Here is a 72,089-nt window from a genome sequence, read left to right as displayed (position 1 = left end):
GCTGACTAACAAACCCGCTTACAGAAATAAGCAACACTGACACTAGAAAAAAATGGGTAGAATAACATAGCAAACGGCGTTCCCGCCACTTCTGGAAGCAAACCCATTATTTCTACAAGCAATTTGGTGGTTCTGATAAGCAAACCTATGATTTTTGGATGACTTGAACTTGATTTTTTGGCAAAATATTTGAGTGGCACAAAAATACATCAAGCATAAACACAAAGTGTCTGACTCAACCAAGATGATGAGGGCCTAAACTAGTTCAAATATTTATAATTACTGGTTAAAACGTGGAGACAAATCAGACAAAACAACCTGAGGCTTGGAATACATATATTACATGTTGAGTCCTCACTTGGAATTCTCCATATACTGAGATAAAGCGGACATAAAGAGATATTGGAGGCATTGAATCCCCCTTACATGACACACACTTCACCAAAATCTCATACCTCAAAGATTCAAAGATCTAATGAACTGAGGGACATTTGTCTCAACAATGAATAGTACAAATTAGGACGGCTTTAGAGGTTTGACCTCTTACACCCTTCAAGTATCAAAGGTTTTGGGTTACTAAAAACATCAGTTCATAGTGGGAAAACTTTCAGGGTAAATCTGGTGGCTATGCATGCAACAATTGACTCATTAAGAGATATCTCAATCTATCAAACACAGGTTTTTATGCATTTACCACATAAGCACTAGGAGATTTTGAATTTCGTCAAGACGATGAAGGTATTTGCATGTAGATATTAAGAGAAATTGTCAGTATAGCGCAACAACACTAGTTGATTATGGTTTTCGTCAAAACAAAAAATATTTATATAGCAGACCAAAAGAAAGTATCACTTGGTTCATTCCCTCTTACCGACATATAGCACTAAGAGGTAGACTATTTTCTAAAAACAAAAAGGCAAGTGTTGTTAATCACCTTTCTCTTACACCCAAGATCCTAAACGTAAGGGGAGAGGATAATCAATGTAATGATAGTCCACCCTACAATTTATGCAAGTGCATCAAACACAAAAAACATTGATTCTTTCCTGTAGTAAATTAAAGTGTGCAACTTGTGTGCGGGAAAAGTGGTGCAAAGAAACGGAAAATCCGGTTTCAAAAAGGTCCACACACAAATGGGACTCATGGTGCAAGTTATGAAGCTATATTGAATAGCTCAACTCCCCAAGGGACGTTCCATTGTTCTCTATCTCACAGGATCCCTCAAGTCAATGCCTTTGCTCTCAGATCACTGAGCAAAGTGACTTCAAGAATGAAAACTCCAAGAATGAGGAATGTTTGATCAACTTAATATGAATGCATTCCTAGTTATGCATGATGTTAAATCTAATATGATTTAAACTAGCATGGAATATGATGATAAAATAAAAGATTAGTAAAATCTATCCTAACATGATATACTAATCTAACATGAGAGTGCTCTGATAATGGAAATGCTTCTCAAAATGCTTATTGAGATGATTTCTATTCAAAGAGAGGCTAAATGCTTGATTTTAAAATGATTATAGATTAGATGCATGAAACTTGCATATACTTAGCAAAATGTCTATAAGTTTGATACTAAAGACTTGGATTATGAAATGAAGAATGGGAGCTCTATTTATAGGAAAAATAGGGCAATGGATGGAAAAGATTGGATAATCTTAACAAGGGCCAAGATTGAAAGTTATCAATCCATGTTTACAATTCTCACCAATGAAATGGTGACAATTGTCAATAAAAGATTGCTTGAGAGGAGATGTAAGAAGCATTAAATGCTTGAGAAGACATGAAGGTTACCTTAGGAGGTAAGGGTTAAGGTTAGGTTAGGGTTATCCATTGGATAAAGCTTTTACCCAAAGGATAAAGTCTTGTGCAAGGGTTAAAGGGATAACCATGGTCAAAGCAATGAATGCTTGATGAGACCCTTGGGTTAGATGAAGGTTGAGTTAGAGAGAAAGTCTCTAATCATGTAAGAAGGTTGAGTTAACCATTAATGGTTAGGAAGACTTTAAAGGTTAACTTGTTGAAGACATAAAGCCTTTAATGATTTTCAAAGACTTTGAGGGTTTGAGAAGTGACTTCCCTTTGCTTAGGGATGTGACAATATTTAGGAGATGGATTAGGATAATTTAGAAGTGATTAGAAGAATCTAGAAGGGGGTTTAGAGAGGCAAGTGGGAGATGTAGGAAAATGCAAGTGGGTGGAGGGGAATTTTAATTAAAATAAATTACTTTATTTCAACAAAAATAGACACAACTTGCATAAATACAAGTGGGGGATTTAAATAAATAAATTAGATTTATTTACTTGCAAGGGTCATTTTAATTAAATGTGAATTTATTTAAAGGGGGAGAAAAGCAAAATTAATTAAATAAAGTGATTTATTTAATTAAAGGTTATGAAAGGCTTAGGTGAACTCAATTAAACAAATTAAGAAATTCATTTAATTAAATAGATGAATGTGAAGAATTTAATTAAATAGAGGAATGAGGTTAAAATGAATATTAAATATTCATTTAGGAAAGTGGTCATTTTTATACGTCTACATTTTGCCCCTCTTTGAAGTGACGTGTGTGCACATGTTAATTCAAAGAAAATTTTGTTGGATATGATGTTTGTGTCGAAATGTCGATATGATGCCCCAGATTTGATGACCGATATTGATGATGCCCCCTCGGGAGATGAATCAAGGCTTTTTAAAATTTTGTTGATTTGATGAGCATTTTTGAATTAACTGCATTTTGAAATTTTGACTATGTTGAATGCAGTGTAATTGATTCATCTCCCGAATAATGATGTTTGATAAGGTTAAAAGTGAGAAAATAAGCAAAATACATGCCCCACCTACTAACCCTTTTTGACTTCTACCCTATAAAAAGGTAAAAAGTGATTCTATTCTTGTCATTTGCACATTTGTCTCTTTGCGATTGTGACACCTTAGCTTTGACGAAAATGTCGGTTCCTTATGCTTCTCACCAGTTGGAGTGCGTTCGTCGATACCAGAGGCCCGCTGTGTATGGTCCACCTGTAAGTCACCCAAATTTTGCAACATTTTTTATTAATTTTATCGATTTTGATCATGTTTTTCTTTTTTTGCTTTCAAATTCGTCATTTTAGCATGTAGGTAGTCTAGAATAGCACATACGATAAGAATCATAGCGCGTAGGGTAACCTAGTTAGGTTAGCGTCTGAGGTGCATTCTGCAACGCGTCGTAGGTTTAGGATAGCGTGTTTAGTCTTGTAGTGCATAGGGTTGACAGGTAAGCACACAGGGGGTGTAGGATAGTGCATAGGGTAACTGGGGTAGCGTGATGGCAACCCCAGTTAGTGCATAGGTTAGTTTAGTGCATAGGTGAGGAAAGATAGTGCATGGTTAGCAGCTTAGCGCATGGGAGGGATGTTGTGGCGCATGGGTAAGAGAAATGGGTAGAAAAGACTTGGAAGAATGTGTCGCAGGGGGAATAGATGAGGGAGATGGCTTAGCAGCGGATAGGTGCCTGCTAAGTGTTTTGGGATGGGTTTTGAGCTAATATTTTGCCTGTTGTGATGATGTCCGGGTCTTGATACGATGATTGAGAGTCTATTGAAATTGCTTTTGTTATGAAATGCCAAGCTGATTGATTGTTTGAATGAGGATCCTGATTTTCTGTTTGATGTGGATCTTTAATTTTTGCCTTGCAACATGAATTTGATGTTTGATATGAGTTCTGATTCTTGATTTCCGATATGATTCCTGATGTGATGCTTGCATTATGGATTTTGAATTGCTTGCGTTATGGGTCTATGATTTTTGATTTCTCGATATGATGCTTGCGTTATGGATTTTGAATTGCTTGCATTATGGGTCTTTGATATGATTTTGATATGGATGTTTGATTTGATTGATTTCGATATGGGACTTGATAGTGCTTTCGATATGGGTCTTTGATTTGATTGATTTCGATATGGGACTTGATATTGCTTTCGATATGGGTATTTAATTTTTTATATGGTGCTTTGATTTTTGATATGGGTCTTTGATTTTCGATATGGTGCTTTGATTTTCGATATGGTTCTTTGATTTTCGATATGGTGCTTTGATTTTTGATATTGTGCTTTGATTTTTGATATTGTGCTTTGATTTTCGATATGGTGCTTGTTTTGATGCTTTGTTGTTTCAAGTTGATTTTGTTTTGATTGGATATATTAGATAGATGTGGGAACTGATGATGGACATTTGTTGTTTTGCAGGCACAACTTGGTGTACTTCAATCACGAGAGCGATTTTTGTGACTGTGGTCATCGATTCCGCGATTGTCACAGGTTGATAGAGATGTGATTGAGAGATGCGGTTTGACTTCTTTATTAGACATGCCTCAGTATATCATTATCCGGGGTTTGTTGACAGTTTTGGCAGAGAGGTGGCATAGTGACATAAACACCTTCCATTTGGCTACAGGCGAGATAACGGTCACACCTGAGGACTGTTATCGCATTCTATGAATTCCAATTGTGGGGGCCTTGTTGCCATATGAGCAAACTGAGGGTGGGATAGAGGCTCTTTGTCGCATCTTCCAAGATGATCAGATTTGTGGATATGAGGTCCCATGGCAGGAGTTTGTGGATCTTGATTATGCTCTTTTACCCTCTGTTCTAGCAGGTTTCATTGGTGGATTTTTGTGTCCCGACCATAGGTCGAAGGGACTAGCTGTGGGATGGGGATTGGTTTTGGAGGACATGGTTACACAAGGACGTGGGTTTGCATGGGGGTCCTGCATGTTAGCGCACCTTTATAGGGAGCTGCACCAGGTAGTGTATCTGGGATACACCAGTTTGTTAGCGGGGTGACCTTATTATAGGTGTGGGCCTGGGAGCATATTCCTACAGCGAGGCCACTTGCAAATAGGGATAGGCCGGTTGGGTGAGCATATGCATATGGGTATACAAGTATAGTTGTCCAATGTAAGCTGGGCAAACTAGAGCACCAACGGAAAGTATTGGATGATATTGATATGGTCATTTGGAGACTGTATATGGATTGTGAGGTGTGGGATGAGGATGGGCTAGAGATTCCCTATGTGTATATGTCTATATATTTGATTGGGTGGACGCCCTTTATCATTGAGCGATTTTTGCATAACCGTGTGCAGCGACAGTATGGGAGACAATAGGGGATACCACAAGGAGCATGTTTATATGCTCATCAGAGACATGATGTGCCTGAGTGGGGGCCCACAGTGGATAGTGTAGCGGCAGTAGAGGAGTACATGACGTTGGTAGGCCAGATATGGGATTATGGAGCTGGGGTTGTTGATGTGGGGATGACAGAGGAGTTCTTGACCTACTTCGTGGCACATGCAGTGGCACGGATATCAGATCCAACAGAGATGCTACCTACTTTTGATGATGAGGAGGATGAGCAGCCAGACAGGCAAGGGGGACTTAGACAGAGAGATGAGGAGGGAGAGGAGGTCGAAGAGGGAGATGGGGATGATGGAGGAGGAGGAGGAGAATATGGAGGTGATAGAGGAGGTTTAGGGAGAGACAGAGGGCGAGGGGGTGATGGAGGGAGAGATAGAGGATGAGATAAAGGATGAGGAGGGGATGGAGGGAGAGGAGGAGGATTTGGTGGTGTGGCTAGGGTAGGTGCAGTGTTAGCGGCGGTGGGGGGCATAAAGGATGATAGGCGACCCGCCCAGAGGAGGAGATCAGATGTTCTACCTCCACTGGAACCTCAGACAGGGATGTGTATGGGTGGGGCCATGACACAAGTACCCATTCATATTAGAGTACCCACCCATTGGCATGACTCACAGATTAGATCCCTATAGGTCACAGTGCAGCAGCTATAGGTATAGGTGCTAGCACAGTAGTGCCAGATTACGATAGAGCGGGATACGAAGAGAGAGCGTCGAGGTCGGGCAGAGGAGCTTGCAGAGAGATTGCAGAGAGCGACAGGTGGTGCCTCGATGTGGGACACACTGAGAGATATGGTACACGACCATGGTGGCCGAGTACTACAGGCGGTTATATGAGGATCTAGTCCCTAGAGAGAAAAGAGCTCCTAACTATGTAGCCAGTTGATCTGCTCGGAGTCAGACATGGATAGAGAGAAGAGGTATTACAGGGCCTTCTCAACGTGATCCATGTGGGGGAGATCAAGGAGCTGGGCCATCTGCTACGAGACCGTCAGCCTCAGGAGATAGTCATATCTAAGAGACTTGTCTCTATTGTATTTTGATAGACATGATACCCCTTTGTACATTTCGACCATTTTGAGATATATATATATATATATATATATATATATATATATATATATATATATATATATATATATATATATATATATATATATATATATATATATATATATATATATATATATATATATATATATATATATATATATATATATATATATATATATATATATGACACTAATTTCTCTGATTCTCATGTGATGTGTTATGGATGATGATTTATGATATGCATTTATATGATGTCTCTATGATGATGATGTAATGCTTAGATAGTAATGTTTTTTATTTTGATTATGATGTATGAGTTATAATGATGAAATTATGATGATGCTTTGTTTATCTTGATCTTGTTGATGCATGATGTGAGATGTATCTTGAAAATGAGATGTATGATAATGATAATGATGTGAGATGTATCTTGAAAATGAGATTTATGATAATGATAATGATGTGAGATGTATGCAAGATGAGAATGTGATATGCAGCTAAATGCAAGTGTAAAATGATATGTAACTAAATGCAAGTTTAAAATGATATGCAACTAAATGAAAGTTTAAAATGATATGCAACTAAATGAAAGTTTTAAAATGATATGCAACTAAATGATCACCCTCATTTTCTCGTTGTCATTCTTGTGTAGTCACATGTTTTTGCTCTATTTTTGGTTGTCATCATTGAACTTTTGATATGTTTGAAGTTTATACAAGCATAATGGTATAATTGAATCATAATGACCTGAGTAAAACGTACATGGATTTTGATATTGCAAGATGACACAAGCATCGAGGTATAATTAAACCACAATGACCTGAGTGTTGCTTGCGTAAAATAGACAAGAATTAACCATTTGTATGTGCAAAGTGGAATAATGTCTTCAATGATATGTTTCCAATCATGTCTCAAGATAGATTTGTACTATACAAGTGATCGCCTCATAGACAGAAATCTAAAAAAATATATATCAGACTCTCCAGCTACTTTCTCTAGCTTGATGCATCATTGAGAAATTTAGGATATCCAATGATTCAAAAATTTGAATTGCAAAATAGTCAAAACTTCATGCGAGATGTAAACAAATTATAATTCAGGAAATCATCCATCATGTGTGTGTTGAAGTTGTTAATTGGATCAATGTCTTGTTTTCTCGGCTGATGAGTTGTTGTTTGACAGGGTTTCCTTAGCGTGTTGTGATTCTTGTTTACTTGTTGTTGGAATGCTTGAAGTCAAAGGACTGTTGCCCCTGGCTATAGATGCCTATTGATGTGGATATTCACAGTGATTACCAAGCCATGGTGGGAAATGATGAACTGATCTTCAAATAAGCAAGGACAATGACTACACTAAGTATGTCCGAGATAATTTTGTGGAAAAAGTATTGGGCGATGACCATTAGCTTTGACTTTGGATGGAAAATATATGAGTAATGATAGATAGAGGAGTTGTTCCCTCACAAATAGCACCTGTTGCCAGGTTTTCACCACCTGTTTTTATTGCACCTTTTTGTTGTTTTTCTAATTTTTTTGTATTTTTTCTGATTTTTTTTTTGTATGTTCCACTTTTTTCATGCATTAGACCACTCAAGTGTAGAATTTCTTCAGATGGATTTTGTTGGTTGGTTCATCGAGAACATCTCCTTTTGAAGTTGTTAGCTGATAGGCACCTGATCCATAGGTTGATATGATAACATAGGGATCTAACTAGTTAGGTTCTAACTTCCCCTTCTTTTCTCGACCTGTTGATTTCTAGGATTTTCTTTGAGTACAAGATCACCGACTTTAAAAATCCTAGGGATGACTCTGTGGTTGTAGCTTCTATGCACGCGTTGTTGGTATGCTTTGAGATGATTATAGGCATGTTGTCATTTTTCATCCATAAGCTCTAGTTCTTTCAATCTGTTTACCCGATACTCCTCATCTAGTATGAGGCCTTTTAAAGATACTCTGAGTGATGGAATTTCTACCTCAAGAGGTAAAATTGCTTCTGATCCATACACGAATGAATATAGCATAGCTCATGTGGGTGTCCTGATGCTAATCCTGTATGCTCAGAGTGTCGGATAGAGTTGTACATGCCAATCCTTACCTGCATCATTTACTGTTTTCTTTAGGATTTTCAAGATTGTTTTATTTGATGCCTTTGCTTGAACATTCCCCTATGGGTAGTAAGGTGTAGAGAAACGATGTTGGATTTTGAATCACTCACATAGTTCTCGCACATCCTAATTTTTGAAGGGACGTCCGTTGTCTATGATGATGGAACTAGGAATTTTGTATCTGCAAATTAGATAAGTAAGAGTAAAAGAGGCAATCTGCTTTCCAGTTACTGTGGTCATTGGGACTACTTCAATCCATTTTGTGAAATACTCTGTTGCAATGATAATGAACTTGTGTCCATTTGAAGAAGAAGGATGGATTTTCCCTACTAAATCAAGTCCTCACTGACATAAAGGCCAAGATGTTGAAAATGGCTGCAACTCCTGTGCTGGTGCATGGATAAGATTGACATGAATTTGGCACTTAGGATATTTCTTTGCAAATTGATAAGTCTTTTTCCATTGTCAACCAGTAATATCCCATTCTTAGAAGTTTTTTAGAAAGAGTAGGACCACTTGAATGCATGCCACATATACCCTCGTGAAGTTCGTGTAAAGAAGTGTCAGATTCATTACGATCAAGGCAATGAAGAAGAGTACCATCTAGACCTTGACTGTAAAGTGTGTCAGCGGTTAAGGTATAACGGGTGGCTTGCCGGATAAAGTTGTGTTTTTTATTATGAGATAGGTCAATGGGTAGGGTATTGGTTTTAAGATAGTCATAGATTGTCCCATATAGAGGAGAGTCTAAACCAGTTAAGGCATAGATGACATGGGAAGCAAAATTGTCATAGGCTAGGGAAAACAGTTGCTCTACCAGGAACTCATAACAACTCTATTGCTCTGGAATTTATAGTAGTGAAGTGATAGTGGCCATTGCATCGGTTGCTCTTTTTTCCAACCTTGGTATTTGCTCGAAGGTGATGTTTACAAAGTATTGTTTGAAGTCATCCACCATTCTTTTGTATGGCAACAGCTTGTCATCCTTTATCTGATATTCATTGTTGATTTGATTTATAACTAGTTGGGAATCTCCATAGACTTTCAATTTTGTGATTCTCCATTCCACGACCATTTTGATTCCTGTGACTAGGGCTTCATACTCAGTGATGTTATTGGTGCATGGAAACATGAGTCTATATGATCTTGGAATGGTGTGTCCTTTGGGGGTGACAAACAAGATGCCGACACCTAAGCCATGTTGGGTATAGGAACCATCAAAGTACAGGGTCCATTGCTTGAGTGTAATAGTAAGGACATCCATGTCTAGAAATTCCACCTTCACTGGTTTCTTATCTGGTAGTGGTGCTTTAGCTAATTGATCTGGAATTACTTGTCCCTTGATAGCCCGACGCTCTGTGTATTGGATATCAAACTCACTGAGAATCATGACCCATTTAGCCAGTAGACCTGTGAGAGTTGCTTTGCTGAGTAAATATTTGAGAGGATCAATTTTTGCTACTAGCTTGATTGTGTGAGCTAGCATGTAATGGTAAAATTTTTGAGAAGCGAATACCACAACTAAATAAGCCTTCTCAATGAATGTGTAATTTAACTCATATCTGTTTAATGTTCGACTAATGTAATATATAGCTCATTCCTTCATTCTTGATCTTCTTGTGCTAACAGTGCCCCCAATGATATTTCATTGTTGATATGTAGAGAATGAGAGGCTTCCCTGCTATTGGTGGCACCAGAACTGGTGGATTCATTAGATATTGCTTTATTTGAAAGAATGTTTCCACACACTTGGCTTCTCATCTGAATGGTATGTTCTTATGTAGCAGATGATTGAATGGTAGACTTTTATCTACTAGTTGGGCTATGAATCGTCTGATTGACTATAGTCATCCTTGTAGAGATTTGAGTTGACTAATTTTCCTGGGAGGTGGCATCTCCATGATGGCCTATACCTTTGTTGGATCTACTTCAATGCCTTTTTCAAACACAATGTAGTCTAATAATTTACTTGATGTCACCTTGAAGACACACTTCTTAGGGTTTAGCCTAACTTGGAATTGTTCCAATCTTTGAAAGGTTTTATCTAATATGTGCAAATGTTCTGCCCAGGTGAATGACTTAGCCAGCAAATCATCCACATAGTCCTCCATGAAGATATGCATCATATCATGAAATATTGTCGTCACTGCTCTTTGATAAGTTGCCCCAACATTCTTCAAGCCAAAAGGCATGACATTCCAACAATATGTTCCCCAAGGATAGGTGAACGCAGTTTTATCTTGATCCTCTGGGGCTATCTTGATTTGATTATAGCCAGAGAAATCATCCATTAATGATAGCATTGCATGGCCTGCTGTGAGGTCCACAATTATGTCAACGTTGGGCAAAGGAAAGTCATCCTTTGGACAGGCTTTGTTGACATTTCTAAAATTTGTGCATATTCTAATGCTTCCATTTGGTTTTGAAACTGGTACAATGTTTGAAATCCATTCAGCATAGTCTATAGGTCGAACGAATCGGACGTCTAATAACTTCTTTAGTTCAGCTTTGACCATTAATGCTACATGCAGATTATCTTTCTTAACTTCTATTTGACCATTTTAGCTCCTGGAGCAATAGATAAATGATGCATGATTAAGTTTGGATCGATTTCGGGCATATCAACATAGGACCAAGCAAAATTGATTTGCTTTTCTATGAAGAATCTCATAAACTCTGGTTTTTCCTCTTCTGTCAGTGATTTTGCTAGGTGTATATTTTTAGTTGTTGCTTCTGTACCGATGTTTATTGATTGAGTTGGCTCAATCAATATGGGTGATTGCTCCTAATAGTATTCAGGAAGAGTGTCAAGTCTCCCATCCTTAGGTTCCTTGAAAATGTTTTCACCCTCAGATAAGTCCTTTATTTTGACTATTTTGTGATCTAGTGATGCCATTGACTGGTTTTCAGCATTAGATCCTTTGTTTCTTTCATTTTTGTGACTGAGAGACTTGGCACCCTCCCGATTGTAGATATCATTATTTTGTTCATTGGTAGAGCCTGTTTCTGGGTTGACTGTACATAAGTAATGGACAATGGACTCATCATCTGGTAAAATATGTATATCATGGTGTTCAGGTTCATCCCAGTCTATCAAATTAGGAAATACGAGTGATAGAGAGTCATTTGGTGGGTCGAGGTCCGCTGTGGCAAGTGTCATGATAGAGGTATCATTAAGGTTGTCTGGGATGTTGGTTAGGTTAATGATATTGTCAAGGTCTTCGATGGTATCATCTTCCATGTAGACTTGTTCGTAGTGCTGCTGCTCATTTTCCTTAGCTTCGTAGATATGTTGTGGACTGAATTCAAGTAATCAAGACTGTGCCTTGTCCCTCTTGAGAATGTATAGCACCTTCATTGACATCCTCTTTAATATTTGAACAACTACCCTATTCATAGTCATTAGAATCAGTTTTAGAAGTACTGTCCCAGAGTCTTTCAATGTTGCTGACAGGTATGTTGTAGGGTGAGAAGAGATCTCTGATAATTGATACCAATCTTGTAGTTTTTTCTGATTCCAAATCAGAACCTACTTTTACCCTTTACAGTTGTTCATACACTGTTTCTCCTTGGGGGAGTAGTGATGTATTCAGGAGGTGACTCTGCCTTGTTTTGAATAGGTTCCTGTACATGATGCACTTTCTCATAAGATACTTCTTCCCTTTGAATGGTTAGTTCCTTTTGTCATTTCTCTTTTTCTTGGTGTTCTTGCTCTTTCCTTGTTGTTTCTGCTGCTTGGTGTAGTGCCTCTTGCCATGAGTCCTCATTGTATTTCTTCTTTGCTTTCCATTGAGGTTTTTGATACTTATTTTGTTTTTGCCTTGGGGGTATGCTGTGTCCATATCCCAGTCCTGTTTTATCTTGAGAAAATTATGAATGAGGGTCTAGTGGTTCTGTAATGCCTTCTTGACGCTTGACTATAGGTCCTTTGCGGTTGTATCCCATCTGTTGCATGATCAAGAATCCTTTTCCATATTGTTGTGTTGGTAAGGCTACCTCCGGAGTAGCAGCTCTGACTTCTCCTTCATCCTTGTATAGCCAACCAAGGATGTCTTTCTCTTCTTATTCATGTGCTAGTGTTCCCAATTGGATAAATTTTCCATCAAACTTGGTGATGGGTTGTGTTGCTTGACGTGTCGAGGCAGAAGGTTGCCCATGAGATTTTGGTGATGTTGGCAATTTGGATAGACACATGGGTTCGAAAGAGTATTCTCCCATGCCTTGCTCTTTGATTTTCATCTTTTGTTTGAAATCCATGGATAAAGATTTGAGCTTTTCTTGATGATGATCTAGTGTTGAGGAAGCTGGAGCTTCCCTGTTGTGTGGAACTAGGTTGTCTTGAGTTGCCCCCATAGAATTGCAATGTTGAAAAGGATTATTATCAACGGAGATGGAAATCTCATGTACATTATATGGGAGTTTGACACACTGGTGATAGGTTGAAGGCACTTCTTTCATTTCATATATCCAAGGATGACCCAATAAAATATTGTATGTTAAGTCTGTGTCTAAGACTTGGCACATAGTGTCTCTTTATATCGGTCCTACCTGAATAGGTAGTATTGTTGTTCCTTTGGATGATCTTTCTTCATCATCATATGCCTTGATGGTGATCTTTTTGTGTGGATCAATAGACTATTCAAAGAAGCTTAATGCATGGATAAGTTTTAAGGTACAGATATTGAGACCAGCTCCTCCATCTATTAATACTCTTTTAACTTGATGTTTGTAAACCAAGACTTCAATATGAAGGGGAGTATTATGTGGATGACTCAAAGAGATATTATTGTGTTTAGAAAAGGTGAGATTATGGGGCCCTGTCATATGAGCCACCATGGCTTGAAATTTATCAATGTCCAGATCTTGAGGCACATTGGTTTCAATGAGTGTGTGTTCTAAGATGTCCTTATGTTTAGGTGAGAGTTTGAGTAACTTGAGTATGGATATCTGAGCAGGAGTTCTTCGCAGTTGATTAACCAATTCATATTGAGTCTTGGGGATAGTGGTCAATGTTGATGTATGCCCTTTCAAGACGTATTTTTGAGCTCTGGCTGTCACATTGATTGATGTATGGTCTTGTTTGTCCTTGATTTTTATGACATTTATTTGGTTGTCATCTATTGATATGTGATTGATGGTGTTGTTGTACAGATGATTTATGCGAGCCCCCCATGTATCGTTTGATGATGAAGCTCCTTCTTTGTTGTAATTTGGAAGAGGATTTTTAAAGGCGTCATGATCACCATTTGTTTTGAGACCATCAACCGTTAAATCACCTCTATCAATCACATCTTGAACAATATTCTTAAGCCTCATGCAATCATTTGTGTGATGTCCTTTGTTTCGATGAAAATCACGGAAATGTGAATCATTCCACCAAGGTGGTTTGATCTGAGGTTCAAAGTTGTTTATGGTTGGCAATGTGATAATCTTGTTTGCCAGGAGTTCTCGAAATGCTGATTCCAAGGTCTGCCCCAATGGTGTGTAGATGCGTCTATTTGGGAAAGTGTTGGTGTTACCTCTTTGATTTGTATTATTCCCTCGGTTAGTGTTGTTTCCTTCGATATTGTTGTTGGTGTTTGAGATTGAAGGTCCCTGATTGGTATTTTGCGGATAAGTGTTAGCGCCTTGGTTAACACTTAGAATTTGGATTTGTCTAAAGTGTTGTTATTGTTTTGGTTGTTAAAGTGAGTGTTGGATGAATTAGTTCCTTCCTTAAAGAACTTCAATGTTCCTTTCTTGATGCATGCTTCCTCTACTTGGATTCTATTTTCGATCAACTTAGCAAAAGATGGTATGCATTGGAGCTTGAGTTGATAACTCATCTCACTATTTAGATTGTCTATAAAGATCTCTATCTTTTCCTTTTCAGGCGCATCTCGAGGATATCTTAAAACCATATGCCTCCAACACTGAAGAAACACCATGAATGTTTCATTGTTTTTCTGTTTGGTATTACATACATCCAACATGGTGATCACGTGTTGAATATTATAGGAGTATTGTTTGATAAATTTGTTTACCAACTCATCAAAGGATCTAATGGGAGGTGTAAGTTTAGACAAACACTCCATTATTTTCCCTCCCAAACTTCTTGGGAATAGCCTCATTAAGTAAGTGGCATCGTGAGAAAATTCTAGGCTTATGGTACAAAATTCCCAAACATGATCACATGGATCACTTTTACCATCGTATTTGTCGTATTTTGGTACATCTAAATTTGGGGGAAAAGGTATCATGTTTAATCTCCTGTCAAAAGGGTAAGGACAAATTTTGTCCAAGGAGTATCCCACTGTGGTCCAATATTGCATGCCCTGCATTTGTCTTTGGAGCATTTGAATTTGTTGTCTAAGAGCGATCATGGGTGCATTTATTTGTCGAGGGAAAGCTTCTTCCCTTTCATTATCCCTAGTTTGGGCATGGTTGTGTCTAGGTATGTTATGTTGTTTAGGTATGATTTTAGGATCATGTGTTTCTTCTTCTCTCTATTGTTCTTGATAGGTGTAATTTCGAGTCCTTGTCCTAAAAATTTGTTCATTGACCTTCCTTAAATTTTTAGTATCAAAATCTTCAGGAAGTCTAACTCCTTTGCTAGTTAGCATGAGCATATATTTTTCCTTGTCATCTTCAATGAGTCTTTTCATGAGCTTTTGGAATGAGGGGTTTTCTTTACATTCTTGGAGAAGTTCCTCAGTGATCTTTGTATCTCCCAGATCATTATAATCAAAAGGGTTGGATAATCTATGACCCATACTTGACTTTGGTTGTGGTTCACTTTGCTTGTTTCTTTAAGAGCGAGTGACAATGAGCATCTAGTAAAAAAATTCTATGAAAAAGGAGATACAATCTTCTTCTTCTCTCTCCAGGGTTGGTGGTTCGGGTCGAGCTATGTTATAAGTAATACAAAACTGTGGGAATAAAGCGGGGTTAATCCTTCCTCCATGATTTAAGCATTGGTTGAATGTTGCTTTCTAAATGTAAGTTTTGCTTCTTAAGGGTTCTTTGTCAAACTCGTTCGATTTGCCTTGAATATACAATTGCATATGACGCAAGAATGCACGATGTGATTTAAAAAGTTGGCGATTGATATAGAGAAACTTATTTTGTTTGGCAATTTTTTTAGAACTAGGTTGTCTCTTCTTCAACTTAGTTTTGTGATGAAGACTTGTTCTTCTCAAAATATGAGAAGTGGTTGTACACGAATGATCAATGGTTTCCTTCGATGTTTGGATTGGGATACTTCATTTGAAAAACTCAAGCTTACTTCATCAAGTAGAGGTTTAGATTCGCCCCCATGATAAAGTGTGTCAAATGATATGGATAAGAGTCTCTCGATATGGAAACTCGATTTGACAACTCAAGGATTAAACTCGGTATTTGTTTGTGATAAGATCCATTAGATGGTGAAATTTTCATCAATGTGATGATACTGCCTGATTTTGGTTGGATGAAGTCTTATCTCGAGCTGGTTTAAGATTTGACAAATTTGTTTTAAGGATGCTTGCTTGATTTTGGAATTGTTTTATCTGATGACTTGGTTTAGATTCTGACTGGTGAGTTTGACAAAGGGCCTAAAAGGGTGCTTAGGACTGATGATGAAATTTTCCCAAAATGCTTGGTTTACTCTTTGTTTTTCTGTGTTTTAACCATGCGCTAAAACAAAGACTAGATGCGCTATCTGATGATCTAGATGCGCTACAGGAAATTCCCTATGCGCTAAGCAGCCTCTGTTACACGCTAACTCAGAGTTTTGAAAACTATTTCTGTCTGGGAAGATTATGCGCTAATATGTCTCGATTAAGCGCTGTAGTTTAGACTGAAAGCGCTAAGTTAAGCCTTCGATGCGCTATGTTGATGCTCAAAAGCGCTAATATGGTTTCACAAAGCGCCACTAAAATGTTAACTAGTATGATAACTGTTTATGCACTATTTTGATTGATGAAAGCGCTGAGTTATGATTTGGATGCGCTATAAAATGGTCGAGACGTGCTAGGAGGTTGCTTCTAAGCGCTAAACTACCCTGATTGCTTTGTTGTTGGCTAGTTTTAGAAATCTTAACACTTGTTTGTTTTGATGGATGATTTTTTGAAAATAACTTGAAAACACGACATGAAAGAGATAACCAATTTTGCTTATGCTAAACAGATAGTGTATGTTCTGTGAGGATCTGTTCAAATCCCCAATGTTTTCACAGGTTTAGATACAAGTAAGACAAATCAGATAGACTCTTTATTCAAGGGTCATCAACAATACCATAGCCCACTAGTCTTGATACTCCGTCAACTCAAACAACCGTGTCACCCCCTAGGGGGCACCCATTTTTTTTGTCTTTTGCCAGAAATTAACTCAAAGTGAATTGCTTCTCAATTGAGTAGTTATCTTGGGAGATATATGGTGAGTAATCTTGGGGGAAGATTCTTCCCCACCCTTGCACTATGATATTGAAGATGTTTGGATACTGACTCAGCTTAACGTTTCTATTTCTAAAGTTTTTAATCAGGCTTTTGTTTGGTCTTCAGTGATAAACTCCCTTGGGAGGATTCCCAACATTTAGAACAAAGGCTTTATGTATCTTAAAAATACTGGGGGAAAGCTAATCGTTGAGAAAAACTATTGAAGGGACTTTCATCAACCTCTACTTTTAATTATAGTGGGTTGGAACACTTGGCAATAAAGTCGTTTCCCACTTAGGTCATTCCCCTCTCACCAACCATTTAAATGGCGCTCTAAGAGAAACTCGAGAGGGCATGCCTTCTAAAGGTTTTAAGTACTTGAAATGAAGAAAGCATAAAAGAGTGGTTTGGCTTTTTGGTCACCCAGTTAAGGGGAGAGCATATACCTTCCACCTTCGAGACAAGGCAAACAATCTTCTTTTTTGTTAATGCATTAGTAGCTTCTGCAAGATAAGACTTCTCTAACCCATTAATCTCCTTTATTCTGTTATGGTTTATTCATCTATGCTATTAGATTATCTGATTCATGCTTTCTGAACTGAATATGTTTATCAGATTGTAACATTGATCATGATTATGATATTGGCATTGGATAAAGATGGATTAGATCGATGGCTTGCTTAACATAGTTAAGCATCAATCTAAATGCTATCGAGCTAATAACTTGATAGCATATTAATGTCGATTCATTTATTAATCGACATTAATATGTTATCAGGGTATTAACCCAATAGCATATGTAATGCTATTTGTTATCAGGTTTAGTTCATACTGATAAATATTTATAATCGGGCCATTAACAAAGCATCATAACTAACATTGTTTCAACCGAGTGTTTAAGTATTAAATGTTAGTTACCAAAAATAACCGAAATCGGGATGTGCAATATGGAAAGACACCGATCAATAGGTGCCTTGATCGGTCATGTCTAAAAGACATGACTGGTCAAGACATCTATTGACCGGTCTTCTAAAACATATAAAGCCCAACATGAATCATTTGGAGAAGACATATAAAATATTAATGATCTCTCTCCTTCAGCCTGCAACAAAACAATCAGATTATTAGACAATATAATCATATAAAATTCTCACATATATAATTTGTTCTTTTATTGAAATTAAATAAAACTTTACATGGTATCAGAGCCAGGTTAATCGAATCTGAGGCTATTCAATTTCTGAATAATTCAAGAACAAAATTATATATTACATCACATTTCCAAAATGGCCAGCGCTATTAGATTCAAAGATAGACTCGGAGGTAGCGATGATTTCTTAGATTGGAAGTTTAGAATCAAAATGATTTTGAGAGAAAACAAAGTTGATTCATATGTTCAAACTAAAAGTGCATCACTCGAGAATGAACCCGACAAAACATCATGGATTGAGGGAAATAAAAAAGCTATTAAAATAATAGTTGATGGGGTAAGAAACAACATAATGCCCATCATAAAGAAACAAGAGATGACTTACAAAATGTTCAAAGCACTTGAAAGGACATTTGAGATATCAAATGCAAGTCGTACTCTGGCATTGAAACGAGAGATAAATCATATCACGATGAACAAAGGGGAGACAATCAACTCCTACTTCATGCGAATATCAACCCTAAGAGATGAACTTGCAACCCTTGATTATGAGATCCAGAGTAAAGAATTAACACTCATTGCTCTAGATGGGTTGCCTAGTGGATGGAATACATTTGTCCAAGGCATTAGTGCAAGGTCCAAATATCCTAAGTTTGAAAGGTTAAGAGATGATTGTCTCCAAGAAGAGTCGAGATTGAACAAAATTGGAATAAAACAAAAGAACATAGACGAAGACCTTCAAGTCCTAAATACTAACGCAAATAAGAAAAGTAAGAAGAAGCAATTTAGGAAAAGAAAAAGTCATCAAGGCAAGAACACTCCAAAGAAAGACCTATCACATATTCAATGTTATAGGTGTGACAAATTCAGACACTATGTCGTGAAATGTTCGGAGAGAGCCAAACAAGCCACATTTGTCAAAGTAGGAAAATCCAAAAGGGAAGATGACTTCGAGAACTATGTCCTCTACTCAATACTCACAAGTCATACAACAAACAAGTTTAACTCATGGGTGATCGACAATGGTTCATCCAGACACATTACCATTCTAGAGAAGTGCTAGACTCCATGATAGAGGAGAATGATGAGGAAGTGACCATCAGAGATGATTCCTCACATCCAGTCAGAGAAATTGGAACCTGCATCATCAAATTAAAGACAGGCATGTCATTGCAAATTGAAGGAGTAATATATGTCCCTGACATCAAAAGAAATCTAGTCTCCATATCAGCACTAGAGGATAATGGATAAAGAGTGACCTTCATGGAAAACAAGGTGTTGGCTTGGCCGAGAAATTCTACCATCAAGAAAGCTAAAGTCATTGGACAAAGACAAGGCTATTTGTATGAGCTATGCACAGAGCACAACTTAGCCTTAATTCATGAAGCCACAAATGCAAATGAGGTGTGGCATAGAAGACTAGGCCACCTGAATTATAGGGCTTTATCATCTATGGGAAATCTTATCACAGGTCTACCCAAGTTGAAGCAATATCATTCAGAGGTGTGCAAGTGATGTGCCCTAGGTAAAAATACCAAGGGTGCCTTCCAAAATAGTACTAGGAAGACAAGCAAAATATTAGAATTAGTTCATTCTGATGTATGTGGACCTATGTCCGAACCCTCTCTAGGGGGATTTTTGTATTATGTAACATTTGTTGATGACTACTCTAGGAAAACTTGGATCTACTTTCTAAAATGTAAAGAATCAGAAGAGATCCTCAATAGGTTTAAAGAATTCAAATCACTAACGAAGAACTACTCAAGAAATAAAATTAAAACCCTAAGAACTGACAGTGGGGGGGAGTATACTTCAGAATTATTTAAAGATTTTTGTAAAAATTCAGGGATTAAGAGGGAGTTAACAATACCTTATAATCCTCAACAAAATGGGGTAGCTGGGAGGAAAAATAGGACTATTGTAGAAGCTGCCAAAGCCATGATCCTTGATCAAAATCTAAATATCAAACTTTGGGCAGAAGCAACTAGCACTGCGGTATATATACAAAATAGATGTCCTCGCTCCCACCTTGAAGATAAAACTCCTAGGGAAGTCTTCACCAAAATAAAGTCAGATATCAGCCACCTTAGGATATTTGGGTGTCCTATCTATATACATGTACCTAAAGAGAAAAGACTAAAACTAGAACCTTCTGGAAAAAGGGGAATATTTGTAGGATATAGTGAAACATCCAAGGCCTATAGAATTTAGATACAAGGTCAAAGAAATATTGAACTTAGTAGGGATGTAATCTTTGAAGAAGACTTAGCCTTCAAATGAGCCCAAAGTACAATAGAACCTGAAATCTACATCCCTACTCCTAACATAGAAGAAGATCCTCCTCCTGAGCTTCAGAGGGAGAATCCTGAGGAGACTATAGGTGAAACTCAAAACCCACCTAGAGAAAAACTCAAGAAAAGACCACTATGGGCCACCAAGACTGTAACAAAAGCTCAAAACTTTGCTGCTCCTTCAGGAACCTTCAGGGAAAGTAAAAGGCCTAATAAATTCACTAGCTATGTTGCCCTTATGAATGATCTCTCTAAAGTTGAACCAAACAATGTATCAGATGCACTTGAACATCGAGTATGGAAGGATGCAATGTCTAAAGAGTATCAATCCATTATGAAGAATGATGTTTGGGAGATTGTTCCTAGGCCAACTAAGAAATCTGTTGTTTCATCTAAATGGCTTTTCAAGATCAAACATGCTGTAGATGGCAGTATTGAAAAACACAAGGCCAAATTTGTAGCCAGAGGGTTCTCACAAAGGGAAGGAATAGATTATGAAGAAACATTTGCACCTGTTGCTAGATATAGATCGGTAAGAGCTGTACTAGTCATTGCAGCAGCAAAGGGATGGAAGGTACACCAGATGGATGTTAAGACAACATTTTTAAATGGTGAGATCTTAGAAGAAGTCTACCTAGAGCAACCTAAAGGGTTTGAAATTCACAATGCAGAGTCTCATGTATGTAGACTTAAGAAATCTCTCTATGGGCTCAAACAAGCTCCTAGGACCTGGTATGAAAGAATTGATACCTATCTCTAAAAACTAGATTTCACTAAAAATGATGAAGATCCTAATCTCTACTACAAAAGAAATAAAGGTGATATGCTAATATTGATTTTATATGTTGATGACCTATTAATCACATGAGATGATCACCTTATAGATCAATGCAAGAAAGATCTATCCACAGAATTTGATATGAAGGACTTGGGACTACTTCATTACTTCCTAGGGTTAGAAGTATGGCAGAATTCCAATAATATTGTACTAAACTAAGGAAAGTACACCTTGGACATTTTGACGAGATTCAGAATGCTAAAATGTAGGCCCATGACCTCTCCTATGGAAACCAACTTACATAAACTTAAAGAAGCAGCAGCAGAATCACAGTCCACTGATCCTACTCAGTACAGGCAGATGGTTGGGTCCCTAATGTATCTATTAAATACAAGGCCAGATATCTATTATGTTGTTAATTCTCTAAGTCATTTTATGTGTGAACCTAAGGAGATACACCTAGTGGCAGTAAAACATATTATGAGATACTTACAAGGTACCCTAAACCTTGGTCTTAAATATGAGAAAGTTGATATAGATCTACACGGATTTACAGATTTAGATTGGGTTGGTAGCGTGATTGATAGAAAAAGAACTTCAGGGTGTTGTTTCAGTTTAGGTTCAGCCATGATATCTTGGATCAACAGAAAGCAGTTTTCTATAGCTCAAAGTTCCACCGAGGCCAAATATATTGTAGCTTCTATGGCTGCTCGAGAGGCAGTATGGCTTAGGAAGTTGCTTGTGGGATTGTTTGGAGAACCTATGAAACCTACTATTATTCATTGTGACAATCAGAGTTGCATAAAACTTTCAGTAAATCCAGTATTCCATGACAGGTCCAAACATATTGAGATCCCATACCACTATGTACGAGATATGGTTGACAGGAATGTAATTCAATTAGAATATGTTTGTACAGGAGATCAAACTGCAGACATTCTGACCAAACCTCTTTCCAGAGTGAAGATTGATCACTTCAGAAAAGGTTTAGGTATGATAGAAAGGTAATCCGCTTTGTAAATAAGATGTTTAATGTGTAAACTTCTTTTGTCATGTTGGGACATTTTGGGTTTCACCCCCTATGTTCATATCTAAGAGGTGACAATCTCTCAGATTATGAACACTTGTATTCAGACATCATAAGGTGACGATCCTATGATTCTCTAAACTAGTTATCATGTTGGATCTCTGGTATGTCATGGATGTGCCAAGATGGTGTTGTGATAAAACATTTGTATAAAATGTTTGTGCACATATCACAACTTGGATAAGATGAGAATTTAACCATCCTCATATGTTTATCCTTAGTATTGCGTGTTTAGGCAATACTGATATCACATGTTCAGGTGATATCTTGTCATAATGAAATGATGAATCTTTTATATCACGTGGTTAGGTAATACTCTATGTCACATACTTACAGTGATGTTTTATATTTGTATCTTGTGTCCTGATGGTACTTCATATCATATGTATGGATGATATATATTCTTGGAGACTGACATTATTCTGGTTATGAAAGAGAAATGTGATGTAGGTTACTTTATCTATCTTCCAAAGCTAAGAGGGAGTGTTAATGCATTAGTAGCTTCTGCAAGATAAGACTTCTCTAACCCGTTAATCTCCTTTATTCTGTTATGGTTTATTCATCTATGCTATTAGATTATCTGATTTATGCTTTCCGAATTGAATATGCTTATCAAATTGTAACATTGATCATGATTATGATATTGGCATTGGATAAAGATAGATTAGATCGACGACTTGCTTAACATAGTTAAGCGTCGATCTAAATGCTATCGGGCTAATAACCCGATAGCATATTAATGTCGATTCATTTATGAATCGACATTAATATGCTATCAGGGTATTAACCCGATAGCATATGTAATGCTATTTGTTATCGGGTTTAGTTCATATCGATAAACATTTATAATCGGGCCATTAACAAAGCATCATAACTAACACTGTTTCAACCGAGTGTTTAAGTATTAAATGTTAGTTACCAAACATAACCGAAATCAGGATGTGCAATATGGAAAGACACCGATCAATAGGTGCCTTGATCGGTCATGTCTAAAAGACATGATCGGTCAAGACATCTATTGACCGGTCTTCTAAAACATATAAAGCCCGACATGAATCATTTGGAGAAGACATATAAAATATTAATGATCTCTCTCCTTCAGCCTGCAACAAAACAATCAAATTATTAGATAATATAATCATATAAAATTCTCACATATATAATTTGTTCTTTTATTGTAATTGAATAAAACTTTACATTTTTTACCTTTAATTCAATGATTTGCTAACTTCTATTTGGAGATGTTGCTCCAACAAGCACGGTGTTATTTTTAACCTTTCATAGCAAAGTGTGTATTTCCAAAACCTTTGAAAAATAAGTCTGGTCAACAAAGTAAATCATGATTTGGTCAACTAAATTTAAAGTCGATAGGGGAAAGCTTTCCCTCTTTGTTTTGCATAAAATGAAGATGAGGCTCTTTTTCCTTTGCACTGAAAATGAAGTCGATCCTTTTAAACAACAAAGGAAGGTGAAATTTGTTTTAACCTTGCTGAAAGTAAACTTGCTTGTTCTTTTTAGAGCCCAAAAAATGAAGTGTTTTCCTTAACTTGCAAGAAAGTAAATGTGATTTTCGTTGTTCTTTTTACCTTGCAATAAAGAAAAGATGAAGTTTATTTTAAACACCAAAAAGAAGTTTGCAATTCATTTTAAGCATCCAAATGAAATGATGAGGTTTATTTTAAATTCTGCAAAAAAAAGAAAGAGAGAATGAGTTCTTTTTAACTAACTTCTTTTGAAAGAAAGCAAAATAAAGAACTTCTAAACCAACTCTTATCGCTCCTACATAAAAAGATTAAAACCTGCATGAAAAATCCGTTAGCAATCAAATTTTGATGTGGGATTATACAAGCCTAAAAGGATCTTCCCTCAGTTAGAAATTTTTGCTTCTCTGTTACATCTATGCACTAAACTATTGCACCTATGTGCTACAGAAATGAACAGAAGCGCTACCGAATGATCCCTATGCGTTGGACTGATTACTAGATGCGCTAGCCTATTTTTCTAATGCATTGTGATTTTACAGTTGACAGTCAGAGTATTATGTGCTAACCTAATTGCCCAATGCGCTAATTATAGAGTCTAATGCGCTAAATAGTAAACGGGATGAGCTAGAAGAAGGTTTCTAAGCACTAAAAGAAAACTCCAAAGCACTAACTCAACTTTTTCACGTACCTGCAATATCACTCTTGCATTAAAAATTATATGTTTTATGGGGTTCGAGCCCCATGCTGAGCGCCATAAAATGTGTGCGGGAAAAGTGGTGCAAAGAAACGGAAAATCTGGTTTCAAAAAGGTCCACACACAAATGGGACTCATGGTGCAAGTTATGAAGCTATATTGAATAGCTCAACTCCCCAAGGGACGTTCCATTGTTCTCTATCTCACAGGATCCCTCAAGTCAATGCCTTTGCTCTCAGATCACTGAGCAAAGTGACTTCAAGAATGAAAACTCCAAGAATGAGGAATGTTTGATCAACTTAATATGAATGCATTCCTAGTTATGCATGATGTTAAATATAATATGATTTAAACTAGCATGGAATATGATGATAAAATAAAAGATTAGTAAAATCTATCCTAACATGATATACTAATCTAACATGAGAGTGCTCTGATAATGGAAATGCTTCTCAAAATGCTTATTGAGATGATTTCTATTCAAAGAGAGGCTAAATGCTTGATTTTAAAATGATTATAGATTAGATGCATGAAACTTGGATATACTTAGCAAAACGTCTATAAGTTTGATACTAAAGACTTGGATTATGAAATGAAGAATGGGAGCTCTATTTATAGGAAAAATAGGGCAATGGATGGTCAAGATTGGGTAATCTTAACAAGGGCCAGGATTGAAAGTTATCAATCCATGTTTACAATTCTCACCAATGAAATGGTGACAACTGTCAACAAAAGATTGCTTGAGAGGAGATGTAAGAAGCATTAAATGCTTGAGAAGACATGAAGGTTACCTTAGGAGGTAATGGTTAAGGTTAGGTTAGGGTTATCCATTAGATAAAGCTTTTACCCAAAGGATAAACTCTTGTGCAAGGGTTAAAGGGATAACTATGTTCAAACTAATGAATGCTTGATGAGACCCTTGGGTTCGATGAAGGTTGAGTTAGAGAGAAAGTCTCTAATCATGTAAGAAGGTTGAGTTAACCATTAATGGTTAGGAAGACTTTAGAGGTTAACTTGTTGAAGACATAAAGCCTTTAATGGTTTTCAAAGACTTTGAGGGTTTGAGAAGTGACTTCCCTTTGCTTAGGGATGTGACAATATTTAGGAGATGGATTAGGATACTTTAGAAGTGATTATAAGAATCTAGAAGGGGTTTAGAGAGGTAAGTGGGAGATGTAGGAAAATGCAAGTGGATGGAGGGGGATTTTAATTAAAATAAATTATTTTATTTCAACAAAAATAGATACAACTTGCATAAATACAAGTGGGGGATTTAAATAAATAAATTAGATTTATTTACTTGCAAGGATCAATTTAATTAAATATAAATTTAATTAAAAGGGGAGAAAGACAAAATTAATTAAATAAAGTGATTTATTTAATTAAAGGTTATGAAAGGCTTAGGTGAATTTAATTAAATAAATTAAGCAATTCATTTAATTAAATAGATGAATGTGAAGAATTTAATTAAATAGAGGAACGAGGTTTAAATGAATATTAAATATTCATTTAGGAAAGTGGTCATTTTTATACGTCTACACAACTAACTAAAAAAGATGTGATGCAAATTTTAAACCCAAAGATTGTTTTGAAAAACACCCCTCTTTGGCGATCTTACAATGAACAAGTTAACATTTAAGTTGTGGAGTCTTCGACAAGTGTTGTGATTGCACAAACATTAGCAAAACTCAATCAAACAACATACGTTAGTAGGTTAGCAACAAACTGGCAAAAATTTAAATTAAAAAAAATGACAAAATAAAAACACAAAGTATTCCTGCCATTTCTTAGAGCAATTCAACTATTTCTAAGAGCAAACCCGCATTCCCCCTACTTCACTAGTGAAATAAAATTGATTGTGAAATTAATTTGTCGAGCACATAAAAACCTGAAACATAAAATCCGAAAAAGTTATACCTGCCATAGGACACTGAGAATGCGTTCCTGCCATTCTTTTTGTCAAACCTATTGTTTCTATTAGCAAACCCATTGTTTCTAGAAATTGAAATTAAGATGAAACAAACTTTCGTCAAGGCATAAATCTACCCGTATTTTTGCATTTTTGCTTGCAAGTGTAAAAAATCTGCAATAAAACACACTAAAACAACAAAAAATGTGAGATTGGACCTGTGAAGTGAGTCCCATCAGGCATGCCATAAATGTATGCATAAATTGTGAGTGCAAGACGACAAAGATTAAAATGCTAAACTAAACATCTAAACAAGCACAAAAATCGACCACACTCATGATAAAGATGCTAAAAAGGAATTTCAAAAGTAAATGGAAACACAAATAAATCACAAACTCTCTCGAAACCCTTGATTTGATTGTCTTCTGGTTTGATGTGTGCTCATCATGTTGCAGATGCTTGATTTCATTCCATAATGGTTGATACTAGATGAGGATTATGCTAAAATGTTGAAATGTAAAATGAATGCTAAAATGCTAATGGATGCAAATGATGAGTGAGTAATTCGACATTACGATGGTACGAAAGCATGAAAGTGGATGGATTGTGAAGGAAAATGAGGGGATTAAATAGCCCAGGTTGGGATGAGGAGACATGGACATGAGACACTTGTCTCTAAGAAGGGCAAGTGCCATGGATAAAAATGATATGTGTCCTTGAGAATAACAAATGTCATGGGGAGGAATAATTGAGGACATATGCCTATTTGAGAGAAAGACACCCAAACAAGAAGGTTCTATTCTAAAATGAAGATATTCCCAAATATTAAGATATTTGAGATATTTTCCCAAATTCTAGGAAATGTCTCCAAAGTTTAGGAAATTCAAGCTATTTTGGGAATGTGCACACATATGGGGAGAGAAAGAGGATAAGGTTGACTAAAACCTATGGTTAGCTAGGTGGGTAAGGTTTAGAGGGAGGGTTAGACGATGGTTAAAATTAGGCTATATGTGGGGGAAATAGAATTAATAAATTTAATTAATTAATTCCATGAGAGAATCAGAAGGAAAGGACAAAATGGATTAAATAACCAAATTATGCATTTGATTTATTTAATAAAATAAAGGATCAAATTTAAGTAATTAAATGATTTATATTTATCAAATAATTAATTAAAAGAGGATTGTAGCATAATTAAGAAAATTAACTAGTTAGAAGAAAGGAACACTAATTAATTATATAATATGCAGTTATTATATTAAAAGGGTTCGAAATAGGCTAAATTCGATTAATTAATTTAATCAAATTTAGGTGTCTACAATCCCTAAACTTTTAATTTATGAGAATATAATTTATATGAATTATTATTTTCATCTTATCACTTTTATGATGACAATTTTTACGTCGAAGGCGTTCCCTTATTTGAAGTGAATGACCTTCGGTTTCAAATTAGCGCTTGATAAACTCTTAAGGGTACTACAAGACCATTCCATCAATCATCGTCATTCATTTTTCAACTTGTCCAAATATTTCTCACTGGATCACACTTATTGAATGCACCATTGTCGTCTATCTCATCTCCAGGTGAGCGGCTCATAGGTACTGTTGATTCATCTTTCAAATTAATTCACACATTTAATGCAAATTTCTGCTTGTAGCTATCAACTGCCCACTTAACTTTCAAAGCTATTGGATTTATCGATCGGACCAATGGCAAGATTGATTTGTAACAGTATCAATGAATTTTTTAGGCATAATGGACACAGGGCGATGAGGAGCATCCCTCATAAGTAGCAGTACTAATATTTTCCACTATAACTTTCAACTCATGAAGACAAGCATGCGAATTCGATAGGTAAGAATCGGGCGGTGTAGCACTAACATGTTCGATTTTTCAATAAAATCCATTGGAATGGTCCTCCAAGATCATAAGGCCCCCATGTTTTCCACTCTATTCGAGCCAGGACATGTTTGATCATGCTCAAGATACCTTGAAAAGGTAGTTTCAATATACCACACAATAACAATACAAAAAAGATGCCTAGCATCTCATGTTCCAACACAACAAGATTCACAAACTTTTATCTTCTGATTAACGTGAAATTGTAGGGATGCTTGAATCGATGATAGTCTTTGCAGAGATCATAGAGTAAGATTGTGATGATCAATCGTATAAATATGCAATTAGATTTATATTTGTCTTGCACATGGAAGGGCAATTTTCAGCAAATTCAACATGTATTGAATGATACCATTAACCACAAGTACAAACATATGCGAATGCATGATAAGGTCTACAACTTGAGGACGACTTGTCTACAACGATTGCCAACCATGTTCAATACACGCTCCAATAGATTTTCACCTTCTTCTCTAAGAAACTTCCTAGGGGTAAACTCCTCGACATTCACAAATACGTGAGCATCCTTTGTGGCCAGTAGTTGATACCCACCCAACAATGCTCCTTCCACAGTTCTCTTAAACACAACACATGACTCTTTCACTTCTACTTATTATGTTTAACTTAATCATGTCTAATCACCTTCCACTAGCGATACTATTCCACTCTCCCGCTACTCTGCCAATGTGATTCTAACACCACCTAATGCCTTTGGACATGAAATAGTTAAATGCATGCCAAAATAAGTGTGATAGTGTTTTTATGTACATGAAATAATGTTGTCATTATAGACTTCTCTTGCCATAATAAAAAAATCAAATCAAATGTATAATCTAAAAGTTTAATAATTTTAGAGAACAAGAAATTATACTTTGGTATGCAATGGGTATGCTGAAGAGGTGTGGAGGGTAAATTAGGAAAAAAATTGGTCTATTTTGTACATACATTGTACAATTGGTACATCATTTAATACCTCTCTTTTTCTTCTCATATCTCTATCTCCCTATATATATCTCTCCACCTCTTTCTATTTATCTCCATTATCCTATTGTACTTGATCTTCATCTATATCCCTCTATCTCTAAACATGTCTTCCTTTCTAAATACACCCCTCTATCTCACTCTATTTCTATCTCGTTATCACTTCATCTCTCTCTCTATATCTCTCCCTTTTTCTACCCCTCTCTCTACATCACTTCCTATCTCTATTTTTATCTTTTAATCTCTCCCTATATATATATATTCATTTCTTCCATTTCTATCTATCCCTCTGTCCTCTCTCTCTTTATCTCTCCCTCTCATCCTCCCTCTCTATCTCTATTTTCTAACCCCCTCTCTCTTGCTCTTTACCCCTCCATCTCTCTCTATCTCTCCCTCTTTATCCTCTCTAATTGTTGCAAACATAATGTTGAGTCTGTTGGTGATGGACCCTTATTATCTCTTCTTACCATACATCTCTCCCTCTCCCTACCCTATATATATCTCTACAATTGTCTCTTATTTTCTATATAAATCCATGTCTTTCCCTTTATCTCGATCTTATTATCTCTCGATCTCTCTACCCTTACATATTATCTTTATCTTATCTTTTTATATCTTCCTCTCTATATATTTATCTCTTTCATCTCTATCAATCCCCATCTCCTCTCTATCCCCTTCTCTCCACATCCCTATTCTCCATCTCCATCTCCATCTTCATCTTCATCTCTATCCCTATCTTCCTCTCTATCTCCTTACCCCGAGGTCTCTCTCATTGAACTCGTGTATTGCACAAATTGATGCAATAAACAAACCAGTTTTCTCTCTAATCAACCTTGCATACCTATTCGGCGTACCTATTGCACACCAAGATGCAATTGCTAGTTTAGATAATAGTAAATTGTGAAACCCACCCCAGATAATAGAAACCCTTAGTCTCAATATATCGCTGGTGCCTTTAAACAACCAAGAAAATTTTTTAAATTTAAAAAAAACAAAAAAGTAGTAGTGGAAAATAGTAAATCGATACCGTCAGTTACCGGCCATAACGATGGACTATGTGCAAAATAGTAGCGCAGTCGGTCTTAAAGCTCGCCACTCTTTCTCTTTTTGAATCTGGCAGTGTGCATAACCAGTTTTGCCTCCGAGCAATCACACTAAAGTTGCATAGAATAAGGATGTTATGCAGGTGAAAGCAGTAAGTAGATGCTGCTCTGTAGTCGTTTAAAATATCAAGCTGATGCAAGTAATTAGTTGAGTTTGTTAAACTATTATTTGGGTTCTTCCTTCTGCAGGAGGAGAACTCCGTGTGTGTGAATGGTTCTTAGCAGCAGCTGCAGGAGAGAGTAAATATATCTAACTTTTGGATATCAATACTCATACGATGGCTCACATTTATCAGGTATGCATGCTACGGAATGATAGGGTTTATTTCAATGTGTTCCTCTTTTCGGAAGAAGGCATGGATTGTGGGTTGAATTTTTCTTATTAGAAAAATGGAAACTATTGCTAAGGTAACACACGGAAGCATGGAAGCGTGGAGGGTTTCATCTTTAGATGTCTAAATTGGAATGCCACAGTTTTGCGTTGATAATTTTGAATTATTTTTGGGGATTGTGTAATTGCCCTTTTTCATATCAAGGCAGTCAGGCGACCGTGGTTGTCTTGGGACAATTTTATTTAAAGGTCAGACTGCTATGCTTCTAAACAAATTGGGTTTTTGATTCCAGGGTGAATTCAGTTTAAGGTCAAACTCCTTCCCGTTTAAACAATTCGGGGTTTTAATTCTTTTGGGAGTTTGATTGTATGTCTTTTGGTAAGGAATCCCGTCACGACACAATGGATGGCTCTGATGGTATTAACGTTTCTTGTGATGTGGCACCAACTTTAGTTTGTGTTGAAGATTATCCAGATTGCGTTTGTTATGGTTTTGAACTCGTCCAACAAGACTATTATGATAATAATAATTCCTCATATGATAGGCATGAAGTTTGGAGGATGCTGAAGATGATATTGGTTTATATGTCATAGTTTTATTAGCTCATTGGACTACCATTACGGTATTAATGTCCCACCTGATTTTGCGAATTTTGGGCAATCCTTCAAGATGATGTCAGTTGTACAGGTCATGGTTTTTCCTACTGCCTTCCCTGTTTCGAAATGTGGAATGATTTTTTTCATTGGATGGTGACAGGTATTGATTTTTTAAGGTTTCTGGTGTGCGACGGAAGATGTTCTGTAGAAATCAACTTGAGAACTTTAAAGTAGTTAGTAAAGCCTGTTTCTAAGTAAAAATGAAAAACACGGTTATTTCAGATTATCGAGACGATGCTTCCCAACATTTGATCCGCTTACAACTTCTTCTGATTTTATGCTTGCAAGAGTTTTTTAAACAAATTTTTGTCATGTGGAGTCTGTTCCTCAACTTGTATTGATTGTATGCTCATTAATCATTATATTGTTCTTTCCAAAGCTTTATTTTGTCGATTTTTTCACCATTTATTTTCTTTGTATTGTACATTTATTGAGTCTACAAACTTTAAAACATGAATACTTGAATTTTTCTTGGCCACCATACGGAAATGGAATTTGATCTTAGAGGAAAAGCCTCATTCAAATTAGATTCTTCTTGGAAACGATCAAAGATGAACTGGTATATAAAATAATATCAAAAATCATTACTCAACACATAAAGCATTTCCTACCCAAGCTAATATCTCAAGAGTAATCATTGTTCTAGGAAGACAAATCGCGGACAACATCATTGCAGTACAAGAAGATCCAAACTTCTATGCTACAAAAAAATCAGGGAAGACACATTATCCTAATGAAAATGAACACATCTAAAGCTTTTGACAAATGCAATTAGCAACTTATTGAGCAGGCAATGCAGAAATTTGGCTTCATTAGTCGATCAGCAAGTGGATTAGTAGCTTGTAAAGTCTGCCATGTTCACTGTAAGCATGAAACAGAACAGCCATTTCACTCTACAAGAGGATTTGACAAGTTGACCCTCTAAGCCTGTTCCATTTTATTTTAACGAGTGACACTTTGTGCAACATGATATGAACAGCCTAAAGCAATAGCAATTATGTGGAATACTAGCAAAAGAGGGAGGGATAGGCTTCACCAATTCTCACTTTGCAGATGACACTTGTATATTCAACATTCCTGTTAGCTGAAATTAAACCAATGGTGAAAATCCTGAACATCTATCAAGAAGAAGCCTTGATCCCATTGAGCTAATTCAACTGAGTCGAACTTCGTTTTCTTGAATGTTGATTTGTTCAGGAGTAAAGTAATCCACAAGCAAAAACTTTTCAAAGAAGCTTCCCATATACATATGGATTCCCCTGCATGTATAAAGTAGAACACAATCGTGGACCAAGGCAATCAATTAACTTCAGAGGAAAATGATGCAATGGACATAGAGATGGCTCAACTTTTCTAGAAGAATTCAAAAGCTTAAACATTGTTCCAATTTATTTTCTCACATACTCCCTATACCTACGATGTGTTGATGCTCCAATCTGTTCCTTGTATTTCAAAAAGATGCGTTGATAAAAACTTTTAGACCTGGGGTATAAAGTTAGGTTAAAATGATTATCTAGTACATTATAAGTAAATCACAGATAGGTCAGGAAAATTGACAAGAACAGGTACAACTCTTCTGCACTTCAAGTTCTGCAAGGACAATTAAATTGAAATATTACAGTACTTACTGCAAACAAAAGCTAACCCTTAAGACATGGATTGAATCCTATTTTACTTTGTCACTTGCTATTTTTTGTGTTAATTTTTGTGATCTTGCAGGCAGAGATCTGTTAAGTACATTAAAATTGAGTATATAGGCATATAAAGAAATAACTTGAGAAATATGGACTTGTCCAATGGTTTTTATACCCATAATTTCTAAGTTGACCTATGGATCATATAAATTTTGAATGTGAGATATATAAATTGATAAAAAGTTTGATCATATAATGCTCCCTTGTTGATCGACAAATATTGAATCGGTTGGCAGTTTGATAAGATTGAGTTTTGATTAAGTCCTTTGCAGGAGTTAGGAATAGGTCTTTTTTTAGTGTGACGACTCAGTCTTCTTGTTGAAGCAGCTTAGTTGGCTAGTTAGGTAGTCACAATTTAAAATAATGGTCGCTGCAATTGTATTAGTTCCACAGGTGTTTGTACTTGTAGTTATCATCAATGAAATGAGGAAATGTTGAGTCATTGAATTGCCATTAATTGTGGGGGTTATTTGTTTGTTATAAAATCATCAAATGGGGGATTAATTTCCCTGACTTTAGGATTGCATATGTTGGAGGATATAGGTAACAGTGGAAACGAAAAGAAGGCATTGTCGAGCTCACAAATCAAAAACCTTCATTTTGAAAGTGATGCAGCAGCAACACTTTGACTCCTGGGACAAAAGCCCGCAAGTGCTAAAGTAAGTTTTGAGAACAAAAACCTTCAACAAAAGAAAGTATTGCATGACAATAGTGGGATAGAGAAGGGTGCAGAGATTTATGTGCATTCATTTGACTTTCCTAGTGAATTCAAGGATCTGCAAGTAGCGGATCTTTCTCCAAGGCGATCTTTTGGCTGGTGGACTACCCCCAACCGTGGTCAGCAGTAGGAATGCATGCTTCATTAGCGCCTTTTGGCAAGTGTTGTTCAAGTTGATAGGGACATAATTATCACCTAGCTCCAGTTATCACCCCTAGATGAATGGGGCAAACAAAGATAGTAAACGAATGGGTTCAGGGGTACTCGAGGAGTTTTGTGATTGAACATGGGTGGGATTAGTGCTACAATACTACCTGCCACATGTCCATTGGGATGTCCCCTTTCATGGCATTGTATGGATGTGATGCACAAACTTTTTTAGAGTCGATACCTCCAAAGGTATGTGCCCCTGTAATAAGAGACTTCATTGAGTAGGGCAGGCAAGTTTCAATTGGTTTACACGTTATGTTGATAGGCATTAGACTAGGAGACGTTGGAGGTAGGAGACGTGATTTACCTTCGGTTGTAGCTCTACAGGCAGTCTACTTTAAAAAATAATGGGGCCAAAAAACTTAAACCTTGCTTCTACAGTCCCTATACAACTGTATTATGTGTTTGTGTGGTGGCTTGTGAATTGGAGCTACCATCTTATAGAAGAATTTCACAAAGTTTTTCATTAATCATGTCTAAAGAAATAGTGGGATAGCAGGCCACACCTTTAGCTGAGCTTCACTGGTAGTTGATGAAGGAAAGTTGTTGTTAGTATCAGAGCAGATGCTTGGTACTCAAGAGAAGTAGTTGCAAAGTTGTGTATGGACTAAATTGTTTAATGTAGTGGAAAGGTTTGCCTTGGGAAGTTGCCACTTGGGAGTTTGCCAATATCCTAGATCGCCTTGCTTTGTATTGCTGGAGGGCAAGCAAATTTGTGGAAGGAAGACTTCTAATGTTCCCTTTTGAGTAACAAACACTAAACTGGTTGGTAGTTTGATAGGATTGAATTTTGACTGAAGTCCTTGCCAGTAGTGCAAAGGAGCAGGCCTTACTACATGGCTTAGTTGGCTAGTTAAGTAGTTGCAATTTAAAATAATGGTTGCTGTAATTGTATTAATCCCATAGCTGTTTGCACTTGTATTTATCATCAACAAAATGAAAAAGTGTTTAGTTAGTTAACTGCCAGAAATTGTGGGGGGTTATTTGTCAGTTAGAAACCACCAAATGTGGGATTGATTTCTGTTATCACAAAAGCTCGCACCTTTGCTGAGCTATCAACTTAGCAACCTTGTGAAACATGGAAACAACCCCGAAGTGTGGGACCTTGCGCAAGGGGTTGAATCTCCGGAGAAGGCCGGTTTCCTTCTCAATCCAGGTGTAGGTGTTGAACCAACTCAACACTTCAAAACTAACTCCTAGGCCTATCCTAACAAATTGCAGAGGTAAAGGGAAGAGAGAATTGCTTGAAATCAAAGGAGGTGATGCACCAAGATAAGAGATTGTTCCTCTCCCCACCCGAAATGGCACAAGGAATCAATTGAAATACCCAAGAGATGCACAAACTTCAATTGCATGAGTGACCCAAACGCATGTATGGAGGTTAGAATTTGCTAAGTGTCAAGAGGGGAGAAGGATTCACACAAATCACACTCAGAAAAACAAGTTAACACAGCATATATGGAGAGAAGAGCCACAAAACATACACCTATGATCAAGGTAAGGAAACATACACAACATGCATAAGTTGAAGGAAGGCACAATGTAATTTCAATTCATTCAAAGGCCAAAGGCCAAACTTACAGTTGCAGAAATGCAAAAATAATTACAAGTCTTCAAGAGAAGAGAAAGAGCATAGGAAAGCTCAAGGCAGCAGGGATAGAACCCTTTACAATGAGGCTTAACAACCTTTATATAGAAAAAAGGTTACAAGAATGATCATGAGCCCTGTATGTCAGTCTGGGAGTGCAGGGAAGTGCATGCACTTGACTTCTATACATGCAAGCGACCTAGCCATACCCACAAAAGGCAACCCTGAGAAGAGTGGATTGACTGACCTTCCAAAGTCAGAGTATGCAGACATGACATAAGTCACTACAACAAGCATGGCCCTGTACCTCTCCTAATGGAAATCTTGCCAAAAACATTAAATGCACCCTTGTGGCTCCACAAAAGAAGGTGCATAACTCACCAAAGTTGTCGGAGCATTTAAAGCTTTTAGTGTCGATCATGCCATCCGGAAGTGTCGCCAGTCGGAAAGAAGTCCGGGGACATCGGACACTCGGGTTCTCGAAGTGGGGAAGGCAAGGAAAGAACTTCGGAACCTCGGGGTTCCGGAAAGGAAGAAGGGAAGCAAAGGAAGAGAACTTCGGAACTTTGGGGTTCCGAAGTTCCAGAGAAAGGAAGGAAGAAAGGCTAGGAGGGAACTTCGGAACCTGGGGGTTCCGGAGTTCCAGAGAAGGCAAGGGAAAGGAACATTGGAACCTCGGGGTTCCGGAGTTACGGGGAACTGAGAAGGAGGCAAGGAAAAAGCGGAACTGAGCAAAGGAACTTTGGAACCTTGGGGTTCCGAAGTTCCGGAGAATGAAAGGTGAGAGAAGGAACTTTGGAACCTCAGGGTTCGGGAGTTTCAGAGAAGGAGAACAAGAGAAGGCAAAGGGAAAGAACCTCAGAACCTCGGGGTTCCGGGAAAGGAAGAAAAGGCCAAGGGAGAAACTTCCTCTGGACAAGGCAACACTTCACACTTAATGATTCTTCTGCTTTTTCCTTGATCAACTAGGACAATGCTGGTCCATGGATCGTATCTCTGATCGGTTCTTACTGATGGACCAAGGGTGTCTTAAAATGACAACAATTTCCATGAGTTTAGGGTCACATAACGTCGGAGTAAAAGTAGAAATGAAAAGGAAAGAGAAGGCATTATTGAAATCAGAAATTGAAGACGTTCATTTTGAAAGTGATGTAGCTACAGCGGTTGAGTGCTTGTGACAAAAACTAGCACGTGCTTTTGCAACAAATTGAGGATGAAAACCTTTAAGAACAAACAAGTATTGCATGGCCATAGTAGGTTACTGTCAGAACAAGGTGTGGAAATTATAGGCATTTGACTTTTAGTTAGCATATTCATAGATTCTAGAAGCTTCAAGGAGTCAAACGAATGTGCTAGGTATGCACAATAAGTAGTCAAAATTAGCTGTTTTATCTATTGTGTGTATTTATTAAAAGGACAAAACAAGGAAATCATAAAATATTTTTGGTTTTGATTGTTAGAATCCTTTGTAGTTCTATTTTTTGTGTTTGATTCTGGGTTGTTTCATTGGCATCAGAGTTGTGATCTTGCTAACCTGTGAAATAGTAAAAAATGGGGAAAAAGCAAAATAAAACAATCAAATACAAGAAAACCAAACTGTTTAGACATCTGTTTTGCATGTCAGAAACTGATAGAGAAGTCAGATATCAACTAAGGGAACAGAGGAACTAGAAGATGTCAAATGAGAATAAAGATTGGGAATTTTTTAATGTAATGAAAATCTTAAAGGATGGGCAGCTGCAACTCACTGAACACTTAATTCAAATTTCAGAGTATGCACGGTGAGGAAACTAATTATGTCACTACACTCCCAGGTAATGGTGCACGAGGGGTGTCAACTAGGACATCTTATCGAAGTTAGTTATAGGTATAAGATCACCTAGGGTCATGTTTTTATTAGAAAGAAGCTTTGTCATAGGATGAGGATTTGGATGCTCATGTAGAATATGGAGCAAAGAGTGTAGAATTTCGTGTAGATATTTCCTTAATGAGTTTTTAACATTTTTACAATGAATTCAAAAACTAGAACTAGGAAAGTGAGTAAAATCTTTATGAATAGGTTTCATAAAGACTTGCAAAGCAGGTTGGGAAAACTCGCTATCCTCTTGTTTTATGGATCCAACAAAACTTTTCCTTGCACATTACAGTGGACCTGGCCCGTGATAGCACCCGATGTCCTACACTTCCATGTAGGGTCTTTCCTACAGCTCATTTGTGTTGAACTTGACATTGTTGATTTTAAACTTGACATTGTTTATTTTAACATAGAAAAAAAATTAGTAAGGATTTGGGAAAAAAAAGTCATGCAGTGACAAACATTTATAAAAGCACATAGAATACAAATACAATAGAAAAATGCTAGGAGATGAAGGAAGGGAAAAATAGGGCAGCATTGCCCTTAGGTTTTCAAATTTTGTAATTAAAAAATTAAAAAAAAATAGGTACATACTAGTTTGAATCTTTGAAGGTGCATTAAAATCTCCTTCCAATCCCTTCCCTTATTGTGTCTTGTCACAGGAATGCTAAAGACATATCATGTTGGGTGAAAAAATGAAAATCGTAAGAGTTTTTTAGCATTTCATTGCTAGCTGAGTTTGCACTAAGAACTCGTGAATCAACATTAAAAACTTGGCTAAAACTTGCTGAATACTGGTTTGACTTGGCCCCAATTCTATGCCGTAAGCAGAAATACTTGTGAGTCACAAAGTCAGCCAAGTAGTCGATAAGTTTTCAGCCTATGGTTTTAATTATAAATAAATACATACTCCCACAAACAAGTAGAATACCACAAGGATAGTAAAAGTGGCTGGAAATCAATCCAGTGTAAGTAAAAACCACTGTTTTAAATAGTATCTAAAAATTGGAGAAATGCATTTGTTCTAGTCAGAGGATTTTGAAGAGAGGGTAAGAAGCACGAAATCTGTGTTTTTATTAAATCTTTGTTTGACGTCAAACATGCACCCAATGCTTTACACAAGGAAATGCATGACAAAATTTACAGGAATGATTTTAAGTGCAGGGAATCTGGTGTTAATTGTATGCAAGGCCAAGTTGTTCCAGGATTGTCATGTTTATCGTTTTGTCTGACAATTTGGTTTGCATTGGAATTGATGATCAATTTATTAGTGAGATGAAAATAGATTTGTTGTGTGGGGTCAATATGGCAGAGTTGAGGTTTGTATGTTATTATCTTCAGATTATAAATCTGCAATCGGATCAAATAATCTTCATTTCACTGGCTAATCATCAAATTTTGTGTAGAAGTCCAAATTAGATAAGTGTAAGATCACTGCGACAATGCTTTGATAGCAGGGAATAAAAATTTCTCATTGTGAATGCTACTTGTTAAAGATAGTCACCTCTTGCTTATTGCTTGATGATACTACAAATCCTCTTGTTTCCAATCTCAGTTTTCCCAATTCATCGTAGAAAAGCTGGAGCACACCAATTTCATTGTTTCTCTGCACTTAGATCTCTTCTAGATCTTCTAGAGTTTCATATTTTGACGTGTATTATAGTTGAGTGACATCTTCCAGCCAGTCTTGTACAATTTTATCTTATGGTAACTTCTTGTTATTTTTATATTGTGAGATTCAGTTTCATTTGTTATCTGGCAATGTTTTGATAAAGATTGTCTTGAATATGAGATAGCATTATATGCCTCAGTCTTTGATTTTCTCTAATGCAAACTTCTTTTTAATCTGAAAAGCATAGTTGTTACAATTAGTTGAGGCTGTATCGTATCAAGAGAACTATGAGGCATAGAGAGATCAGGGAGAGACCTTGAATGTAGTTGCAAGTTATTGTCTTGTGTGCAGAAAGGCAGTTCACCCTACTCTAAGGAGATGGTTGCAGCACCTTTTTCTGTTGGGATAGAGCAAGAACTCTTAGAAGCTGATATCTTATTGCCTTCCATTCTACCATTTAAGCAGCTACAGATGTCAGAGAAGTATCCAAAGGGGCATTCAAGGGGAAGACATTGGAAGCATTTAAAGCAAATACTTCAGGCCGAAAACTATCATCTATATCCTGCAGATGAACCAAATTGTAAGCTTTATATAGTTGTAGTTATTATGAGTATTTTGTTACATGTGATGTGAATTATATACCCCAGGTCTGTGCTTATATGGATCGGAATATATCCACAGTTCAGTGCTTTTTTACATTTTTTATTTTAAACTGCCTTGGTAAATTTATTGAATTTTGGTTTACATTGTCTCCAGATGGCTACTCTCTAATTTAGTGCTTTCGAAAAATGCTATTTCCTTTGTAACGTAAGTTGGTGTTTAGAGGAGAGGGGTTTTGGAACCTTGTACAACGAATGATTTTCACTTTTTTTATGGTATTAATGTTGTTTTCCTTTTTCAATTAAAGATCACAACATAGGATTCTTGATTTCTATGTATGTTCACTACCTACATTTTGTCATTTTTTTGTAAATCTTTTTAATGCTCGAGTTCGGTATGATATATTATTTTATTGGTGATGGACTGTCAATGGTCAATGTTTTTGTTTGCTTTTTAAATTTTAACTTACATTGGTTTTAAACTTTTAGGTGCAAGCTCTTGCTGTTTTGATGATATTTCTAGCAATTTTAATTTTATAAGCTATTTTAATTTTTTGGCCGGTGGCATAATGACAGTGGGCCATAAATTCTAAGCTTGAATTATATATCAATAAATCGGCCTATTTTTATTTTTCAAAAGCTTGTTTAGCTTTTGGTGGCTGGTTATAATATACTTGGAATGAAAACAAAAATGTGATGACTTAGGTTGATCTTTCATGTTCTACTGGTGGCTGTTGTGTCGTGTGTAGGCAACCTCATTTTCTTTTATGAATCTCAGATTGATTGACCTTTGATTCTTTAAAAATTTTAATCGGGATGTTTTCTTACCTTGAGCTATTTGTAATATGCTATGGAATTTGAATATCTATGAAACACTTACAATATAGTAGAGCCTTATGTTATGCATGAGCAATTTGCTTGCATGTTCTCAAATTTCTTTCAAGTCGATTTTTCTGAAGACGACAGCAATAAGCAAGGCAGCATATGGGAAAGGTGCAATGAATATTAAAGAAACACACTGCATTCTCCCAGAGCCTTATACAATGCTTTTTATGCTGAATATTTTCAAAGGTTCCAACACCAGGCAATGCTGTCTTTGGGATGGATGCAATAAATCAGGACAATTTCATTTCTTAATTGTACATTATCCTTTTGTGTTTGCAGATTTAAATGTTGAATCTCCACCTTCCATGTACTCTGCAAAGAAGTACTGTGATATTACAGGGTTTGTGGTGCGTATCTTGCCCATTTGGACTTACTCCTAATGTTTGCGAAAATGAATTAACCGCTCTCTTGGATATATATAAATGTTATCTTCATCATTTAGTGTTAGTTACTTTCATTAGGTATCCATTTACATGTCAAAATATTAATATTTACAATAAACATAATATTTTCTAAATAAGTATCACATAAAATTTATGTCTCACATGTATGTAGTAAATAACATAATTCCACAGCAAAATTAAAATTTTAAGTAATAATTGATTGATATTTTCAGATAGATGTATTTAAGATATTTATAATCATAATTCTGCATAAGAGTTTGGTAAGGACTGTCCTATTAAAATTATCTCTTTGTTAAGCTTTTATGATCACTTGAAGTGAGGGTCATGAGATTTGATTCCTCGTGGCTGGATGATTTTATTATGTAATATCCCCTCCTCTCTACAGTTATTTCCTTAAGGAAGGATAATAAAAGGGAGAAAATAAATATTATATAAAAATGAATTTATAAAGTTTAGCTTTAATAACAAGTCAAAAGACATGAATGAAGAGTTTGTCTATTAAAGAAAAAATGGTATGTAGAAAGATCAACTAAGTTACGGGTTCGGGAGCGGGTTCGCCGATGCGAACCTGGTTCGGGTTCGGGTTCGTGGGTTGGGTTCGTCCATATATATATATATATGAAAATTTTAAAAAAAATATACAAAATTACAAATCTAAATACATTAAATAGTATGCTACTTCATCATTGATGCCATTTCAATTGATAGTTTAGAAATAACTCATATACTCAATCAATGTTTTATTTTTGGTCCAATTCTACAATTCTATAAATTTGACCATTGTCTGTCACTTGCAGGTAGTGATTAAGTGATATGCAAAAATTTAAAGAAATATACAAAATTACAAATCTAAATACATTTAATAGTATGCTACTTCATCATTGATCAATGCCAAATGCCATTTCAATTGATAGTTCAGAAATAACTCATATACTGGATCATTGTTTTATTTTTGATCCAATTATACAATTCCATAAATTTGACCATTGTCTGTCACTTGCAGGTAGTGTTTAAGTGATTGGTATACTGTAGAGACTATAACTTCCCAGAAATATGACATCCCTAAAATGATTTCCCAGAAATATGACATCCCTAAAATGATTTTCAGATCAGATGAGTGCATCTTCAACCATTATGTGTACGATTTCCCTTTTTTATAAGTCTTAGAGTGAGAAGTTGACAATGGTTTGGGATAGTTTTATCAACCGCATTACTAATTCAGTAATCTAATCCCTAGATTCCTGCTTAAGAGGATAGTAGTGATCCTGCAGCTTAAAGCACTCTTGTGCTGGTAATATTTGTAGCAAATTATAAATTACAAAATCAGGAAGAGAAAAGTTGTCCCTTGTTTTATATGCATGGTTCAGACACTAGGCAGTTTCTAGAGCTCTCGTGGATTCAGTAATGGCTTTTCTGATCTTTGGAGATCATTATGTGATCTGACAAGCACGTTCCATTGCCATTGCCTTATTAAAAATCTTGACACTCCTGATATCTGGTTCGCCCAGGTCTGCGCCTGGGTTCACTCGGGTCCGGCCAGGGTTCTCTCTTTGGGCGAACCCAGAGAGAACCCACAGTCCAAAGCGTGAACCCTGGCCGGACCCCACGTGGACCCGGACCTGCGCGGACCCAGAAGGGGACATGAATTGGGAAGACATTATAAAATATTTTTCCCCGTGGAAAATCAAGTGTGGTTCAGCAACTTGAGGATAAAACACCTCAAGGTTTAGAAAGAACAAAACCCCCTTAATTTCCATCACTAAGTTAGTGGATGGCGAACCCAGAGAGAACCCACAGTCCAAAGCGTGAACCCTGGCCGGACCCGAGCAAACCCAATGCGGACCCAGTTCGCATTTGGAGGCCAAAACCGGCGAACCCGGTAACTGAGAAGATCAATCAAGGAGAAGGGGACATGAATTGGGAAGACATTATAAAATATTGTTCCCTGTGGAAAATATTGTTCCCTGTGGAAAATCAAGTGTGGTTCAGCAACTTGAGGATAAAACACCTCAAGGTTTAGAATTAAATGACAAAACCCCCTTAATTTCCATCACTAAGTTAGTGGATGGAAACGCCTGATTCAGCAGACTAAGACATAAATAAAGAAATCACTGTAGATCGGAGGAAGATTTGCAGCAGAGATAAGAGGATAAGTTCTATATTTTTGGAAATACATTCTAAGCATTAAATTTGAATTATGTAATAAACTGTTAAGTTACAATCTGTAGTTTAATTTCGTACTTATATTTAATTGTGCTACTGTTATTGTGTGTTAGGCTTTTTTATATTAAAAAAAAAATCAAGGGAAATTTACAAGGAGACGTTACATATTATGACAACTTTAATAATTTAATTGCATTCAAAGAGTTTGGATCTTAGCTTTGTTATCCAATAACTTTTCTAATAAATTCTAATGAATAATTTGATGAAAAGGGCGAAATTTCGACTATGATCTGTTTTATCGTAATTGCAAAATCTGTCCCGCACATGATGCATCATTGTATTATTAAATATCATTCAACAAAACCTATTTGAGTTATATTATAAATATAGTTTGATAGTTTTCAGTTACAGTGGAAAGTGATGTCATACCAAATATATGGTTGTGATTTGTTGTAATGTTTTTTTTAAATATCCTTTCTATCATGCAGGCACCATATACAGATCCTAGAACCAAACTTCGTTATGCCAATATTGATGTTTTCAAGCGTATACGATACCTTTCCCATGATAATATTCAAGGGTATTTGGGTCTTAGAAACGCTGCTGTTGTACTGAAATAGTTGTAAGTTTATCCATACAGTGCAATGGTGATTCTTCTTTGTAAAAGTCCTTAATAAATGCCACCGTACAGTGAAATCTAATAAATATTTGGCTTAGACATTACCTTCTGAAGTTTCAAGGTAAATGCACTGGTTTTTTTTTCGAGGTTTAGGAAATCATTATTAGATGATTGAACTGTGAGATAGGAAATGGCATGTGCAGAAGTTGCCTTTTTGTTATGTTTCTTGATTTAACTCTCTTCTATGCATGAATGAAATCCATGGTATATTCACTTAGGCAGTTTTGTCTTGCAACGTGGTCGAAAATATTTATATCTACCATTAATTTGAGTTCATTAGCTAGAAGAATTTGGCAAAGGCATTATTTTTGAATAAATTTATTTTGATCAAGTCGTAAAGGAATTGATTTGCAGTACACTAAAGTTACAATCTTCTTGCAGAAAAATGTTTCACAATTTAGATTTTTCATGGAAGACGTAATAATCTTATTCAAGAAAAATGAGATACAAGCATCGCATTCATGCTTCGGTATCTGTATGTTAATTGTCTTTCGACAAAGGTCAAAAAACAAGCTGTTTGTTGGATGGGAAGACCAAGGAGATTCCAACTCGAGAGAAATGATGCTCAGGCTGAAATGCGAAGTTGAAGGGTTATGATTTTCAAAAGCAAGCTTGACAAATATAGAAAGAAAAGATGCGAAAATCCTGAGATGTACTTTATCTTGATTCATGTTCATTGCTCTGCACATAAACAATTTAAAGAGATCTCAACATCAAATTTGATGGATAGAGGAATTGAGACTTATTTCGGAATTCTCTTAAACACAATTGTATGCATTATTGAAGGCCAATCTATCTGCAGGGTTTTGCATATTTGATGTTTTTGCCACTTTAAAGTGGCAAAAGCATGATTTGAGCTTGAAGTGAGATTCTAACTTCCAGAAAAACGATGCTTTTGCCACTTTTGCCCATGTATAGAGGAAACCCAAATTAAAGTGGAAATCTATCTATGCATGTGAGTGAGTTTGCCACTTTAATTTGGGTCTTTCTGAATTGGAAGGGTGGCAATATCGATCTCTGCATTTGCTTGAACTTCTCATAACAATTTGAGAAATTCAGCGACTGACTTAGAATGCTATTTTTGTATGCCAAGGTCGCTCAATGTTTCTTGTGGTGAAGTTTTGGGAGTCCCATTTGTAGACGATTGTCTGAAGTTTTATCAGGCAGCTTGGTTTCATAATTGTTTTTTTCCAAATAATAGCTTTTATATATGTTCATAATGAATAAAAAAACTATTTTTTCATAGAATAGTAAAAATAATAAAAAAATACATTTATTCAAAATGATATTCATATAGATAAACAAAATAATTATTAAAAAAAACTCATTTAACTTTTTAAAACTTGTCATGGTTTTAATTAATGTTGAGAGGCATTCTCAATAGAGCAAGAGGTGGAGTGTAATGACATGAGTGTGTTATTAAAAATTTATTCAGTTTAAAATTGACAACTATTTATATGTCAAAATAATAAATTTATTTATAAACGTACTATTCTTAAAATAAATGCCACATAAAGACAAAGATATGCAATCATCAAAATTATACGTTTTAGATAGATGTATAGATATATAAAAAAAATGTACATTTCATAATTATTAGTAGAGAATAGTAAATTTAGTTAATATATTTTATACATTTTAAAATATAATTTAAAGTATAATAAATAATTTTATGGTAAATAAGATAACTCCAATTGATACTTTGTATTTCTTTAGATAGATGCATTTAATATATCTATACAAGTGCATTCAATTATTGTTGAATATGATGATTATACAAAAATTATTCCACGCAATTATTATATTAACAAGTTGAATCAAAAAATAATTATATTGTTGAAGCGGAGAACTCCTGTCATGATGCAAACATCTTTAGACGCTGGACGCACCTTCGGCTTGAGCGTTGCGACACATTTTGTTGGTCCTTTGGTGGATTCTGATGGTGATGGTGTTGTACATGTGTCTTCTTCTCGTCTTTGGCATGGTGATGGAGCAAGGAAGGGTTGCATGGGCTTCTTCCCTGAGAAGATGAACCATTTGTGCCCTAAGATTAGTTGTCCACATCTAGGTCCTTCTGAATTGATTTTATCCTCTTTAGGGGTTACTCTTGGTGGTAAGATTGCTTCTTCCTACCCCCCAATTGCGGCTTATGGCTCTTATGTGGTGGCGGCAATGGTGAATGTGCATGGCACTTCTCCCGCGGGTGAGGCATTGGTTTTCGTTGTGCAGGGACCCTCCTTCAAGGAGATCATTATTGGCAAGAGTGGGTGCAGATCATCAACATGCGATGCTTGACCTATGAAGTGCGTAAGGGTTTCTGAGGAGTTCGAGTTTTTCAAGTTCTGCCCCAAAACCCTAATCAAAAGGGCCTCTTCTTCTCCCATGTTAGTTTTTTTCTGAGGAGCTTAAGAAAGATGTCCATGATAAAAAGAAGTTTTACATCTCTAATGGATTGATTGGCCAATTCAATCACCTTTGGCCATAATTATCATATCTGCACAACTGGATCACATTTGCATGACAACCTATGCTCCAAAGTAATGTAGAAATGTATCTCTGTGCATAACGAATTTTTCATTGTAACCAGGAAAAGGATGCGATCCTTAATGAAAGATGGTGTTGGCCGTTGGGGCTAGAATCTGCTCCTCAAACCTTGGTATCTTGATTTCAACCCTATCATTGAATCTTTTTCAGTGAAATCTATATGGGTCCGTCTCCCCAATCTCTTATTACAATTCTAATTTGCCCAATCTCTTATTACAATTTTAAGTTGAGGATCGCTTTGAAGCGACTGGAAACTCTTTGGGAGATTTTTCGGCTATTGACACAAACACTTCCAACTTCACCCATACAACTTTTGCTTGCATCCCGGTGGATTTGGATATCACAAGGGATTTGCTTATTGATATCACATTCTGGATTGATGAATGCAACTGAACTCAACCATTGGATCATTATAGAAAACCATACAACTTTTGTTTGCATCCCGGTGGATTTGGATATCACAAGGGATTTGCTTATTGATATCACATTCTGGATTGATGAATGCAACTGAACTCAACCATTGGATCATTATAGAAAATGCTTCTAAACTGGACATATGGCCAATAGGTGTTCCAAAAATCTCATAAAATCTAAAATTCAATCTTGGTGGTCAAATGCCTTTCCTCATCATTATTCAATTTAATCTTCAAAGGTTAAAGGAGAAGAATTTGAATCTCCCTAGGCAGGGAGGTCTCTCCCCTTAAAGGAGGCTATGGTGCTACGAGGACGTAGGCCCACATTGTCTATAGTGTCGTCTCCCCAGGCTCGTGTGGTTATTGTAAAGTGTTGAAAATTAGGGCCTCACCACTTGGATTGATAAAGCCACTATTTTACTTGGGATAAGGTGGGAATTGAATTTGATTGATCCAATCCTTAAAGGGTTGAACACATACCATATTAATTCCTTCTCCTTGTTTGAGGTGAAATTGAATTTGAATTAAGGTTAAATTGCAATGCTAGATCTAGGACAAGCAATGATAAATTGATATAAAATAGCAGTAATAGAATGTTCTAGCTATCATGGAGAGTTGTAAACTTAGATTTTAGGATGAAAAATAGTTCAAAGCCTTTGACAAAAAGTTCAAGCATAATTGTTGGGACCAAGGGGAGCAAATCGTCCCAGTCCTCTGAATATCAAGGTTAGGCAAACTTGATGTTTTTCGAATCAAGATAACGCACAAATTCTATTGTTAGAAGATCGTCAAAAAATTTCAAGACCGAGGGGTTGATCAACTTGGTCCTTTGCTTTTCGCCCCTTCAAAACCTGAGTCTGATTGTCGTTGTCTACTTAATTGGATTCCTTGCTTGCGGCTCTTGAGATAATTTCCTGCACACATAAAGAGAGAAATAGGTTTTGTTGATGGGGGTTTGCATTAGGTTAAACCTCGATTTAGAAATTAACCTGAACTTGAAATGATAATTGAAATGGAACGCTTTCCTTTTGAGGGAAAGGTTAGATCTGATCTAAACGTGCTTGAAATTTAACTTGATACATTGATGAAGGTTGCTTGAATACTCATGCAAGGGCTTAGGATATGATGTAGAATGGCTTCATAGAGTGTTGATCACAGATGCTTGAACTTCAATTGACATGACATCTCCTTCAATGCTTGATGAATACTTGATTGCTTGCTCACTTAGGCTTGAATTGATTTTGTAATTGAGAGATCACTTATGATTTCTTTTCTAGTTTTCCCAAAAGAGTTAGTTACCAAATGAGGCGGGGTGGGCTTCCTTTTATACCTAATTGTGCATTCAGTGTCAAATTTTTGGAGCAGGTTGACATAGAGCCAAATTTACCGCCCACATGAAGTGATTGTTATGAGGTCCTATTTTGGGTCCCAATTGGGAAGACCAGGGTGGTCAGGCGCCTTGATCTTGAGCCAGGACTAGGGTGCCTAGGGATTGACTCAAAATTGGATAAAGGATGGGTAAGGAGTTGAAAATGCAAATTTCAATAGGGTGTGAGTAGCATCAAAGCAAACATTGAGCATTGAAGGCCAAAATGCCAAGGTGATGATGAAATTGTATAGGGATAGAATATACAATGCTACATTTAGCCCTCACTTTAACAAGAGTATGAGCCTATTTCCATACTCACGGTAAAGTACAAAGTCGCATTGAAATTTTTTCACCAAGATACCAAAGAAACAAGACACACCAAGCCCCTAGGGACTTAGGATCTTATCGATCTAATATTGAGATAAAAGGAGCAACACATGAAAAGGATGGAAAGAGTGCATGACTCTACTTGGCCTAGTAAAGCTTGTGGTTACTATGAGTCATGTTAAATTGAAAAATTTGAAATTTGAAATGCAAAAGATTACAAAGCAAAAGGCTCAATTTGCAAACTAACTTGGACATTGAATTAAATTAATTGCAAAATGAGTACTACAACATGTACCAAACATGTCATGGTGCATGATCAAAGTGTACAAACCAAGTCTTGTGGTGTGTGCACGAAGTGTAACATTGAGCGAAGTGTATGCCCCCACGTTAAATCGATTGCACATGCCTTACTAGGAGCAATTTATTGAAGGTAGCATCATTGCATCCAAAAGACAAGCACGTTACCTCAATGAGATGCCCCCAAGGAAGGATAAATCAAAGGACAATGGTCACAAAACATATAGAAAAAAGCACATAAGGATCCATTAGCTGGGCCAGTATGCACTTTTGATAAATAATGTATATCAAGGATAATTGCATTGAATTGATCTCATCCCCCAAAAGTAATGGAACTATGAACACAATGGAAGAAGAGAACATAAAATGAATGAACAAATGCCTCTTTGAGTCAACATAGAAGAGACCAAAAAGAGATCTCAACACTATGCCTCATCCCCCAAGTAGACAACACAAAGACACATTTATGAACAAGAACACGTACACCATAACATTGATATGATACATAGAAGAATTGAGATACAAATAGAGGAATGTCACAATAGATGTGGCCTCTTCATTACCTTGCACCAATGGTGTAACAAGGGTCATCCAAATATTGGAGAAATGGTATCATAACCTTGTATTGACATAAGGTTAATTTTTATAGTAAGTTTTCGTTTGAGCGCAATTTGATCCAAAATTTTCTGCAAAGCTTTGGGTTGGCTAGATAAGTATGTTGGTAAAATTTTGTTACAAGACCATGTCTAGATTTGAAGATATTAAAGTTGAAAGTTTCAAAGTCAATTTTGAGGGCTTTAGAGGCTCTGAAATAGTCTAAAAAGCTTGTCACCGACAAAGTAGGTTACAAAGTGATAGGGTACCTCGCGAGCTTTCCAATGCTTCGTTCAAAAGTTATGGCCTTTGAAAGTTGGGTCTCCTAAAATAGAAAATAGAAAAATGCGTTTGACACATAAATGAGTTGTAAAATGGAGGTATGTATGTTGATGTGTATTTTGACACATCATAGGGTATCTAGAATTGAAAGACAAGATGGGTTCCACTTTATTGGGTGGTTTTAGCCCATGGTTTTATAATATCGTTTGACGGTTTCATGTATTGTATCTTCTATATGTAGACACCTAAAAATGTCTCATTAATCACACTCTAATTATTCGTCCTAATTAATTATGTAATTCTTTAATTAAGCTAATTATGTAATTCTAAAACTGATTAAATCGTCACATTCAACATTTCTAAATCATCGAATTTCTATTCTTTAATTAATTAATTATTTAACCCTATCTCAAATATTAATTAAATATTATTTATTTAATTAATTACAATTATTTCTTTAATTAAACAAACTTTATTAATTAATTAATTCTATTTCTAATGATTAAATAATTTCAATTAAATTATTTAATTAATTAACTTATTCCTCCAATTCCCCAACTTCGAATTTCAAATAATTCCATCTAATTCATTTTGATCAAATTGACGATTCCCCAAATGTGGATTTCAATTAATTTCATCTAATTCCAAATCATCAAATTCACATTTCATCAAATTTGAATTTCAATAAATTTTAGTTAATCTGATGTGCATTTCAGTATTCGAAAACCCAAATTTAAATCCAAATTGAAAATGAAAATCAAATTCAACTTCAAAATCTTACAACACATGTTGAAAATGATAACTGATTGATCAAATCAGTTAACTCATCAATCACCCATTTTCACTCCAAATCACCTTTTCTAACTGATCAATCAATCCACTTATCTCTCCAATCCATTCAGTCATCTCCCCAATCAATTTAGTCAATTGGCTACTCTATTCAGTTTACTATTCAATCAATCTAGTTGACTACTCAATCAAATGAATTAACAAGTCAATCAATCCGAGTTAACAAATCAATCAACTTTGTTAACTGATCAATCAAAATCAGTTATCTATCGATCAGAACTTGAGTTCAAAGTCCATCCTCATCTCTCATGAAAATCTATATAAGCAACACCAATTTCTCAAATCAATCTAGATCACACTCTTCAAAAACAATTGCCATCTTATGCAGGAATCTTAGTGCAATACCCAAGAGCCACCTACACCAACAATTTGGAGAAGAACAATGGAAGCAATAATGTGGAATAGGGAGTTTAAATTAGTTTAATTCTTCCATTTTATTCTATTGCATTATGTTTTAAATAAGCTTGATTAGTTAAGGATCTATGATTGTCCTTATTTCCTAATTAGCTTAATTTTATGATTTCAAGCATGAAAACAATGGTGAACTTGACGTGAAATTATAACTACTAGTTTATCTTTATTGATTTTTGTGATTTGCAGGGTCGTACAAAATAAAAAAATTGAATGAGCACTTGCTTTCACATAAATTCGCAATTGCACATATTAATGCACAATTGCTATCATTCTGATTCACAATTGCTTTAACTAATGCTCAATTGTAGGGAGAACCCATAATTTCAATTTTAATTGTCGTTTTGGCTTTATTTGCATTTGCGAGATTAACCCAAAAAAATCTCCCAATTTTGGAAAAATTGTTTTTTATGCATACAATGTCTTTAACCCCATGACATGCAAAGTAACTTTCAAAATTTCAGGTGCTAGGAGGAGGAAACAATACAAGAGACAACAAAAAGCATATCAAATAATTGTGAAGGCAAAAAAGAACATCCTAGAAATCGAGAAAGAAGAAGCCATCATTGAATATCAACAAGATCTTGAAAAGGTTCAAGGTTTATGATGACATCGTAATTTTAGTCCGTCTTACCTAGAATGAATTCATCGAAAACAAAAATTGACCTCTCTCTTCTGTCTTTTTATTCTCTCTAACTTAATTTTTCAAGTTTAGTAAGTAATGCACAATTGCTATCATTTTGATGCACAATTGCTATCATTCTGATGAGCACTTGTATTGACAGTAATTCACAATTGCCATTATTGGTTCACACTTGCTGGAAAAGGTTAGAATGTCTGTTTCATTTTCTCTATGTTTTATGTCAGTAATTAGCTCTGTTTTTGCAAACAGAGAGGTCAAATTTGTAACTGAGAGGAAGAATTAGGCTAGAAAGCCCACCATGTGTTAACACCTTTTTGATTTTCTTGCAGGGGTATCTTAAACAAACTCTCATTTGGTGTTGTTGGGTGATTGTACGGATCTGTGTCGCACTTTAGGCTAACAATGCCTGTTCCGACCGGAACGTTTCTGGCCGGAACACCCTTGCCCTATATAAGAGCCGAAATCCGCCCAAGCCCCTCATTTCGCATTGAGCGGCTTGGAGTTGAGTAGGAGGGTGCAAAAAATCATAGAGATCTGGTTGGAAGTGTTTCGGTGGTAAGTACCTTTTTTTAAATTTTAAATGTATTTATTTTAGCATATTAATTTATATTGTTTTTTTTTACATAGTTTTAATAGAAAATTAAATTTTTGATAGAAAATTAGTTTTTTTTTAAGATTTAATTTTTATTTATTTTTTGTATATATTCTATCATATTAGTTTAGAATATTAGAAAATAAATACACACATACATACAAATACATACACAAACTTACACATACATACATACATACATACCTACACACATACATACACATACATACAAACCTACATACATACGTACACATACATACACATACATACATACCTACATACATACATACACATACATACAAACCTACACAAACATACATACATACATACACACATACATATAAAATAATTATATGTACACCTTAGGACATACACATACATAAAAATACATACACATACATACATACACACACACACATGTACATACACATACATAAATACATACGTGCACACATACATAAATACACATAAAATAATTATATACACCTTAGGACATACATAAACCTCAGGACATGCTATCAGGGAACACGACCCCTGATAGCATGTCCTGAGGTGTATGTATACATCCTAAGGAGTATATAATTATTTTATATGACCTCTTAGGAGCACTTAAGGCCCCTTGCGACACATGTGCACCCCTTAGGACCTATTAGGACCACATAAGACCAAATGGTGTTGCAAGGGGTCTTATGTGGTCCTAAGGGGTCACGCATGTGTTAGAACACATGCGTGACCCCTTAGGACCACTTAAGGCCCCTTGTGACACATGTACACCCCTTAGGACCTATTAGGACCACAAAAGACCTAATGGTGTCGCAAGGGGTCTTATGTGGTTCTAAGGGGTTACACGTGTTAGAACACATGCGTGACCCCTTAGGACCACTTAAGGCCCCTTGCAACATATGTGCACCCCTTAGGACCTATTAGGACCACATAAGACCAAATGGTGTCGCAAGGGGTCTTATGTGGTCCTAAGGGGTGACACCATTTGGTCTTATGTGGTCCTAAGGGGTGACACCATTTGGTCTTATGTGGTCCTAAGGGGTCACACATGTGTTAGAACACACATTTGTGACCGCTTAGGACCACTTAAGGCCCCTTGCCACACATGTGAACCCCTTAGGACCTATTAGGACCACATAAGACCAAATGGTGTCGCAAGGGGCCTTATGTGGTCCTAAGGTGTCACGCATGTGTTAGAACACATGTGTGACCCCTTAGGACCACTTAAGGCCCCTTGCGACACATGTTCACCCCTTAGGACCTATTAGGACCACATAAGACCAAATGGTGTCGCAAGGGGTCTTAAGTGGTCCTAAGGGGTCACACATGTGTTATCCTAAGGTGTCACACATGTGTTAGAACACATGCGTGACCCCTTAGGACCACTTAAGGCCCCTTGCGACACATGTTCACCCCTTAGGACCTATTAGGACCACATAAGACCAAATGGTGTCGCAAGGGGTCTTAAGTGGTCCTAAGGGGTCACACGTGTTGGAACACATGTGTGACCCCTTAGGACCACTTAAGGCCCCTTGCGACACATATGCACCCCTTAGGACATATTAGGACCACATAAGACCAAATTAGGACCTATTAAGTAATTTGTAAATTAATTTGACTTAACTTGGGGTCTTAATTTGATTTAATTTGACTATTTTTCAAATTAATTATTGTATATGCAAATATATCTATTTGTAAATTAGACATATATTGAAATTTCAAATTAAATTTATAGTTGTTTAAATTTCTTTTGTGCATAGATCTCTAGAAATTTATCTTAAATTTGTCTTTATATCTAGAAAATTTTAACTCAAGTATGCATTTATGACGTTTAAATTTCTTTCAAATGCATATATCTAATTTTTTTAATTTACATGTTTAAATATGTTTAAAATGATTTAAATGTATGTATACATTTTTAATTATTGTTTAATGTGTACTACATACATGCACATACATATATATATATATATATATATATATATATATATATATATATATATATATATATATATATATATATATATATATATATATATCCACTCACATCATGTTTGACGAGCCCGGATCACATAACACGAGTAGTTTTGAGCCTAGTATTCATCCTCGTGGGAGTGAGCAGATGTCACATAGGTCTGCAACAACTCCATAGGAGAGACAACAACTCTACAATCAGACAGTAGAGGCACTCCAACGTGCCTTAGATCATTTAAATATCACTTTGGGAAACATGCGTGATCAAACAAATAAACAAAGGGGTGAGACTATTAGACATGAGCTACTTCATATGATTGACCTCGTCGATAATTATAATCCATATGACGAGGTCAACATAGAGGAATTCTATAGATCCCTTTCATGCAGTGTACGTGGTACTGTGAAATGGGACATGGTGAATGATAGGGTTTCCACAGCTAATGTGAAAGCCATGTTTCCTCATTATCAGGCCTTTGGTAGGGTGAAAGGCTATATGCCTACCAGGTGCACAGATGCACTAGTAGCACCATTTATCTATCCTAGATGGTTAGCCACTCATCATAGGTGGCCCCAAAAGGATGAGTTGCCCCTTTATTTCTGCAAATAATTGTTTGCAGAGTTTCATTTATTGGATGATGTTGATTACACTGATTTTTCGAAACATACTGGGCAAGGGAAGGGCAGATTTTCAGATAAGTTTAGATGATCGAGTGCACCCCCACTCGTTAATAAACATGCATTGATTAGTCCAAACCTTGTGGTTCTTCCCAAGAGTGCAGACTTAGCACATGCTGCAGATAGTGTACCGGATGACACTCGAAAGTCCATATTTTCCAGTATTGCTACTATAGCCACACAGGTGGATGAGATGACATCAGATTGGGTGGGTAGATATTTTTTGCGCTCTCATACTAGCATTCATGATGCATCAACGAGTGATGACCCATATGTTTGAGTAGACATACCATCACCGATGGATGCTTCATGCATGCATGGCATAGATCCTTTATGATAGATGAGTGCATGGTTATCCAGTGATCTCTTGGATGCATATCAGGTCATTGCTATGGAGCATGGGATCCCACTACAAGATGCCCCATCATTTGTTAGGAGTGCACTTGGTAGACTGGGTGCATCTAGCCATGGTTGTGAGCATACAAATTCTCAGCCTACTGTTGCTGCACATCTTACTGCTCCGCCCCAACATACAATAGTTGGTCAGGATACACCTCCTCCTCTTGTTTATACATCAGTTGATCGAACCACAATACCTGGTACTTGATTTTCGGGGATGTTCACTACCATGCTTATGGAGCTAGACAGTGAGGGGGATCATGTTGTAGTGGGCTCCTTGCATGATTCTGACATTAGCAGGATTGGACGAGCCTTACATGCTGCAAGAGAGGTATGAATTATATAATATATAATTTACTAATTTTAAATTAGAAATTTTATATAGCTACTTGATTGTACACATGAACTGCATAGATTAAATTAATTATATATATTGGATTGTATTTTTTGAACTATATAGGGTATCACGTTAGGGTCGATGTATGGAGATTTGGATGCTGCCACTGACGCAGTTGTTCATTAGGAGACACAAGTATATATAAAGTTTAAATTATTATTTTTTTGTTTTTAAGTTCTATTTAAATGGATATCTAGGTGTTGATTAAATAATTTCAAGTGATTTAAATTTTATATATATATATATATATATATATATATATATATATATATATATATATATATATATATATATATCAAACAAAATGTGTGCATTGTCTAGGATGAGTGAGCATTGCGCAAGATGAGCCATTCATCCTGCAAACGTTTTAGAGTCCAGCATGCGCGCGATGGAGGTGCTAGAGACCCCGAGGTATGTTTATCTACAACCACGTGTACATGTACATGTTCAAGTAGATTAGATTTGATATTTAAAATAAATTACACACACACACACACACACACACACACACACACACACACACACACACACACACATATTTAAAACTTAATAATGAATGTTTAAATAATGTACATGTGAGTTCATGTGTAATTTATATTGCAGGCGCAGGGGGCGATGTTTGAGGATTTGCACATTGCCACCGACCCTGTTCATCAGGAGACACATGTACATACATTATAATTTAAATTAATTGAATCTTAAATATTTAAGTTCTATTTTTAAAGGGTTAGTTTGCAAGTTATAAATATATGTGTACATATATATCTAACAAAATTTCAACATTGCAGGATGCACCACTATCACGCAGGTTGAGCTCCTCATCACATAGACGTCCTAGAATCTTGCATGCACATGGTGGTGATGTTAGAGACTCCTCAGAGGTATGTTTGTCTACATACAAATGCTCATAATCTATATTACTTAAAATATTTACTCTAGTACATTCAAATTAAATGTTTAATGTATGATTTTATGCATGCATACTCTATTGCAAGCGCATGGATTGGGACATGCTTCAGGACAGGGCCCCGAGTGACCCATTCTTTATATGTGTGTGTGTGTGTGTGTGTGTGTGTGTGTGTGTGTGTGTGTGTGTGTGTGTGTGTGTGTGTGTGTGCGCACATTTTATAGACATTTCATATATTTGTACATGTGTACTAGACATTTCATACATGTGTATTGTACACATTTCATATGCGTATGTGTACTAGATATTTATTTTCCATATTTCATGTGTGTGTGTGTGTGTGTGTGTGTGTGTGTGTGTTAGATAGATCTACACTTCATAGACATATATGTGTATGTGTTAGATAGATCTACATTTCATACTACTTTGTACACTTATATATAGATAGATTACTTTTGTGAAAGTTAAGTGTTTATATGTACATGTTTAATGAACGAACTTAAAAAATTTAATGAACTTATATCCATGATGCAAATATCCCCTTAAGACCACTTAAAACACCTTAGGACAACATAATTAGATGAATCCAAACAACATAATTAAATGAAACAATATATGTGTAAATATAAATGAAATGAATGTACATAGATGAATAAAACGAATCCATGCATGTGTAAAAATATAAAAAGAATCAATGACGCAAATATCCCCTTAAATCCCCTTAAGACCACTTAAAACAGCTTAGGGCAACATATTAGATGAATCCAAACAACATAATTAAATGAAACAATATATGTGTAAATATAAATTAAATGAACGTACATAGATGAATAAAACAAATCCATGCATGTGTAAAAATATAAAAGAATCAATGATGCAAATATCCGCTTAAGACCACTTAAAACACCTTAGGACAACATAATTAGATGAATCCAAACAACATAATTAAATGAAACAATATATGTGTAAATATAAATGAAATGAATGTACATAGATGAATAAAACAAATCCATGCATGTGTAAAAATATAAAAGAATCAATGATGCAAATATCCCCTTAAATCCCCTTAAGACCACTTAAAACACCTTAGGATAACATAATTAGATGAATACAAACAACATAATTGAATGAAACAATATGTGTGTAAATATAAATGAAATGAATGCACATAGATGAATAAAACGAATTCACGCATGTGTAAAAATATAAAAGACTCAACGACGCAAATATCCCCTTAATCCCCTTAAGACCACTTAAAACACCTTAAGACAATATAATTAGTTATTCATTTTAGTGAAACTATATATACATGCGTAACTATATATACAACATAATTAAATGAAACTATACATGTGTAAATCAAAATTAAATGAATACATAGATGAATAAAATGAATCCATGCATGTGTACAAATATAAATGAATCCATACATGTGTTTAAATGACCCCTTAAGACAACATGTAATGAAATGAATCCATACACATAAATAAAATTAAAAATTAAAATCAATATGTATACATGTTCAATGCATAGACACAAAATATTTAATTTAAGAATAAAACATGTAAAATCAATGTATAAAACATAAAATAAATGCATCAACAAAACTAAATTTCCACAAGTTATCCAAATTGCTACACATGTCTAGAAATATCTAAATATATATATGAGTTTATCAAAATAAGACCTATCTAATATAATTTACTTGTTCAAACATGACAAGTGAACTTAAACCTCGTGGTACATATAATCTGGATCCTCCTTATCTTTTATAATTTCTTATTATTATTTTCGCACTTGATTGTTTCAATTTTTTTAATGGGAAAAATAATTCTTTTTTATATGTGGTTCAAGCGACCGGTCGCATTGGCCCTCACAGTTCTGACCGGAACGACTTATGTGGAATGCCAAGTGGCAGCCACATCAACAAAAATGATGATTTTCTCAAACTTGTCACTTCTACAACAAAATTCAATAGGTAAATTAAACTTATTAAAAAATTTAAAAATACCCTTTTTCAGAGAGTGAAGTCACAATTCTACTCATATAATTTTTTAATGTTTTGATTAAATTTAATATATAAAAAATAAAAAATACTACAACTAGGTATTCTTTTGTTCAATAACACGCTGCTTTGAAAAACAAAAATAAAAATGGAATCACTTCAAAAAAATTTGAAAAATATATGGTTCACTAGAAGAGAGAGTCTTCTCCAAAAGGGTATTTTTAGTTTTTGGATTATCATAAATTGAATAGACAAATTGTGGTGGGAGACAAAAACTGTCAAATTCTGGTGTATTCGACTTCCAAATGCTATTACAAAGAAAATATACATCAAATTTTTTTTTTTCATGCACTATATAAATATGTTATCTATAACGGATATCAAAATGAGAAAAAAATAAGTTGATTTACATTTTCTTTTGAGGTGGGAACCAAACCCCCTGTTTTTCAACGTTTTCAGCAATAAAAAAATGGACTTTAAAGCTAAAAAAAAATATAAATTACTGAATTTTTTTTTCAAAAAATAGTAGACTTAAACTTCAACAAATTTTACACATTCCATCAGTTTACATCATCTTCAAATTCAAAATGCAAATGACACTTTTATGGTGACGAAATTGAGCAGTTATTGTTGTGTTAGCCTTTTCCTTTGTAAAAGTGTGACACAGGTTTGTACTTTTACCCTGTTAAAAGAACAAAAACAAACATTCTGCTTTTTATTTCCTCATCATTGCAATATCAGATAAAATGAACATCATGTCTTTTGGAGAAACATCTCAAACATCATGTCTTTTGGAGCAACATCTCCAAGTGGGAATTCTCGTACGAGTCAGTTTAGCAAAAGCTTTTTTGTTACCTTTTGTCGTCTGGTTCTGTGGGAGGTGTCATACAAGTTTAGGCCTTTGTCATGCGAGATTTCTAGTTTATCGTATGGGTCTACCTAAATTGTCATCTAGGACTGTGTAAACTGTCGTACGAATTTCTGTCTCTGTTAGTCCAAAGCTGTCTTCTTGCACGTATTTTTCAGATCTATCATGTTTGCTTGGTCAATTTACAGTGAGCATAAACACCGGATATCTGTCATTCTATGCTTAGGTTGTCTTCTTGGTTCGCTTGGTCAAGTTATCTTCTGTCAAATCCGATTCTAGAACTAAACACCACAAGTTTTCTCAAGTATTCACCTTCAACAAGTTCAAGATCTAAACATCTCAAAGTGCATTATCACCCTCTTTGATAAACTGATCACTCAAAACACAGTTTCTTATCAAGATCTATCATCCTCTATCACGAAACTACAACGTTTGGTCAGGATAACCTTGTCCCACATCGTAGGATATATCGTTCCTATTGGACTTGGTTTTATCAAAATCATCATCATTGCACTCCAAAACCGAAGAACGAAAAAACTTTCAAACACTTGAATTATCTTTTCATGTCATATCACTCTATCATATCTATGTTGACAGTCGGTCACTTATTAAAACAACTTTTAGACAATCAAATACCTGCACAATATTCAACACACATATATGCCCGTTTTAACTAGAGCATGGAGACAAAAGATTGCTGAAATGAAAACATAAGCATTTGAAATGACTGGAGATTATAGGAACATGGAATACCAAAACAAAATACAACAAGAAGAGGAAATAACAAAACAAAATCTTAGAGAAATCAAACAAGATCCTAAATTCCATTAATTCATGGAGAAAATATTGGAGGGAGAAAAAGAAAAATACTTCCTAATGTTAGAGAATCTGGTGCTACATTCCCCCAAGATTTTGATGTGAGCAAATTAGGACAAAAGAGAAGTGACGCTTCCCATGATAACGAATGACATGAAGATATTTTCAGTCACAAAAAGGACGACGCATCAATACTTGATAACATAAGAACTAACGAGGAAACTTCCATTCCCAAAAGGGATGATGTAGAAATTCTCAACAAAGCTAAATCTAATGAGGACACGAGAAAGAGTCGAGATGATACAAGAAGAGATCAAGATCATACTAGAAAGCAAACTCATGGTTATACAAGAACAAATCATGTTGATAATCCTATCACAACTCTTACACAACAAATACAAATGATGCAAACACAGATTCAAGATATGCAGAGAGGAACTGTTAGAAGATACTCGCTTCAAGAAATCTGTCCTTACCCATTCAACATAAATCTAAACATGATACCATTTCCTACAGCTTGTGAAACTCCTCGATACGATAAATATAATGGAAGCATTGATCCCCAAGATCATATACGAGAATTTTGCACGATGAGTATGGATTTTACACATGAGGATACCTACCTGATGAGATTATTTCCAAACAACTTTAGTGGACTAGCTATGGAATGGTTATCCAAACTTCCACCTAGAATCAGATCATTCTCAGAATTGGTGGATAAGTTTGTTTCACAATACTCTTACAACATACAACATGAGGTCACAACACTAAACCTATGTAATGCTAAACAAAAGAGTGGAGAACCTTTCATGACGTTTCTACAGAGATGGAGACGGTTAGCTTCACGATATCCTCGAACAGTGCTAGAACACGAGAAAATAGACATATTCATCGATAACCTAAATGGACAAATGAGCTATCATCTAAAAATGCAATGCAATCAAAATTTTGAAAAGATGATTGATAATGGAATCATAATGGAATAAGCTATGGTAAAGAAGGGTGAGTTGAAGCTATACAAAGAAGGAGTTAATCCTCCTAACCATAATGTTAGCAACAATAACAATGATAAGCCTAAATTTTGGAATAGAAAATGAAATGTCATCAACGATGGGATAGTGGATAACAACAATGTAAAACCAAACCGGTTTTCAATTTATCTAGTCACTCAACAACATCTCAACAAAACAACAATCACCAAAAATCAACTTTCAACAATTTCTTTTGAAGGAAATTTACAAACATTGGTGAACCACTGGGGTCCACATTAAAGACGCTTCTTGCAAACAAATTGATTGCTTTTCCAAAAGGAAGGAACTTTGAACCTCAAGTAAAACCCTCTTTGTGGAATGACAACCACTATTGCGATTTTCATCGAAACAAGGACATCACATGGATAATTGCCAGTGGTTGAAACACATGTCAACCAAGATTTGATTGATAATGAATTAATAACCGTGGATGGACATATGACAAACGAATCTCATACAACTTTCAAAACTCCGCTTCCAAACTATGAGAAGGGTGAAACATTAACAACACATAATGGTAAGGGTAAAGAAAAGGTAAACTATGCTCATGCGTATGATAATGTGGTAAATGTGATTGTGGTTAAAGAGAAACAACATCAAGAACCTTCTCGTGCTATCACAAGAAGCAAATCTAAAGTTGATTTGTCAGGTCCTACAACTAACATGTCATCCACTGCAAAACAATACAATCTAGTGGATCAATTACAAAAAACTCCTGGGAAAATATCCATCTTAGAAATTTTAAAGCTTCCACCTGCACACAAAGAAATTCTTGAAAGAGAATTAGTAGATACAACAATGTCTAAAGATCTTGATATAGATCAATTCCAAACCATGGTGGGACATTTCACAACCCCTCACTACTTATCATTCACTGAAGAAGACAACATGTCCTTACAACATCCCCATAATGTTCCCTTGCATATCGAAGTCCTCATTCATAAGATGCGAGTTAAACGTGTCCTAATAGATGGGGGAGCCGACTTAAACATTTTCTCATCGAGTCTTGTCCGTTCCTTAAGTTATTCAGAAGATGCAGTAGATCCTCGAAAAAAGATCACCATCAAAGCATATGATGAAGAAGAGTGATCCTCTAAAGGAATTGTGATATTACCCATCAGAGTGGGACCTTTGTAGAAAGACACAACATGTCAGGTTCTAGACTTGGACTTATCATACAACATACTCTTGGGAAGACTCTGGATATATGACATACAAGTTGTTCCATCAACATATCATCAATGCCTAAAATTTCCCTACAATAGGTAGGAAATCACGATCTCAACAGATTCAAATCCATTTCAGTACTATAGTAATCTAAAACCAGCTCAAGAGGTCATTGTTCCTCATAATAGGGAGGCATCGTCTTCAAACACACAATCCAAAGACAAATCATTTACCTCAATTTTGTCAAGTATGAAAAAATAAAAGCAGCCAAGAGATCAAGGGAATGGAGAATATTCAATATCACAACTACCACTTTCTCCTAAGTCCTATGGAAAATTATCAAACTCTAAACAACAACCAATAGTAAAACATCTTCCAATATTTGATGGAGCATTTGCTAGTGTTGAGACCTTATTAGAGGAAAGAGAAGACAAAGATGTGCTACAGTGGCTATACAAGGATGAAGAAGTCCAACAAAAGATCAACAATGTCAGAATACACACTGAAAAATATAGAAAAGGATTTAACATTCTTAAAAAAATGGGATACACTGGAACAGGTCATGTAGGAAAACGAAAAGAAGCTATCTTAGAACCTATCCAACCTCATACTTAACTGGCTACAAACAAATCAGGCTTAGGGTATGGACAAGTTACTCTACCAGAGGACACATCTTCTAGCCAACAACAAGAGGAATATGAAAATAGACAAGAACAAATTGCAATTGAAAGAGAAGAAACATCTGCCAAGAAACAAGTACAAGCAAACAAGAAATGGAAAAAGAAGCAAGCTTCAAATCAATATGAAAAACAAACTGACGACACCTCCCAAGCATCATTAAATACCAATCAAAACAACCACGAAGCTGGTACAAATCACATAGAGCTGATAGCAAGGTTGACAAAACTCAATCTCATCCCAGACGAAGTTGAATATGAGAGAAGAAAAGATATAGCAAGAAAAATATAAGAAACAAATCAAATGCTATATGAACAAATCTGCAGATTACAAGCTACAAGTAAAACAAATTCTAATGAATGGGAATGGGATTCCTATCATTCCTGAAAAATCAGCTGAAGAAAATTGCTTTGAAGAAGATGTAGAAGTCGATGTAGTCCATACGTATGCAGGGAAAACGTTAGGAACTAGCCCACTTGAATTAGAATCACATTCGGCTAACTTGGACTTAATCGAGGACAATCAGGAGCTCCTTGTGCGAGGTCATTTTGATGAGAGTACCATTTTAGACATCGAAATGCATATCAAAAACTTTGACATCTCTATCATGACCCTAAATACCCTCAAAGCATCCCAACCTGAGGGCCCCTTACCTCTAATCCACCCTGAACTTATTGATTGGGAAAATGAAAGACATACTACCATTGATACCTTCCCTAATGACCATGCCATATCCTTATATCTTAATGCAATCGAACCCGCAACTACTTTCACCAAGAATCTCAACAATGCATCTTCCAGTCAAGTGGGTGCCAAATCTCCTAGTCGCAAAAGTGAAAATAAAGAAAACAATATCAAGTCTAATGCTGAAAACCATTCATTGGCAACATTAGACTGCGAAAAAGTAAAAAGAAAGGATGCATCTAATGGTAAAAACTCCTCAAGGCACCGAAAGATGGGAGATTTGACACTTTACCTAAGGACTATAAAAAAAGGTCATCCAATTTGATCAAACCAACCGAGGCAGTTAACATTGGCACAACCGAGCAACCAAATATTCTATATCCAGCAACTTCTCTATCAGAGCAAGAAATGCAGGATATATATGGAATTCTTCAAACGATGCCAAATCAATTTTGCTTGGTCATATGCAGACATGCCAGGGTTAGATCTAGATCTTATTATGCATCACTTAAATGTCAGTCCAGGAGCCAAACTAGTTAAACATAAATTAAGGAAGATGCATCCTCATATCACTCTTCTCGTCAAAGCAGAACTAAAGAAGTTTTTGGAATCAGACCTATAGCATATCCAAAGGATGACTTTAAAAGATCTTAATAATGCATGTCCAAAGGATGAATTTCCTTTTCCTAACATTGACATCATTGTGGATTATCTGCTGGACACTCCATGTTTTCTCTAATGGATGGTTTCTCTGGATACAATCAAATTAAAATAGCACTTGAAGATCAAGACAAAACAACTTTCACATGTCCATGGGGTACTTTTTGCTAGAACGTCATGCCTAAAGAGCGCAGGTGCTACATATCAAAGAGCTATGACAATGATATTTCATGACATGATGCATACAATCATGGAAGATTATTTGAATGACATATTGGCCAAATCATACAACAAAGAAGAACATATAGGAATACTTGAAAATATATTTGACCGGTTAGAACAATATAAGCTATGACTCAATCCCAAGTAATGTGCTTTTGGTGTTACTTCTAACAAGCTATTGGGACACATTGTTTTAGCTAGGGGTATCAAAGTAGATCCCGCCAAGGTCAAAGCAATCATGGAAATGACATCTCCCCAGAATATCGGTCAACTAAGATCACTCCAAGATAGACTACAGTCAATCAGAAGATTTGTTGCTCAACTAGTAGATAAATGCCAACCATTTACTCATCTATTGCACAAAAATGTTAATTTCAAGTGGGACCATCAATGTGAGGACACATTCAACAAGATCAAGGCCTATCTCATGCAACCACCTGTCCTAATGTCACCAATACCAGGATAGTCATTGTTACTTTATGTATCAACCACCGAAGTATCATTAGGAGTTCTGCTTGCACAATAGGACAATGAAGGAAGAGAACGAGCCATTTACTACATCAACGGAACATTAGTGGGATACGAGATCAACTATTCACCAACACAAAAAGCATGCTTGGTGGTAGTTTTTGCTTCTCAAAAATTAAGACACTATTTACTATCTCACTCCATCAAGTTGATTGCTAAAATCGATCCATTGGAGTATTTTCTCAACAAGACAACATTGACAGGAAGACTAGCAAAATGGATCATAATCCTAAGCGAGTTTGATATTGAATATGTAAACAAAAAATCTATCAAGGGGCAAGTCATTACCGGCCAGCTAGCAGAGGCACCGCTTCAAGATGATCGTTCCTTACATCTTGAGTTTCTTGATGTTGATACCCTAACGGTCACCACAAAGACATGGCAATTATATTTGATGGTTTATATATGTTGCATGGATTAGGAGAAGGCATTCTATTCATCACAACACAAGGTCATACAATTCCAAAAGCATACAAATCAAGCTTTCCATGTACCAATAACACAACAAAATATGAAGCTTTGGTTAAAGGTATCAAAATGGCTATAAAATAAAACATTATACAACTTCAAGTCTTTGGAGACTCTCAGCTTGTCATCAATCAAATCAATGACGATTATTAAACAAAGGATGAAAAACTAATGCCTTATAAGAAGATGGTTGATGATGTCAAGAAATAATTTATCGAAATAACTTTTGATTAGATTCCAAGGAATGACAACAAAGTAGTAGATGCCATGGCAACACTTTCTTCTATACTTCAGACACAGGAAAATCAAGAGCATTACGAATTCCTGTTGGAAGAGTTGTTTTACCCTACTCATAATTATCCCGATTCCCAAACTATCTGTCACCTTGTTGGGCATGATTCATCCTACTATGGTGAAACTTACACATACCTAAAAGATAATATCCTTCCTCCTGACTTGTCCAAGAACCAAAAGAGAAACTTTATTCACCAATCGTCCCATTATACTCTCGTCGCAGATACCCTTTTTAAATGAGGTCTAAATGGTACTCTTTTAAGATGTCTCGAGCAAGAAGAATTTGAGAAGGCCTTAAATGAAGTCCATAATGACATTTGTGGCACTCATTCAAGTGGTCTTACCCTTTCAAAAAAACTCATATGCTTGGGCTATTATTGGCCGACTATGGAATGAGATTCTTTTCAGATAGCTAAAACATGTAAACAATGTCAGATCCATGAGAATTTGATTCATGCACCAGCACAAGAACTTCATGCTTTTGTAACCTCTTGGCCTTTCTACCAATGGGGTCTTGATCTAGTAGGAAATATAAATCCTTATTCATCCAATGGTCACAAATTCATCCTTGTAGCTACGAAATATTTCACAAAATGGATTGAGGCAGTACCTCTCATCAATATCACTGGAAAACAAGTTGTGCATTTATCTTGAACTACATCATCTGTCACTATGGAATACCCATGACCATTATCACTAAATAATGGGCAACCATTCAAGAACCAAGATGTACAAGAGCTATGTGAGAAATTCAAGATCCAACACATATTTTCCAGACCCTACTATCCACAAGGGAATGGGCAAGCAGAAGCATCCAGCAAAACTATTCTAAAAATCCTCAAAAAGACAGTGAATGATGCTGGCAAAGATAGGCATAATCAATTGAACCCTGCTCAATGGGCCTACCGTACTAGTATCCATACACCAACAAGTGCCACACCTTTCTCTCTTATCTATGGGTCAGAAGAAATACTATCAATAGAAGTAGAGATACCTTCTCTATGAGTATCATTAAAAGGCCTTATCCCCGATGAAGAACAAAGAGTATCCAGACTACAAGAACTAGAATTGATCCATGAACGAAAACAAAATGCTTTTGATCATTTAAAGGTGTATCAATAAAGAATGTGCCACAATTATAATCATAAGGTCAAACTGAGAGAATTTCAAGTTGGAGAACTAGTACTAAAGGAAAATCCTCGCAACCAGGCAAATCGGGAAAAGAAAGGGAAGTTTGAACCAAACTGGTTAGGTCTGTTTGTAGTCACAATAGTATTTGGGTCAGGAGCATATCAACTATCAACACAGGACGTGGATCAGATCGAAAAACCCATCAATAACATGCATCTAAAGAAGTTGTATGTTTGAAAAAGAAGAAAATCCAAAAAGAAACAATGAAAAAGCAGAAAATCCAAAAACAGTGAAAAAGCAGAAAAATCCAAAAAAATAAAAAAATAAAAGTGCAAAAGAAGAAAAATCCAAAAAAGTGGAAAATCAGAAAATACAAAAACAATGAAAAACAATGAAAAACAAAAAATCAAATATGAGAAAAAGTGAAATAAAAATAGATGGTGAAAACCTGGAACAGGCGCTATCTGTCAGCTAGCTCTTCCATCTATTAGTTCATGCATGCTTTCGCTTGCATTCAATTTCCATCTGCGTTGTTCATATCCATAATAAAACCTTTGTACATACGCATGCATCACAGTTGGTTTCTCACCATGGTTTGGATCATTGGGTATATCATAATGAGTTTGTTTCTAGGCTTGGGGCAAAATCCTGCACTGAGCTGGGGGCAAAAAAAAATAAAAATCTATCGTTTTGGAGCTTAATCAAACTGGTAGAACAATAGTTGGGCAGCTCTTGTCAGTCGAAAACTGAGACACATCCAATGTTGCACATGAGATCAAATTGTCATCCATCAATCTATCACATGTTAGTCTAAGCACATCACACACTTTTCAATGGATGATATTTTTTGGATAATGCTTTTAACACTTTGGTTCAACTTTTATATCTTGATTTTCGCTATCATGATTTCTGAGTGACTCTAGGATGTCTTTGACTAGAGGAACAAGGAAGGAACATGATATTTTTCTTGTTTGTTGTCTATAAATTAATCATTCATATGTGAAAATTTGTCTCAGGACATGATCATTGGAGTATCATCGAAGACATTTCCGATTAGCATATAGAAATGCTTAGTACTGCCTATTTTACGCAAGCAACACTCAGGTCATCTTGGTCGAATTATACCTCGATGCTTGTGCTAACTTGCAATATAAAAATCTAGGAAAGAAGTGCTCAGGTCATCATGGTTTAATTATACCATTGATGTTTGCACTCAATTCCCACATTTAAAAAATGCTCAATGATGACAAAATGCAATAACCCAGTGACTGGTCCAATCGTAGCTTTACATTTCATTTGCATTTAGCTTGGATTTCATTATTGCATGGGATCACAAAATCTCCTCTTATCCAAGGCTAAATCTATCATAGGAATCATTAATGTATATGTTAGGATTAATGATAGTCCCAAAGATACTGAGAGGGGGGGGAGGGGGGAATCAATATCTAATCGGTTTAAAGAATATTTAACCTTATTAAGTATTTTGCATTCCAAAATAGTGTACTGGTAAACAAGAATTAATGCAGTAAATAGGAACAATAAAGACATCATAAAAAACACACCATAACACAAGATGTTTAATGAGGAAACCCGATGTGGGAAAAACATCGATGGGATTTGTGACCCACAATATTCACTCACTGGCCAATGAATGGATATTACTTACAAGAGGGGTCTGCACATGCAGGAAGGCCAACTGCTAGAGCTCACTGCTCAATCTACAAAATGGAAGTCTCACTGACTTACAAAATGGATTATGAAATCTAATATAATGTACTGCTACAATTCAACATCTGCTATGCCTGGTTCAATACCGGTTTAAGCTCATACTATAACCATAAACCTTATACAAAATCTGCCTTAATATTCATTCATCACTTCTACCATATCCATCATATATCCATCCATCTTCTATATCAAAATAATTTACAAGATCTCACATATATATATATATATATATATGAGTCTATTACAATATGCCATGTCGGCTTTACAAAAGATATTTACAATTAAATACAATAAACAAAAGTTTATTCATGTCGGCTGGAGTGTCGGTATACATTGTTGTCGCTGTCGATGAAGTGTCTGCTGGTGCCGGTGCCTACCGGTGGTTTACCAGATGAATGCCACAAGGTTGCCATCAATGACAACACCATCATTTCTCACTAGAGTGTAGAATGCCAACAATATCCCCCTTTGGCATTGATGGCAAACACTCATGAGAAAAATCCAAAAATCTGTTTCCAAGAGTGAAGTCCAAAAAGTTACCAAAAATGTGTGCTCCCCCTGAGCAGATAATCTCCTCTGATTAGCCATTTTTCTGTATCTACTACTCCCCCTTTGACATCAATGACAAAGGTTGTCAAAAATTGTCAAATGAGTGCAAAATTTCACCTTGAAGTTTGTAACCGGTTGGTTACAATCTGAAATATGTCGGCCAAAACCAAGTTTAAACTTTGTATGAATCTGTTGTTGTCCTTCATGGTTGCCTCAGTTCTTTGTATTGTACCGGTGATATGATGCATATGCTCCTCCGGTGACTTTTTCCCTTGAATTAATGCCTCAGAGATCTCTTTCCTCAGAGAGATAAGGTTGTCTAATTTAGGACTGAGTTTGTGCTTAAGCTCTCTGGCATTTGCCTTGATCCTTTCTTTCTCTTTCTCTAATTTTTCCATCTTTTCCTCAAATCATGCTATCTCCTGCTCAATAATTGATATAGGTTCAGATTAACCAATGATATTATCAGCTATATCATCTATCTCCTTTGGTACTGTGCTTATTTTCTTTTCAATATTGTGTGTTAACAGATGTGGCTTGCATGTGTCCCTGTACAGTTCCTTGTACTCCAGAGTTGTTTTATTCAGTGTCGGTAAAAGTGTGTTAATGTGGTCCGTGCACTTCTTTATTGTTTCCTCAAAGAATTTTTCATTTTTCTTTTCCATTTTCTCTTTGAATGTTTCCTCATTTATTTGATCAACTGTTAAAATATTTCTAGAAATGAATTTAGAAAATGTGTCTAACTGTCCTAAAGAATCCTTTACTTGATCTAAATTGCATTTGGTGCAATCATCTTAAGAATAGGAATAGTTCCATCAATTGCCTTATAGGCTAATGCATTACAATCCATTATCTTCTTTATTGAGTCCAGAAGTACATCAGTCACATTTGTAGGTCTAAATTCACTCAGTGGGGTACCAGATGTCTGACCAATTGCCTTTACTATCTCAGTGCTTGCAGTACTAGCAACCAATTTGCTTGTCTCAACCTCAGGTGGATCAGTCTGAGTTTGCATTTCAACTAGCAATGGTTTGGGCTTCTTAGTGATTACCGGTTTTGCTATCTCAACATGTACCTGTGTATCTACCGGTTTCTCTAATGGTTTCTCTGTATTATCTACTGTCGGTATCTCAGTGTCATCCACTGCTGGTATCTATGTCTCTGTCGGTTTTAATGTGCCAACATCTACATTACCAGTATTTGTTCCACTGTCCAAAGGTTTCTTTGTATGTACTGTTTGCTCTATTTGCTTTGCTTGTATTCCAACCTCAATATTTTCTGTCGGTTGCTCAATGTTTTTAGTGTTAGCAATATTATTTTTCACCTCAGTGTTATCCTTGTCCACTACTATGTTCACTTCCTGAGTATCAATGTTCATGGTGAACAAAATTTCTGACTCAAGGTTAGTGTCCTCATGTGTTGTGTCAGCATTTTCAGTAGTCGGTGTATCCCCAGTATGTATCGATGAAGTAACCAAAGGTGGTGGTAGGTTGTCAGCTACTTTTATGTTTGGTAACCCACCAACTTTACCTTTTCCTTTGTCTCTGTCCTTTTGATAAACCTTGAAAGTTTTCTTAGGTCTGTTCAACTCTTCCTGTTTTTCCTTCTCTACAAAAAAGTGTTGGCATTTTGATGATGTTTTGATTGTCATTGATGGACACACACTTTCTTGATGATGGACACACACTTTCTTGATGTATGAGTTATGCTCAACTGGTAATTGTTCCAACTGGTATTGTGTATTATTGAATGTATAGTCTTTAGACTATCGGTATTTTGCAGAAGATGTTTACTGGTCATAGATTGACTGAAGAACTCAAGCGATATGAAGAACCCAAGTGGTTTGAGGATCACAAGCGGTATGAAGGACCCAAGCAGTAGTTAACTTTTGATCGGAACACTACGATCTACCAGTCTTCATTTTTGACCACTGGTAATCGGTATATTGTATTAACCGGTATTACTCTATGATGAGTTACCAACCGGTATTACTGTAATGTGTAATGAGTTATCATCCACCGACACTTTGGCGGTGTGTTTGTATCGTGTTACCAAATGTGTCTAGTTACACTGAACCTAGGAACTTGTAGTCTAATTCTATTGGAACGACATGAAATCAGATTCCTTTATAAGGACATCATGTCTAGGGTTTGCATGTGTGATAGCAAAGGTTATGCACGATTTTGAAGAGAAGATTAGATATGTGTGAAGATATAGAGTGTGGAGATATTGAAGACTGAAGTAATGATGAAATGCATTAACAAGGAGTCGACAAGGATCTAATTAAGTAGACTGTGCTATTAGCTAGATCATTCACTTGTTGATTACTCACATCTTTGACTAGTCTAGAGCCCTTAATCGGGTAGGTTCAACAAAGCCTTTGTAAATCCTCTAACAAGGTGGTTCACAATTGTGGATCTGAAATCCTCTAAATAGGTAGTCTTTAACAGGACTTGTCTCCTAACAAAGATCTAGATTCCTAACAGGATCTGTTCTGGTGAGGAAAATTGTATGACCTTAACCGGTTTGGTTACTATTCTGCAGATAGTTACTTGTGAGTTTTTTCTCACTGTGATTTTTCCCATTTGGGTTTCCACATCAAATATCTTGTGTTATGGTGATTGTGCTCTTGTGGGTGAATTTTTTGTTTGCTATTTGGTTTGCATTTATCTTAACCGGTTTATTAGTGAATCTGTTGCACTAGTTATCTGCTAAACTGTTTAAGAGTTTGATTACAATATTTTTTGGTATACTAATGCACCCCCCTCCTCTTAGTATTCATCAATCTTTACCTTTTCCTTTGTCTCTGTCCTTTTGCTAAACCTTGAAAGTTTTCTTAGGTCTGTTGAACTCTTCCTGTTTTTCCTTCTCTACAAAAAAGATGTCCCACTTGTCTGTTGTTTCCTTTGCAATTTCATTGACTCTTCCAGCCATTAGGCTCACATGTCGGTGTCCACTTGCAAAAATTGATCTATTAGCTTCACTAATTAGTTCATCAATTTCCTCTACAGAGTTAACTGGATGTATTGCTAGAAGTTTTTCAATCTTGAGTTTCTTATCTAGCTCCATAACTGCAATCCTC

The 72,089-nt window shown here is 36.0% G+C and overlaps 1 protein-coding gene across 5 annotated transcripts; it reads left to right on the top strand.

The window, feature by feature from the left end:
• The first annotated feature begins 30,021 nt into the window (after window positions 1-30,021).
• Window positions 30,022-44,310, top strand: LOC131050166 (protein EIN6 ENHANCER). Of its 5 annotated transcripts, none has more exons than XM_057984350.2 (5): window positions 30,022-30,187; window positions 30,294-30,400; window positions 39,017-39,349; window positions 40,533-40,600; window positions 43,881-44,310. In XM_057984350.2, the coding sequence occupies exons 3-5, from the start codon at window positions 39,148-39,150 to the stop codon at window positions 44,094-44,096; spliced, it is 486 nt and encodes a 161-aa protein (XP_057840333.2). In that variant the 5' UTR covers window positions 30,022-30,187; window positions 30,294-30,400; window positions 39,017-39,147; the 3' UTR covers window positions 44,097-44,310. The 5 variants fall into 5 exon arrangements, with proteins under 5 accessions (XP_057840333.2, XP_057840334.2, XP_057840331.2 ...); XM_057984351.2 differs by having other exon boundaries at window positions 39,012-39,349; XM_057984348.2 differs by having other exon boundaries at window positions 30,026-30,187; window positions 39,121-39,349.
• The last annotated feature ends 27,779 nt before the right edge of the window (window positions 44,311-72,089 follow it).

The sequence above is a fragment of the Cryptomeria japonica genome, chromosome 2 (assembly GCF_030272615.1).
Source record: "Cryptomeria japonica chromosome 2, Sugi_1.0, whole genome shotgun sequence".
NCBI lineage: Eukaryota > Viridiplantae > Streptophyta > Pinopsida > Cupressales > Cupressaceae > Cryptomeria > Cryptomeria japonica.
The sequence above is the reverse complement of the archived record's forward strand: the minus strand, read 5'-3'. Positions and strand labels throughout refer to the sequence as shown.

What these genes read in the sequence shown, in the direction of transcription:
- LOC131050166 (XM_057984348.2), top strand. An exon ending in TCCTGCAGATGAACCAAATT is followed by an intron (nt 39,350 to 40,532) that starts GTAAGCTTTATA and finishes TTGTGTTTGCAG; the next exon opens with ATTTAAATGTTGAATCTCCA. An exon ending in GTGATATTACAGGGTTTGTG is followed by an intron (nt 40,601 to 43,880) that starts GTGCGTATCTTG and finishes ATCTTCTTGCAG; the next exon opens with AAAAATGTTTCACAATTTAG.